This window comes from Marmota monax, unplaced genomic scaffold (genome assembly GCF_021218885.2).
Source record: "Marmota monax isolate L192 unplaced genomic scaffold, Marmota_monax_Labrador192_F-V1.1 WCK01_AAM20220418_F8-fsc00021, whole genome shotgun sequence".
Classification (NCBI taxonomy): Eukaryota; Metazoa; Chordata; class Mammalia; order Rodentia; family Sciuridae; genus Marmota; species Marmota monax.
The window spans coordinates 2,504,826-2,576,914 of NW_026695228.1; the positions used below are offsets into that span (position 1 = coordinate 2,504,826).

The window sequence follows — 72,089 nt, forward strand, 5'->3', positions numbered from 1 at the left end:
AGATCTATAACAACGAATGAATTTGAGTGAGTAATTTAAAAACTTGTGATCAAAAAAGGCTCAGGTTTGGATGGTTTCACTGGTCAATTCTACCCAACCTTGAAAGAAGAATTAATGCAGATCCTCCCCCACACACCCTGATTCTCTCTCCTTCTTTCTTCTCATGTAACTACACCTTATAATCACTTCATGAGTGTCCCACCTTGGGCTTTGCTCCCAGGGGACCTGACCTAAGGCATTTCTGTACCCGGGAGCCCTGACTCACTCTAGAATCATCTCACCAATGCTGGTTAAGACTTGTTAATTTTTTGCCACAATATCTTTGAGATTTCTCATGAGCGAATTTTAGATGAGCATATGCAGCCTCAGTGCCACTATTTATAATAGCGCAAAAAAAAAAATCGCAATCTGCTGAATTTTAAAAATCTGAAGTCTAGACAAGAGATCTGAATTTCAGAATTTCATTTTCGCAAGATAAATTTTATTTTCTTCATGTGTATCTCTAGTAATTTCCGTGAGAACATAAACCCTTTTCTTCTTATTGTGTATGTACTTGCAAAGAAGAGCTTATCTATGTGAATTTTAAGTAAACCAGTTACACAGCAGTTTTAGGGGCAAAAACAGATACAAAACTTTCCCATGAACAATTGTGGAGAGAGGCGTTTTCAGTTGTCCATTTGTAATGAACACTGTTGTCATCGTGGGTCAGCGTGTCCCGTGATGTCTCCTTAACCCTACAAGATTCCTGTTGGGGAGAATTACAGAAGTTCAACAAGTGGAAGTAAGAGATAAAATTGGGGGTCAAGTTCAGAAGAAAGTAATTGATAGCAGGAGCAGAGTTTGTTGTCATTGTGCCAAGAACTAAGAAAGTTACTGTCCGTTTGAAAGAAATTGATCATTTAGAATTTGAATAATTGATTAATGTTGGGGAAATTTTGCCTACTAAAAGATGCCTATGTGGCTCAAAAGAAACAGTTGTGGTCCCCAAATGAGTATGTGACTCCATTTTTACCACTCTTTATTCTTCGGATCTTTTTTTGTGGGGCGGGATTGAACTCAGAGTCACTCTACCACTGAGCCACATCCCCAGCCCTATTTCTATTTTATTTAGAGACAGGGTCTCACCGAGTTGCTTAGTGCCTCACTTTTGCTGAGGCTGGCTTTGAACGTGTAATCTTCCCACCTCAACCTCCCCAGCCGCTGGGATTACAGGCATGTGCCACTGCGCCTGGCTGTTCTTCAAATCTTTATTGAAGTTGCTCATCCATTTCTGGCAGGAGTAGAAATTTGTAGAATCGAATGCAGAATAAAATAAAATTTGTAGAATCGAATAAAATAAAATTGGTAGAATCAAATTTGTAAAGAGCTATTAAAAGCATAGAATTTGATATGCATATTGATCCCAGCAATTCTAACTCTAGTCGTACATTGTATGGGTGTTTAACAAAAGTACACAGGTATTCCAAACAAGTTTGGTTATAATTGGGAAGAAACAGTGATACAAGAAGAATTCTGAGATGTTCTAAGTTACAGGCCAGAGGATAGAGGGAGGAAAGAGATAAGAGAAGTTTATTTTAACTGATAGCTTCAAGCTAAACCAACAAAGAAAAAGAAAAGCTGTTTCACATTCTTCCACTATTTGTTGAGGACCAGCCATCAAGACAACATCGCATTCTGCTTTTAGAATCAACTGAGTAACCATTTAAGAATCCTCAAAAACTTCTCTTTATGGACTGTTCTCCTGTTCCAGGACTTTGGCCATTCTGAGTTGTCCTGCCTCTCTTATCTATAGTCTGTGTAGGTTCAGTGTAGACAATGATGTTTTCTTTTCCCCAGATTTTCATTATAAAACAGCCTGGCCCCTTAGATCTGTTGGACATTTTTTTCCCATTGCTATCTGGCCATGCTGTTGATAGCTTAGGGAATTTGTCCTATGACCAGTTCTTTTATTTTTGACTAGCATCTGGAACAGCTTAATAAACCTTTATTTCAGACACTTGTTGGTTTCAAAAGTTTGATTTAATAATAGGAAACAGTTCAAATATTCACCTGGGAAAAAGTGGTCAAATAGATTTATACAAATAAATACCATGCAGCTATTAAATGAAAAAGATGAGAAAACTTTCAATAAACTGTCTTTTTGTTACCAGGGATTGAACTCAGGGGCACTTAACCACTGAGCCACATCCTCAGCCTTTTTTTCCTTTTTCTTTCTATTTATTTATTTATTTATTTAGATACAGGGTCTCACTAAGTTGCTTAGGCCCTTGCTAAATTGCTGAGGTTGCCTTTGAACTTGCAATCCTCCTGCTTCCTCCTCCCAAGGTGCTGGGATTACAAGTGTGTGTCATTGTGCCTGGCTACAGATGTATTTTTAAGACAATACTAAATCTCAAAAGCAAAGTATAGCTACTAGAAAAAAAATATACATATTTTATTTCATTTCTGGAAATTAGAAATTAATGAGAGTCATTTTCTTATTTCAGGTTAGGGAGGAAATTAGGCAGAAGGACTGCTTTAGTTTGCACCTCAAATGTCCCCCAAAGGGCCATATATGTAATATTTATTTTATTTTTTAGTTTTCAGTGGACACAACATCTTTGTTTGTATGTGGTGCTGAGGATCGAACCCGGGCCGCACGCATGCCAGGCGAGCGTGCTACCGCTTGAGCCACATCCCCAGCCCCTTTCTAATTTTTTTTTAATATTTATTTTATTTTTCCATATATGTAAAATGCTTTGGTGGAGCTATTGGGAAGGAACAGAACCTTTAAGAAGTGGGGACTCATGGGAGGAAGTTAGGTCATTGGAGGGATGCCCTTGAAGGGGATATTGGAACCCCTGTTTCTTCCTCTTCCTCTTCCTGGCCATGAGGTGAACAATTTGATCCACCACGTACTACCATGATAAAGTACTGCCTTGCCACAAACCCAAAAGCAATGAGGCCAACCAGCCATGGACTGTTATTCCAAAACTGTGAGTGAAAATAAATCTTTTCTCTTGTTAAGTTTATTTATTTAGGTATCTGTTAGAGTAACAGAAAACTGACTAACTCATGAGCATACTGGTGGAACAGAGACTTCTCTGAAAACACTTTGTATACTATTGATTTTTAAACCATGTTTAATGTTATTTCTATTTAAAGACTTAAATATGTAAATGTAATTTAAAATAATCTTTTAGGCTATCAATGTGTGTAGAAGGCTTTGGTCAACACACAATTATTCTTTCAATGAGATTCCAACCCAGTTGATGAGGTGAGATTCATATCAGTAGTAACAGTGATAAAAATATTATCTCACTGATATAGTTTTCTTTTTTTTATTTTATTTTTTAGTTTTAGGTGGACACAATGTATTTTTTTTTTAAAGAGAGAGAGAGAGAGAATTTTAATATTTATTTTTTAGTTTTTGGCGGACACAACATCCTTGTTTGTATGTGGTGCTGAGGATCGAACCCGGGCCTCACGCATGCCAGGCAAGTGCGCCACCGCTTGAGCCACATCCCTAGCCCATCACTGATATAGTTTTCTTAATCAAGAACATTATTAATTTTTTAAAATACCTTTGTTTTATTTATTTATATTTTATGGTGCTGAGGATCGAACCCAGGGCCTCGCCCGTGCTAGGTAAGCGCTCTACCGCTGAGTCACAACCCCAGCCCCAAGAAAATTATTAATTTTAAACCCTGGCATTATAGAACAATGCTTTTTTCTCATTTAGAATGGTCATTTTTTACTTACTGAAAGATTTCTCATTGAAACTCATTTATTTAGATATAGGTTTTTATAATGTATCACTCTTGTGTGACCTATGATATTGTAGAAGGCAAAGTAGAATAAAATAATTTAGCTTAAAAATTCTTATTTTTTTTCCTCATTATAGTTTGACTCTCCTGAATCATTTTAAAACTCAGAACCAGCCAGGCATGGTGATGCATGCCTGTAATACTAGCAGCTCAAGAGGCTGAGGCAGGAGGATCACAGGTTCAAATCCAGCCTCAGCAACTTAGTGAGGCCATAAGCAACTTAGTAAGACCATCTCAAAATAAAAAATAAAAAGGGCTGGAGATGTGGTTCAGTGGTCAAGTGCCCTTGGGTTCAATCTCCAGTACAAACAATAACAACAACAAAAACCCAACTCAGAATCATCAATGTCCCTGTGTTTTCACCCTGTTATGCTCGAATTCGGGACCCCCAAAAGACCACCAGAGACCGAGATCAATGTAAACAGCAAAGAGGTGTTTATTTCGAGCTAGCTCGGTCCTCCACGCGCACACAGCAACTGGTGACGCTGAGAGGCCCCGAGCCCAGGGTTTGCAGCAGTTTTATACATTCTTTGGAGAAGGCAGGGACTTCACATACATCATAGCATCTCTTAGCAAATCATCACACACCGCGGGAAAATCAAATAACAACTCCAAAACATGATTAGCACATTCACTGGCGGGAACAAGTTGGGTAGGGGTGATTGGTTAGTACAAAAGGGGTATTCATTTGAACTGATTGGTTTAAGCCAAGAGGGGTGTTCGTGCTGAACTACATGGTTTCCCAACACCATAAACTACTGGGAGGGTCATCTGGCATCCCAGGTATTTCCCTGTCTCATGCTGATTGGTGACTGCTAGGGGGTTGCTATGGATCCCCACCTAGCCTAATTGAGTCAGGGACACCTGGCACAGCAGATCTCTCCTGTTATTTGTAGATAAACAACTTAGCAGTGTGGGAATGTGCCAAGGACAAAGGTGATGTCCCTTCCTTGGACAGGCTTTGCTCTGAGGTAGAGGCTGGTTTTTCAACCCAGCGTTGTCTTCTGTGCTGTGGGAAATGTTGTTGATGCAGAGTGTCCACTATTGGTTCCAGGGTTTTCTTTCATGCTGCTGAAACCTTGTCTGCAGCCAGTCTACTATGCACATGCACAACACTCAGGCCCACGTACAACTGTACCACGACTGTTACGTGTCCAGTAGTGATTGTTACATGAATCCAAATTCCAAGTATCTTGAAATGTAAAAAGTAAATATGCTTCTTTTGGAGCTTAAATGTGGGAGATGATCCATTCCAAGACAGAAGAGCTATCTGTGATATTGTAGAATACTCCAGAGTGAGACAGAATGGTCTGGACTATTATTATTATTATTATTATTATCATCATCGTCATCATCATCATCATCATCATCATCATCTGTTGAGAGCCATAGCTGAGTCGGAATGTCCCCTGGTATTTTACCAGAAGGAGTGGTTGAGAGGTGAGGCCAGCGAGCCATTAAGATGATGATAATTCAGTTAAGCTGTGTATAATTGCTGTGACTGGATGATGCTGGATTGAAACACGCTGTGTATTCAGTTGTATATGCTGTCCGGCAATAGGGGCAATAGGGCGGCTCCTGCTGCCTCGGGCGCCCGTTGAGTTCCCCTTGAGTTCTCGCTGAGCCTGGTGGAGGGCGGAGGAAGTTCCAAGGGAGGGAGTTCCGGTTGGTGTGTGGTCTTCCTGGAAGAGCCACGTGGGTGGCGTTCGGGGGAGTTCGGAAATAAAGTTTGTTCCTGCTTGAGTGGCTCATGATTTGTGCCCAGCCAGACTGTGTCAATCATCATCATCATTAGTATTGGAGATTGGACCCAGGGTGCTGTACCTCTCCAGCCCTTCTTATTTCATTTTGAGATAGGGTCTTGCTAAGTTGTCCAGGCTGACTTTGAACTCGAGATCCTCCTGCCTCAGCCTTCCCCGTTGCTGGGATTACAGGCATATGCCACTGAGCGTGGCTGAGGCTGAATCAGAAGGATTTGGGAGACAAGAGACAAGAGATGAGCAGGATATATGAGTCTATATAAAACATATAAAACAACAACTACCTGCCCAAGGGAGTGGAAATGATATTTGGAGAGAGAGAAAAGACCATGTGACCTGGAAGGAAGGGCTTATGAAAGGAAGACATGGAGGCAGTGGGGAATGGGAACCAGGTGTAGTGCTAAGAGGTTCTGACCTTATCCTATTGGGAACTAGGGAGCCAGCATACACCTCGTGATGCTAGCATTTGGAAGAGGTGTCAAAACCGGAGATTTGAAAGCACCAGAAACAAACATGTTGAAGAATGAAGGGAACCAACACATTTGGCATGAAAATAATAGAGAAGGAAAGCGGAAGAGAGAGCCTTGTGCTGCATCATAGAACCACCAGTACTATGAGAAATGATCTAGTTCTTGTTTTCCTTTGTACAGATGAAGAAACGGAATTTCAGAGCCGGTCTACTATGCTTGGAATCAACTGGACTCATGACTTTCTGAGCAAGTGCTCTTCTGGGTAGAGCACCTCAGCAAACAGCAAAGGAGACAGTTTCAAGGAGGCCCAGTAGGTGACAGTGGAAAGAGGCAGCCACCGGTAGTAATAGATTTGACCACTACAGACTCTATTGTGTTTATGTGTGTGTGTGTGTGGTACTACTGAGTTACATCCTCAGCCCTTTTAATTGTTCATTTTGAGACTGGGTCTCAATAAATTGCCAAGGGTCTCACTAAGTTGCTGAGGCTGGTCTCAAACTTGGGATCCTCCTGCCTCAGTCTCTCGAGTTGCTGGGATTATAAGTATGAGCCACTGTACCCGGCTCTATAGACTCCCTCTTTTTTTTTGTTACCAGGGATTGAACTCAAGGGCACTCAACTACTGAGCCACATCCACAGCCCTATTTTGTATTTCATTAGAGACAGGGTCTCAATGAGTTGCTTAGTGCCTTGCTTTTTGCTGAGGCTGGCTTTGAACGCAGGATCCTCCTGCCTCGGTCTCTGGAGCCTCCTCAGCCACCACGCTGGCTCTATAGACTCTTGGTGACCTTTAAATAACTGTTTTTGGAAGTGGTCTGGTAGAAACAGGACTGTGAAAAGTTAAAAAGGTAGATGTTTTGAATTACACATGCTATTGGTGGAAAGGTTGCTATTTTCCAATGTTTTCTTCCAAGGAGCTCAGTATATTTCACAAAGGATTCTGTAGATTCAATATTGTCATTTCCTGGAAATTCTTCAAAATAATGGGACATCTTTTCCCTAGAGGAAGACAGAAAATTATTTGCAAGTGGCAGCCACTCAGGTTTTCAAATCTAGCCTTTCAACACTCTTTTGAAGAAACCATGGTTTTCATACAAATAGAAATAGACCACAAAGGACATTAGTCCATAAGTCTTGCCTATGAGCTTCCAGATTGCTTCTTTATGGAATTTTATTCTTTTAAAAAGTTATTTATTACCAAATATCGCTTTTTTGCACATTTGTGATACTAAACACAGTTATCTAAGAGCCTAGATTAGGTTTCTCTTAGGTGACTGAGAAATCACATCTATCAATGAAAATTATTTTACTGGCCTGGCCACTTTGGGCATCATAGAAAACCACTTAATGTCTTGGTGTGATGGTTTTATCTTAGAAACAACATCACTGAAAATTCAGGAAATTCAAATTAAAACAAATGAGATGGGATTTCACATTGACAAAACACGTATTTCATTGACCAGAATGTGAAATGTTGACATTATCCAGAGAATTGAGACTGATGGTAGTATAAATTAGCATAGTTACTTTTTATGAAAATTTATTTGTGTCTTTAACTAATAAGGAGCACTCACTCCCTATGACCTATCAGTTTCACTTCTCAGTATCTATCTGCAGAATCATTTACACAAAACATATGTCCAAGGATAATGGAGACAAAACAAAAACAGTTTACTTCTGTAAATTGGGGACTAAGTGTGTTATGTGTACGATCACCAATAGATCTGTAAGACATGCTGTTGCATTTTTAGAAGCAAATTGTTGGTAGATGTGTTTAGTATAGTCAATTGTGTAAATACATACTGAATAATATTCTAAATTTTTCTATGGGTATTGGTGTATGTGCATGTGTGGGGAGGAACATATATGAAAACTGGTTATAGTTTATCTAGGGGAAGCTGGAGTAAAACTCCAGGATTTGGAGTTAGAGAGTTAGCAGTTGGAGACATAGGAAGATAATTTTTAGCTTTATCTCTTTCAAGGTACACATTTTTAAAAGGAAAATGTACATGTAGATTGTTAACTTTAAATTGTTTTTTATAATAGCTTATGAAAATCTCAAGTTCATTTAAGGAATGAAAATTTGTTAATTTTATATAGGTATGATATCTTTAGTCTATTTTCTGTTGCTGTATCAGAATACCTGAGACTGAGTAATTTATAAAGAAAAAAAGTTTTTTGTTTTTTAAATTTTAACTCACTTTTCTGGAGGCGGGAAGTTTGAAATTGGGTGGCTACTTCTGGTGAGGGCCTCATGCTGCTTCATAATATGGCTGATGGCATCACATGACAGAACATGTGCAGGAATGGTGAGCAGTGCTTATGGAAGAGAAGCAAAAGAGCTGAGAAAGCTGAACTCATTGCATAGCAACCCAATCTCTGGTAACTAATTCAGTTCCATGAGAGCAAGAACCCTGGGAGCCTATTAATCTACTCAGGAGGGTAGAGCCCCATGACCTAATGCAGGTCTCAGTACTGCTACACTGGTAATAAAATTTCCAGCATGAGCTTTGGTGGGGACAAACCATATCCAAATCATAGCATGTGGCCTTGGATTAAAATGAACCTCATAGGGCTGGGGATGTGGCTCAAGCGGTAGCGCGCTCGCCTGGCATGCGTGCGGCCCGGGTTCGATCCTCAGCACCACATACAAAGATGTTGTGTTCGCCAAAAAACTACGAAATAAAATAAATAAATAAAAAAATGAACCTTTAAAGCCAGGTGCAGTGGTGCACGCCTGTAAATCCCAGCAACTGAGGAGGCTGAGGCAGGAGGATCACAAGTTCAAAGCCAGCCTCAGTAATTTAGCAAGGCCCTAAGTAACTTAGCAAGACCCTGTCTCAAAATATGAAAATAGAAAGATGTGTGGATGTGGCTCAGTGGTTAAACACTCCTGGGTTTAATCCCTGGTACCAAAAAAGAAAAACCAAAACAAAACTTTTTTCTTACATTGGGCTGTGCGTAGCATCTGTCACTATCTGAGCTGAATGATAAAGACTTTTAAGATAATACTATATTAAAAATAAAGATTAAAAGGAAGTAAAAAAATGCAAAACAAACATAAGTTTCCTTTTAATGCTGGAAGTATTTTGGATCTATAGGATACACATCACTTCAATGAGAGGCTTGAGTGTAATGTCTAGAGGAACAAATTGCCTTGCAATTTAAAACAACAGACGAGTACATATATGCCTGGTTTCCAAGACCCTAATGATGCAGATGCCGAGTGAAGCTTTCGGCGTGTTCCAATGCCAAGTGCTCAGAATGGAAAAGAACATGGCTCATTGCCGAATTCATTTGCCAAGTCCCAATTTGCAAGCTCAATTCAGCTCATTTGCACTTCTACCTTGATCATGAGTGCTGGTCTATTAAGAAATAATAGAACGATGACATGGTTACTTGGGTGGAGATAGCCATGACCTTGGTTACTCTCACCCCCAGGGAACAAAAACACCCCAAATATATTTAAATTCCCATTTGCTATTGAATTGAGCGCTCCTATCAGGTCCATCCGGAAAGAGGGTTTCCCCACTGGAATAAGCCGTAAGCATTGCACTACTATTCTGCCTCAATATTTTAATCAAACAACTATCTATGGCTAAAGGAAAAGAGTTCAGTCCTGATTTTCATCTTTCATTTTTTAATAAGTGAGGAGTTGCTAATGCTTATTTCTCTGAGGACCTGAGTTAATCATCCAATCCATTTCCTTTCAATAAAAGTGGATTAGGGGCTGGGGCTATAGCTCAGTGGCAGAGCACTTGCCTAGCATGTGTGAGAGACCGAGTTCAATCCTTAGCACCACATAAAAATGAAACAAAATAAAGGCATGCTGTCCATCTACAACTACAATTCTTTTAAAATATAATGCACTCTTAGTAATTGAGATTTATTTATTTAGTTAGTTAGTTAGTTGTAGATGGACATAATATCTTTATTTTGTTTATTTTTATGTGGTGCTGAGGATCAAACCCAGAGCCTCACACATGCTCGGCCAGCGCTCTACCACTAAGCCGCAACCCCAGCCCTCTGACTGGAGACTTAAAGTCTAATGTTGGAGATGATGTGTTCAGAAGCCTCTGGTATTTGTATAAAAGAATCACAAAACTCAGGAAAGAAGATATTGTGAGCTCTTGCCAACAGATTGCTGATAGAAGGGATGACAGTGGACCACTTGTTTTTCCCGTCTGCTAGCAATCAAAGCCTTTCTTCTGGTGTAGTGTCCTGAGTTCCTGTGTGGAACTGCCCCTTTCCCACTTGTAGTTTATAAGATTCAGGTTGGACTGTCACCATGAGGAAGACTGAGAGGACCTCTCCAGAGGTGGAGGAGAGACCTCTACTCAGAATTCTCAGTCTTCTGACATATTGCAGGAAAGAAATTTTGTGGGGGAGGAAGGGGTACTGGGGATTGAACCCAGAGGTGCTTAACCACTGAGCCCTTTTTAATATTTTATTTAGAGACAGGGTCTGGCTGAGTTGCTTAGGGCATCACTAAATTGTTAAGGCTGGCTTTGAACTCAGGAGCCTCCTGCCTCAGCCTTCCAAGCTGCTGGGATTCCAGGCATGTGCCACCCACCGCACCCAACTGCAGGAAAGAATTTAAGGACACATCAGGTTTTAGCAAAGAGTGGGAACTTTCACTTTAGAAGGTAAAAGGCGAAGATACACGTGCTCAGAGCAGAATGTGGGCCATCTCCACACTGAGAAGTGCTTCTGGTCAACCACTGTTCTTTTAAAGGAACTGTGTGAGGAGTGAGCATGGGAAGGTATGTGCTCCCCAGAGGGTCCTTGGTAGTTTGGCTGTTCTCAGGGTCTTTCGGTCAACGTCATCTCCTCGAGCTTATCAACAGTTAATGTTGCCAACGTGCCCTGTATTATAGGTTTCTTATAATGTCCTCTCTCCCTTGGTTTAATCTAGTCTAAAAAATACATGTCTTAGTTGCATAGACCAATGAATAGCACACAGGACAATTTTCTTAAGTGACTACATTTACAGTAATTCAAAGATTTACAGGCATCTCAAGAATTTGGGAGTAATGGGCCTGGGAGAGAAACCCAGCCTGGAGAAAAATGTTACCAGAAACTTCAGCACAATCTTTTCAGATTAAAGTTAAAAGTTACCCTTCCTTCTCCTTTGTCTCCTTTCTACTTTTTATTTATTTATTTTGTACTAGGGATTGAACCCAGGAGTATTTAACCACTGAGCCACATCCCCAGGACTAGACTGAATTTTATTTAGAGACAGGATCTCGCTGAGTTACTAAGGGCCTTGATAAACCGCCGAGGCTGGCTTTGAACACGTGATCCTCCTTGCCTCGGCCTCCTGAGCCACTGGGATTACAGGTGTGCGCCCCCACACTGGATTTCTGCCTTTTATTTCTTTTCTGCCCTACCTCAGGGCTATTTTCACCACCTGCCTTTAGGAGTGGGCATGTGACTCAGATTTGGCCAGTAGATAATTCTATACTGCTGGTCGCAGTGGTAGGTTTATGCATGACTATTTTGTAACAGTGGTTACCATTTCATGCTTTGAAGATAGCCCTTGCTGCTCTGTCCCTGACTTATTTTTAAAACTGACATGTTTCTTTCTCTTCCTCTTTCCTTCCTCCTTCCTAACTCTCCCTTCCCTAATCTCTGGGATGAGGGGGGCAGGATTACCTTTCTTCCCCATCCTAGACCAAGTTATCTGTCCTTGAGCACACACCCACCTCAGGAATGAAGTAATTCAGACTTTGCGGATAGTTCCAGACATCTAAGAAATGACCATCTCCCAAATTAACAAGTGAATTACAACTCCAGACAGGAACCACCTGGAATGTAGCCTTCAAATCACTTCTTTTAAAAACCCTGTCCCCATGATGGGCAGAATCATAGCCTCTGAGACAGGAGTCCCCGTGTTTCTCCATTCCTTTTTCTCAAAATGGTGTCCTTGTTATTGGATTAGCATCATTGGGGGACAAGGATGGAGCTTTTTTTAACAACTTGAAGCTGAGTTCAAAGCCACACCAATTTAATAAGAATCCAGGAAGTATTGTTGGCACTGCTGGGGTAAAAGGTGCACACCTTGTGCTGATAGACTAATTCTAGAGCCAGACCTGGTGGTGCCCGCCTGTAATCCCAGCAACTCAGGAGGCTGAGGTAGGAGGATTGCAGGTTTCAAGCCAGCCTCAGCCACTTGGCGAGGCCACAGTGATAGAATTGCTTGGTTGCTTTGCCTTATCCCAGCTGAAATGAAAAGGAATGGTAATGACACCCTAAAACCAAATAACCCAATTAATATACAGGCAAATGAACTAAACAGACACCTCTCAAAATAAGAAATATAAATGGCCAACAAATGTATGGAAAATAAATATTCAACATCATTAGCGGTTAGGGACATGCAAATCAAAACTACATTGAGATTTTAACTCACTCCAATTAGAACTGCAGCCTTCAAGAATCTAACAATGATCCAGTGGGGTGGCATACACTTGTAATCCCAGCAGCTCAGGAGGCTGAGGCAGGAGGAGTTCAAGTTCAAAGTCAGCCCAAGCAATTTAGCAAGGACCTAAGCAACTCAGTGAGATCCTTTCTCTTAATAGAAAATAAAAAGGATTAGAGATGTGGCTTGGTGGTTAAGTGCCCCTAGGTTCAAGTCCCAGTACCAACCAACCAACAAACAATAATAAATCCTGGAGAGAGTGTGGAGAAAGGGAACACTTTTACACTGTTGGTGGAATTGTACATCAGTACAACTAGTATGCAAATCAGCATGGAGGTTCCTCAAAAGACGAGGCATGGACTCAGCATATGACCCAGCTGTCCCATTCCTCACTATTTATCCTAAAGGATTAAAGTCAGCATATTATAGTTATATATGCATATCCATGTTTATAGCAGTACAATTCACAATAGGCAAACTAGGGAACCAGCCTAGGTGTCCCATTAACAGATGAATGGATTAAAGGAAAGGTGGCATATATGCACAATGAACTTTAATTCAGCCACAAAGAATAAAAAAGTATATTATTTGTGCAAAAATGGATGGAACTTGAAAATATTATGTTAAGCCACATCAGACAAGCACTGAAAGTCAAGGTTCGTATATTTCTTCTCATATGTGGAAGCTAGAGACAAGAAAGGAAAAGAAAAGGTGGGGGGAATCTCATGAAAATTGGGAGGAATCAGTAGAGGAAAGGGAATAGGAAAGGGGAGGAGAGGAGGGGAAAGGGAGTTTTAGTGACCAAACTGTATTTCTATATTGTGTGCATGTGTGTATATATATATATATATATATATATATATATATATATATATACAGCAACGAATCCCACCATTATGTACGACTGTAATGCACCGATAAAAAAAAAATGGGAAAAAGAAAAGAAATGATAAGGAGCCATGCTGAGGAGAGAGGCGATTCTGGATGAGTAATACCCAAATAAAATGAGGCCTGCACTGCTAATAGCTCCAAGATGAAAACAGTGAAATGAATTTCTGCTGCATCATGAGTGCATGTTAGAGCAAACGCACAGGTTCACCCAGGCACAGGCCCCGAAATAAACCATGGAGGATTTGGAAGGAGCAGGATCTGGGCGGGTGAGAATTTTAATAGTAATGAAAATATGACGCAGGCCTTGGCTCTCCCCCCAGGCATTTCCAACTCTCCGACCTCAGACCTCAGTTTCATCACGACTTTCATGCAGGGAATTGTGGAAAGGGCAGAGAAAGTGGAGACCCAGGGAGCCAAGTATTTCCCTTCCCTTTCTTCCAGCTGGTCCAGTGGAGTGGGGGTGAAAAGTTATATAAGGCAAAGTCTATCAGACTGAAGAACAGAACCCTTCATGGAAAGAAAAATGAGTTTTTGAAAAGTTTCAGCATAAACAAAAAACAAGGGGGAACACTCAGGCTGTAGAAGTCACTCTGTGTGTTGAGGGCAGCGGGGGTGGTGGGGTGTTTCAGCAGCTGCTGCCATCACAGTGAGTATCCAAGCGACTCTGCTCAGTAGAATTTCATGGTGGAATTTCTCGGGCCATAACAGAGCTTCCAGTCTTGCCCGAGTTCCAAACATGCTGAGCTACAGTAGCAGTGTAGCCTGCCTGTCCTCACTCAACCCTTCCCCCATCTGTGGGTAGGTTGTCTCAACACTTTGATTTTATAGATGGGGAAACTGAGGCTTACAGAGGGCAAGCATCTGGGGTTTTTTTTGTTTGTTTGTTTGTGTAATATTGGGGATTAGACCCTGGGGTGCTTAACCACTGAGACACATTCCCAACATTTTAATGTTTTTACTTTGGGACAGGGTCTTGCTAAATTGCCCAGGCTGGCCTTAAATTTGTGATCCTCCTGCCTCAGCCTCCCAAATCACTGGGATTATAGGTGTGCATCACACGCCCAGCTAGTATCTGTTTGTATATTGCACAGCTGGTACCAAAAAAAAAAAAATACAAAATAGGGCTGGGGAAAAAAAAGAAAAAGACTACTGTACATGGCACAGCTAGTGTGTAGTAAAAGTAGTCCTAAAACTCAGGATCTTTCCACAGCAGCCTTTGAATTTCTCCATAATATTTACTGTCTATGAAATAAAAGGTACCAGGAAAAATAGCTTTTCTCCTTTCTTGGCAGAAAACCTTACCATGAAGAGACAAAAATCAAAGTCCCTCTCTAACTGGGCACAGTGGCTCATGCCTGTAATCCCAGCGACTCAGGAGGCTGAGGTAGGAGGATCATGAGTTCAAACCCAGCAACTTAGTGAGGCCCTAAGCAACTCAGCAATACCCTGTCTTTAATAAAAAAATATAAAAAAGGGCTGGGGATATGACTTGGTGGTCAAGCAACCCAGGTTCAATTCCTGGTACAAAATTTTTTTTTAAAAAAATAGTCCCTCTCTGTTTCTAAGGACTCCAAGTGTCCAAAGTGCAAACAAGCATCTTTGAGTGACTTTTACAGATCAGGAGAAATTCTCAGCTCCCGGTGTATATTCCCCTGGGCTTCCTCCTCACTTTATGTGGAATTTGCTCAGAATAACTTGTTTCCACTGATAACTTTTATATTAAAACAGATGAGGGTGTGGAACAGGCCATCGGACATCAAGAACTGAGTTCTGAGAAGTAGGGTACTTGGATTCTATTCCAATAGAATCAAAACAATGACATAGACATTCAAACAGATGCATCTGAGGTCCACAGCCTATGCATGCTGCAAATGGGATTTTGCAGGAGAGTGGAGCTCAGCAAGAGGGGACCATTCCTTCCACCTAGGTATACAGATGTTTAGTCCCGAGGGACTTGTTTTCCTTTTATTTTTCTTCAACTATCTCTACATCCAGTTCCACAGAGAATTTTGGTTTTTACTCTATCCCTACTGCACCTAGAGACCTTGTGATCCAGTTCAGCTAGAAGCCACTTAAACAGGTTATGGGAGCTAGAAGCTTTGGGGCTTCCAGCGTATTCAGAAAGGCAGCTCATATAACTGGAGTCATCTCCTTTTTCCTCTCCCATCCCCTCTGCTGACTCCCAGTAGATTTTTTTTTTTTTTGTACTAGGAATGAACTCAGAGGCATTCAACCTATAAGCCACATCCCCAGCCCTACTTTGTATTTTATTTAGAAACAGGGTCTCAGTGGGTTGCTTAGCGCCTCAATTTTGCTGAGGATGGCTTTGAACTTGCCATCCTCCTGCCTCAGCCTCCTGAGCTGCTGGGATTCCAGGCATGTGCCACTGCACCCGGGCTCCCAGTAGTTTTTAGTAGGAATCAGGGCTTGTCAGGCTGACCGTGATGGGGGAAATGGGAACTTGCTTCCCCCCTGTGGGGCTCATCAGGGAGGGTCGGTCACCTGAGCATGCTTAGCAAACCAGAGTGTGGATATCTGTCCCACAGTTCTCTGGAACTCTTCTACAAGCAGATTGTATTTGTGAACACTTGAACACAGAGACGCAATTAGAGCAGCACATGGTCTCATTACCCTTAGCACAGAGCTTGAGAATGCCAAGCCAACAGAAGGACTCATCAGTCCCCAGGCCTTTTGTTGCCAGCTCCGAGTCCAGCATGTCCTGGCCCTTAAACCAAGAGATTGGGGATTTCAGAAAGGATAGAGGAAACAATGTGTCCCTGAATCAGCATCTCCCTCCTCCTTTCTACAGAGATGACAGCATGTGAGAAACAGAGGATAAGGTGCTCTAAGGAGCCCAGGAAGTTTTTTTTATGACCTTCAATCCAATCACTTGCCTACCAAGGAGGTAAGACCATTTGCACTTTAATTATCAAGGAAATGTCTGGCGTCAGCTTGTGGTTCTTCTTGCTTGACTGGGTGTCCTCATTTTTCTCTCGGAGACTCAAGTGGTAACTCAAGTCTGCCCCCTAGTGGTCAAGAAAAAGAATTTAAAGCACGAAAAGAGGACTGATCCCCAGAAAAATAAGATGATTTTCATGTTGCTACATTTCCTATAACTACAACGACTAAAATTTTACCAGTACTGCTCAGACGGAACAGGCAGTTCATATTTACAAAAAGTTGATTTTTTTTCTTGATAACTATAATGACCAGTGGAAGAAAAAGTTAACAAAAAGTGGGGAAATCACTGGGTGTGCAGTCAACCATACTTGACATTGAAGAGTCATGTGACTTTGGGTTGCTGTGCTCTTCAGCTATCTCCCGTATCAAACTAGGATAATATGTATATCATAAGAGTGTGGTGAGAATCAAGGACATTTTGGAACACCTTATTTATGCTAAGATCACCCTTCACGAACCTAGGACACATAGCACAGAGTTTAAGCACAGAGATTCAGCAGCCCTACATCCTGGGTTAAAATCCATTTCTGCTCCTTACTAGATATATGACCCAAGACAGGTTTTCTTTCTTTCTTTTTTTTCCTACAGGGGATTAAACCCAGGTGCGCTCATCCACTGAGCCACCACATCCCCAGCCCTTTTCTTATTATTTTATTTTTTTTTTAATTTAGAAACAGGGTCTTGCTGAGTTGCTTAGTGCCTCACTAAGTTTCTGAGGTTGGCTTTGAACTCGTGATCCTCCTGCCTCAGCCTCCTAAACTGTAGGAATTACAGGCATGCGCCACCTCAGCCGGCCCAGGACAGGTTTTCTGACTCTGTGTTTGCTGTGTTCCTCTCCTATAACCTGGAGATAATGTATCTGTCTCTTAGGTTTGTTATAAGCAATAAGTGAATCAATGTTCTCAAAATGCTCAGAAGACATAGGACAAATAATTGTCAAAAATTCATCTAATCTAAAAAGTATGCTTTTTTATTAAATGCTTTGCAAAAGTTAAAAGCACAAAATTGTTTATAACCTAGAAAGGGAATATTAGTAAAAAAAAATAGTTAAGATTTAGGAGCACATAGAAGTATTTCCTTGTTTAATATTAAATAACTCACAAGTGTTGCTAATTAAATTTTTAACAACCCATAAAATGAAGGCTATTCTTATCCCTGTCACCTTTTCTATAGCTATTGTGTCCCTAATTTTAACTGCTTTATTCCTTTCCTGATTTAGATTTCATAATCTATTATCAATCACTTTCTTACCCATACACTAAACTACCCTCTCCTCTCTGCCCCCTCCAATCTTATATAAACTTCCTAAGAGTGTAGGGATTTTGATTCACTGCAGTATTCCCAATGCCTAGAACAGTGCTGCCATATAGTAGGTGCTTAATAAATATGTAATGAACAATTGAGTTCTTCTTTTGCAGAAGTGGAAAACAAGACACAGAGCAGTCAGATCATTTGCCCACAGTCAACACGGTAGTAAGTCATTGAGATGAGATTTACACCTGGATCTGTGCCTTTGAAATATAACTGCTAAATCCTAGGTGCTGTAGGAGTTAAGCAAGACAGATGGTCAAGGAGGGCTGGAATATATACCAGGAGGAGATATATAGAAGGACGAAGGGTCCCAGGGAAAGAGAAGGCGGGATATAATCTTTAATGAGAGGAGAGTAACATAAAATAAAGGCACAGACAGGACTAAAACAAGGGCAGAGACGGAAGCCCAACTGCACCCATGTAAAATCTTCCCACCAAAATTTTAATTCACTGTGGTTCCATGTCTAGCTTGGCTTTAATATAATATCTGTATTTCAGCATTTGAAATCTAGAGGAAAACATGATTGACCTTGGGTGTCTGGCACATCAGTGAGAATTTCTTTTAAGCCTTCATATATGACAGTGCCCTGAGATTCCATTGCCAATGAAATCAGTCCACTGCAATATAAACTGTTGCCTAAAATTCCTTTAAAAGCTTTTAATTCATACAATACAATAAAAATTCCTCCACCTTTGTGAATCTGAAACTTGCTTAAAAAGAAAACTGAAGTACTCAGGGATGGTGGTGCAAGCCTGTAATCCCAGCAGCTGGAGGATGAGGCGGGAGGATCCCAAGTTCAAAGCCAGCCTCAACAACTTAGTGAGGCCCTAGGCAACTCAGTGAGACCTTGTCTCAAAATGAAAACTAAAAAGGGCTCAGCAAGAAAGCACTCGGGGTTCAATCCCAAATACCAAACAACAACAACAACAATAACAAAACCCCCCGAAGTTGGATCAATAAGAACTATTTTTTTCTAGCTACAATTTCCAAGTATTAAAAACTCAACACAATAAAAAAAACTAGTGATATGTATTATTAATAGATAAAAAGCAACCTACTCCTGTGTACCTTTAAACCGTCAAAGTAGTTTTCTAAACTACAGAAGAGGATGTAAATTCTAAGAAAGTTGTCCATCTTTCTGGTTTCAATTGCCAGTGTTTAAAAATGATACTAGAGTTTAATCTTCCATAACTATTTTTTCAATATTATTTAAATTTGACTTATTAGGAGAACCCCAGGACAAGCATTGAATACTTAATCATTCTCTAATTCATTTACTAGGACATGTTAAAGCTCTGTACACAAGATAATACTGGTCATTTCTTGGTTCCTACAGCTTAAAGGAAACTTGATATTTCAATTAATAAGAAAAAAATGAGGATATTTACCATAAGACTATAAAATTCTTCAGGAAGAGAACACTATTGCATTTTAAGAGTTTGCTTCAAAAAATTATAAAAACAAATGAAGGGGCATCATTCCAAAAGCACTAAAAATACATTAAACTTAAAGGAATATATTCTGAGCACTTTTGCTTCTTTTTCCAAGCACTTTTAATAATGTAACTACAAGAAAAATCTATTCTCACAGAAAGTTCCAGGATCTCTGGAATGATTTCTAGAGGCACAATCAGCGATGTTCTTATGACAGGAAATACAATTAATTATACTTACTTTAGTGGGGTGGACAATATTTGTTTTAACTCAATTTTTAAATTACATATACATTTATTGCTTCATATAACAATATTTTACAGCAGAAAAAAATTAAAGTCGAATATATGGGAAGCGCCAAAAGCCCATTTAGACTGTCATGCAACACAAATTCCAATTCATAATAAGAGCAACTTGTATTCAATTGGTGACACTAAGTGAGGAGAAGATTGTATTCATATACATTTCTTTAACTTTCAGTGAGCTGAGAATTTTAAAAATTGTAAGGAAAGAGGGTGATTAAAAGCAGGAATAGGATAAGCACACCTGCTTTCACTATTTTTTTAAACATTATTCTGGAGGTCCTAGTCAGTGGAAGAAAAAAGGAGGAAGGATTAGAAAGGAAGAACCAAATGTTATTATTCATAGATGATGTAATTGGCTACGTAGAGAATTCAAAATAATTTACAGAGATATCTTAAGAATTAGTGAGGCGGGCTGGGGTTGTGGCTTAGTGGTAGAACACTTGCCTAGCATGTGTGAGGGACTGGGTTCAATCCCCAGTACCACATAAAAATAAACAAATAAAATTTGGTTTAACTGGTTCATCTACAATTTTAAAAAATGATGAGTTTATATAGCAATATGGCCAAATAGAAGGTCAACTGCTTTTCTGTGCACCAGTAAGTTAAAAAATGTAATTTTAAAATATATGAAATTTAAAATAGCAATAAAAATATAAGATACGTACAAATAAGTATAATAAGAGATGCATGTATGTGAGATTGCAAAAGACATCCAGTGAGAAAACTATAAAATATATAAAAAGAAGTTTAAAAATATCTATCATGAAAAAACAGACCATAACATCAATCTTTCCCAACGTATCTACAAGTTCAAAGGAATCTAAGTTAAAAGATAAAATCAGGGTTTTTTTTTTTAATGGTTAAAGAAACTGTGGTATATATACACAATGGAATATTACTTAGCCTTAAAGAAGAATGAAATTATAGCATTTAAGGGTAAATGGACTGAATTGGAGAATATCATACTAAGCAAAGTAAGCCAATCCCCCCAAATCAAAAGCTAAATGTTTTTTCTGATAAATGGATGCTGATCCACAAGGCGGGCCAGGATGGCAGCAAGGGAAGAAGGGAGGAACTCTGGATTGAGCAGAGAGGAGGGAGAAGAGGGAAGGGAGTATGTGGTTGGGGAAAGATGGTGGAATGAGATGGACATTATTACCCCTATGTATGGGTGTGATTGTACAAATGGTGTGACTCTACATCATGCACAACCAGAGAAATAAAAGGTTGTGCTCCATTATGTAAAAAATTAAATTAATTTTAAAAAGATATGATCAGTTTTTTGAAGAAATCAGCAAGATAACTAAACTTTATACAAAGAAGAAAAGATAAAGACTCACCAAGACACCACTGAAGAAGGAAGGATCAGAGGCAGAATCCTGTTCTCCTTGACATGAAGACTTATTAACAGCTTATAGTTGCCAGGTGCAGTAGTGCACGCCTGTAATCCCAGCAACTCAGGAAACTGAGGCAGGAGGATTTCAAGTTAAAGGTCAATGCCAGCAACTTGGTGAGACCCCTTCTCAAAAAATAAAAAAAGGACTGGGGATGTAGCTTAGTGGGAGAGCACCGCTGGGTTGCTCATAACCACAATATAGTAGTTAAGACAACTCAGGGACAGGAAAATTTTTTAAAAAAGGAGGAGGAGGAGGAGGAGGAGGAGGAGGAAAGCAAGGGGAGGGAGAGGGAAAAGGGAAGGAAAAAGGGAGGGGAAAGAAGGAGAAGAGGTCCTAGTAATATTGTTATCCAAAGATGGAGGGAAGAAATCTGATCCTGCATTCTCCAGGAAGGGCTGCAACAATATTTCCCATGCCACATGCTCTTCAAAATCTTGACACTCTGTATTTGAGACTTTGAGACTGTGTCTCAACCAAGGACATGCAGAGGAAAAATGGCCCTATGCAACTTCCAAGGCAGGATCACCAGATCATAAAAATGATCTGTCTAGTGCTCACTGTGATTACCCCAGTACTCACCTCTGAAATCCAAACACCAGGCCAGGCCATCAGGAAAGGAACCCAGAGCCCTAACCCTCACCTTGCCAGAGCTCTTAGCTGATAGCTATCCTGGAAGCAGACCCTCTAACCTTCAGAAGATTTTACTCAGCTAAAGCCAGGTGAAGCAGAGGTGAGCTTTTCCCCACAATCATGCTCAGAGTTCTGTTCTGTGAGCAAAGTAAACGACTGTTGCTGTATTAAAGCTCAAGATGTGAGTGGTTTTCCACAGGCAGTATGTTCTATGGATAGCAAGATAATAGCTAATTAAAACTAGAAGCACATTGGAAACTAGTTGTGTCTATGTCTAGATACCGTATTCACTTCCATGGCTCTGTCTTTGTGCCAAATTCACCCTGTCCACTGTCTTCTTTACTCGAATTTTATATCAATCTTGAAAACAGAGAGATAAGACCTCCAACTTTGTTCTGTTTTTGTCACTTTGTGTGTGTGTTGAGGGGGATTCTAGATCTTTCCAATTTCTTTTTTTTTAATATTTTTTTTCCTTAGATGTTGATAGATCTTTATTTCATTTATTTATAGGTGGTGTTGAGAATCAAACCCAGTGCCTCACACATGCAAGGCAAGTGCGCTACTGCCAAGTCACAGTCCCAGCCTCTAGGTCTTTCCAATTTCTAGAAGAATTTTAGAATCAGATTGCCATTTTTTTAAAGCCTTTTGGAAGCTGAAATAAATTGAAGTAAATTTATATAAAATTGGGGAAGAATTTATTTCTTAATAATATTGAATCTTCTGATGTTTGAATAAAATGTATCTCTTTGCTTATTCTGGTCTTCTTATTCTCTCTCAGCAATGTTTTATAGTCCCCCCTACCTGACTTTCCATACTCAGAATTGAACCCAGGGTGCTCTACCCTGAGCTACATTCCTATTCCTTAATTTTTATTTGTTTATTTTTTAATTTTTTTTATATAGAGAGAATTTTAATATTTATTTTTTTAGTTTTCGGCGAACACAACATCTTTGTATGTGGTGCTGAGGATCGAACCCGGGCCGCATGCATGCCAGGCGAGCGCGCTACCGCTTGAGCCACATCCCTAGCCCCAATTTTTATTTGTTTATATATTTTTGGTACTAGGGATTAAATCCAGGGGTGCTTAACCACTGAGCCACAATCCTAGTCCTTTTTCTTTCTTTCTTTTTTTTTTTTTATTTTGAGACCAGGTCTTGCTAAATTGCTGGGATTACAGGTGTGTACCACATGCCTGGATCCTATCCCTTTAATTCTTTTTTTTTTTAATTATGACACAGGATTTCCTTAAATTGCCAAGGCTGGCCTCAAACTCATGTAATCCTCCTGCTTCAGCCTCCTGAGTCACTGGGATTATACATATGCGTGGCACCCCCAGCTTCTTTTGCAGGTTTTAGAGCATGTTTTCCACATAATTTGTCAAGTCTGTAATCTAAGCATTTCATTTTTTGGATGCTATTATAAATCGTATTTTCGTTCTTTCTTTCTTTCTTTTTTGGTACTGGGGATTGAACTCAGGGGCACTCAACCACTGAGCCACATCCCTAGTTCTTTTTTGTATTTTACTCCGTGAGACAGGTTTTCACTGAGTTGCTTAAGGCTTCACTTCTGCTAAGGCTGGCTTTGAACTCACAATCCTCCTGCCTCAGCCTCCCCAGCCACTAGGATTACAGGCGTGTGCCACTGTACCCAGCTTTATTTCAATTTTTGATCGCCTGTTGCTTGTGTATAAAAATACAACTAACTTTTGTATATTGATCCTGTATCATGCAACCTGACTAAAATTACTTGTTAGAAATGTCCTGTTTATAGGATTGCCTCTGTAGATAGATGATCATGTTGCTGCAAATAAAGAGTGTTTTACTGCAAACTTTCTAGTTAGGAAGCCCTTTATTGTCACCTCTTGCCTTACCGCGCTGGCTAGAACTTCTAGTATAATGTTGAGTAGAAAGCAGTGAAAAGAGACATCCTCACCTTATTCTTGATTTGGAAAAAGCAGTCCATATTTCACCATTAAATATTATGTGAGCTATAGGCTTTTCACAGATACAGTTAGGTCCTACTTTTTAGTCCTACATGATAATCTGTATTTTAATTAAGATGTATAAATCATTTACCTTTAATGTGATTATTGATACGGTTAGATTTCCATTTACCATATTATCCATTTTGTTTCTCCAATCTGTTCTTTACTTCCTCTGACTTCTTTTTGTGCCTACTTTATTTTATTTAAATTTTGTTGTTGATGTTGTTACTAGGGATTGAATCCAGGGATAGTTAAGCACGGAACCACATCCCCAGCCTTTTTTTGTTTTTTATTTTGAGACAGGGTCTTGACTAAGTTGCTTAGGGCCTCACTAAGTTGTTGAGACTGGCTTTGAACTTGCAATCCTCCTGCCTCAGCCTCCTAAGCTGCTGGGATTCCAGATGTGCACCACCAAGCCCAGCGAGAAGCCATTTTGGGGGGGGGTGTTCTTTCAATATTTTATTTTTTTAGTTCATGAAATACAAATTAAAATAAGCTTTGCTTACATATCACTTGAACAAGCTTGATATTCTTTTCAGTACATGGTGAACCAATACAGGTACTTAAGCATTTCCTTTTTAAATATAATACATGTTGTTTTGGAGCAAAACAGCTTATCAGAAAGAGTCAGGGCATACCCACCAACTTAAAATTTGGTCCACTAAAATATATCAGTATTCCTCCTATATCAAAAATAAAGTAACCCTCATAGTTGGAAAAAACCAGAAATATTTGGCATAGGCCTCTGAGTAATCTTGAAAAACAAGCTAAGATGTATTTCAACTCTATAGAGGAACACACAAAATCCACCTAGAAACATCTGACAGAGAAACTGGTCTGTTTGCTGTTGGGATTCTTCTGCTTCAGAGGGGAAGAGAAGGTACACCAGAGGGTGATGAAGACCCACCACAGCCTTAGAACCACTTCCTGAGAATTAATCAAAATTTAATGCAGAGTAACATAGGACAACAGTACAACAATCTCAACAGTTATTCAAATGCCTGGAAAGCAAATTGTAAGCTTAGAACAAGTAACCCCATCAGGAACAATACAACACATTTATCCAGTTTTGAAGGTGAGAAAACATCATTCATATGTGAGACTTGGTGTAACAAGTACCTTAGGTTCTAGGATCCTGGGACAACAAAACATCCAAAGTAAGAATATATCCAAGCTGCTTAACCTTCAACCATTGTCTTGAGTATTAAACCCAGGCCACCTCTGGCCCCTTGCAGTGGTGTCTTTTCTTCCTCATTCTCAATGTATATACTTGCTCCCTGGAACCCTAGCAGCTTTGCTTCTTCTACTCTCTCACAGGCTAAGTGTAGAGGAGTGTTACCCTCCGTGTCTTGGATGTTTGTGGATGCCTTGTAGTACAGAAGGCTATGAATCGTCTTCAGGTTACCCTTGGCTGCTTCCTGGTGCATTGCTGTAGCCTCATAATGAGCATCTGGATTAGGCCCACCTTCTAGGAACACAGCAGCAATCTCACACCTGTTTTTGGAAGCAGCACAATGTAGGGGAATATAGCCATTTTGATTGATGGCATTTACATGGGCACCTTTTCCCAGGAGAGCTTTTATGATTTCATCCCGGCCAGCAGAAGCTGCAATATTTAGAGGAGACCGGCCTGCATCTTCTTTATCATTTACTGGCACTCCAAGATGCAGCAAGAACTCAACAATTTCAGTATGTCCTGCTGAAATCAGAAATAGTCAGGGCATACCCATCAACTTAAAATTTGGTCCACTAAAATATATCAGTATAATATACCAGTCCAGTAAAATATACCAGTGCAATGCGGTTCTGCTATCCTGGCCAGTGATTTATAGGCCAGGATGCGCTCCTTGAATTCCTCTAGCTTTTCACTGTAGGCCGGGTTGCAGACCAACCAGTTAGACACACACACCTATGTGTCACTTTTCCTATCCTATCTCCAGGAAGCGCAAGCAACTCCCACCTCATATCCCAGGCTCTAGAAGCTGTTTTTAAGAAGTGTACTTTGTTTTCAGTTTAGTTTAGTTCCCCCACCCCAATACACCCCTGCAGGCAGAAATGTAGTTCATATTCCTGTAACTCCAGAAGTCCTGCTTTTAACTTGCCCCCACCCCCAGCCAGGGGTTCACTATGCTGCCCAGGCTTGTCACAGCTGGTAAAGAGCTCAAGTGATCCTCCTATCTCAGCCTCTTCAGTAGTTAAGACTAGAGGTGCCTACCAAGCACCTGGCTTTTGCTTTTAACGTTTTTGAGATTCATTTAAAGTCTTATCATTGACATAGATCAATGGTCGAAAGCTAGTTATCCATAGCCAAATCTTCCTCACAAGTGTGTTTTTTGGTTATTTAATTTGTTCAAGTAATTTTCCAGGACAGAAAAGTTAAGGGAAATTTCTAGCTATTGTTGAAACATCTCCTTTGGTGATACCTTAAAAAAAAAAATCTGCGGAGTATTCAGGAAGCTAACATTCAGAAATCAAAGCAGTGGAGGGTGTTGGTTAGGCTGGATTTCTTCCTGATTGCGTGACACCCACCCCGCTCCTTATATTCTCCATTCTTCTCCATCCTGCCTGCCTAGTGCTTAGAGACTGCCCTCCATGACATCAACCAGATTTCCCAGCCCTTTAAATTCTCACTGGATTCAGCCAAACTGGGGCATGGGTAGGGAAATCAGAGGGTGGGAGGAAAGCCCCAACTCCCTGCAGGTTTATCAGAAGTTGGTTACTTTCTTCCTAAGAATGCAGCTTTTGTCATCTGGCCTCACCCATGCTGCCCTCTTTTTTGGAATCCAGTGACCCTTCCCCAGTGCAAAGTAGCTAGGAATCAGAGAAACCAATTGGAAACTTGCTAGACCCTACTGTCCTAAACTACAGTCTCCTACAGCAACCTTACTTCCTGGTTACCAGGCTAAAAATGTGACACATACTTTTTTTTCCCTAAAACTCAAGGGGAAAGAGGACATTTCAGGACTTGAAAATACTTGTCTTTTCCCAATGGATTTCTTTTTGCTGATGGGGAAAGAAGAATGAGAGGGTGCTATTTTGAGATATCGGCCTCTGGTTTAAAATGCAATTGTATTCCTGGAGATACTCTTCTGTTTACATTCTGTGTTTAGAAAGAGTGTTTCATCAATATCTTTAAGATCTCCTCCTACAGTGTAGTCTGTTTACAGAATCTGTTTTGACAGTTCTCAGCAGAAAGATCTCTAAAGGAAATATTAGGTACCACTTTATCATTTTATTCTAATTATATGCTGCATTCTGTGATCTCAGCTCAATGATGTTCAACTCTAGAACACAAAAATACACTCCCACATACAAATATGCATATATATATATATATATATATATATATATATATATATATATATATCTTTGCATACTACCTCATGCTTCTCTGTGTTTTTCTACAACAGCCAAGTAGTTTCTACCTGCAGCCTTCTAAATATTTAGTCGTGAGTACAGGTAATTTGGTTAATTAGATCAACAATAATCTTTTTTGTTGTTGTTGTTGTTTAGCAGAGGATCTAGAATCTTGGAAGAAAATGTACCAAAGAATTTTCTTGGATTTTGGATTTATAAGATAAAGACAAAACTTGCCTGCTAAGATTAAGAAAATCAGCATATACGTTGTATGCTTCACTACCCCAGAGCTGAGTATAGGTCAGAGTGCATGGTGAAGCAGATGCTACTACATTACAGGCTTATACTTCAGGAAAAAAAGATGTTTAGATACATCATTTAGATCTCAAATATTACTCAACACCTGGAAAACAACACAAATAATGAAAACTATATTTTAGAACTTAATGTTTCATTTAAATTTCAAATATTACTCAATGCCTGGACAACAACACAAATAATGAACACTATATTTTAGAACTTAATTTTTCTATAAGTAAATATTTTCCAGGTCTCTGAAAATTTCATGTCTGCTGTATAAGGTCCAACCCATGGTATATGGCAGAGCTAATGGGTTCTCATGGGGTTTGGCAAACCAGATAACCACTGTGGCACTGGTTATCTGGTGTCATATCCTGCCTCTCTGTAGTGGGGTGAGCAGAGCTGGAGAAGTCTCTAAGGTGCTTCCCAGATCTCCAATTCAGTGACTGGGCAATGCTGACTGGTTTGGGAACTGAGTAAGAAGTTTTATTCAATAGAAGGCTCTGCTCTTATGGCATTAATATTAGGACATTTCAAGAAATAGTGATGATTAAAGGGCACTGCAGCAAACATTCTGATTTTCTGGTGGTCTGGGGAATAGGCTTTAGAGGCTACAATTTGGTGTTAGAGATGGGGAACGGGTCAGACTCTAAGCAATGGAAACTGCAGGTTACAATCTACCCTTCCTGCTGGGTGTGGTGGTGCACACCTGTAATCCCAGAAGCTCTGGAGGCTGAGGTAGGAGGATCACAAGTTCAAAGCCAGCCTCAGACACTTAGCAAGTCCCTAAGCAACTCAGTGAGACCCTGTCTCTAAATAAAATACAAAAAGGGCTTGGATGTGACTCGGTAGTTGAGTGCCCCTGAATTCAACCACTGGTATAAATAAATAAATAAATAAATAAATATTTTTTTAAAACTACCCTTTTTATTATTAGAATCACAACAATAGTCTCAGTCATTAATTATATCCCAAATCTAGAAGCTCTGGGCTCTCAATTGTGGGCAGTAACTTAGACTTTTCTCTCTTAGATTCCCCCTCAAACTCTTCCCTCATTCCAAACCAAGTGGGAGAAAATCACCTCTTGCTTACATTTAAAGGAATTCGGGGATTGATAATTTGCCCTGGGAGTTGAAAAGCAAATAGAGACCTATGTTATTACTTTGTCATGCTTTGGTTTAATGTGATTCCCTAGCAATTCTGTGACTATCTGACTGTTTCAATAAATGTATAAATTTTAACAATTAACTGTACTTTGTCCATTTTATCATTAAGTTTCCTATGTCTCCAAGTTCCCCAGAGGGTCATGGTTCTTTTCCTGTGATAATAAAGAAAGAACAGAAATCTTGGATTTTGGTTAACTCTGTTTAGATGTCATATTACCCACTATATATATTACCCATTATATATTTAATTATGTATATAATTGACTAATATATGCATAACTTTAATGAACCAGCAACTCCCAACACACACACACACACACACACACACATATATAATGGGTAATAATAGCTGTAATAAAATTTACCTCATGAGTCCCTTAATGAAATCATGGATCTAATTAACAATCATCAATGGACAATGACATGTCCCAAAGAGAGACAACTGACCATCACTTGTGAAATATTATTATTAAAAAACAGAATCAGATCAAATCGAGCCTTCCTATCCAAATACCACTTCATTGGGAAAACAAAGGCCAGAGGATCATGTTAAGACCATAGGAATGCAATCAACAAAATCCAGTACCTGTAAAACTAGACAGAACAAATGCCTAGATTTTTTTCAATAAATCGCAAAGGAAAAAACCCAAAAGAGAAAAATTGGTGGGGCGTGATCCTCTAGAGTAAGAGAATTAAATGACACATAACCATGAGTGAGACTTGTATAGAAGCAGATTAAAACACACTCTAAGAAACAAAAAGAATACCAGCAACAACTTTTTGAGACAATCAGAGAAACACATCTGGATATTTCATGGTATTAAAAATTATTGCTGCTTCTATACATGTGATAATGTTTTGTCAATTATATATATTTTAAAAAGAGGCCTTAAGGGTTGGGGCTGTGGCTCAGAGGTAGAGTGCTCACCTACCATGCTGAGGCACTGGGTTCTATCCCCAGCACCACATAAATATAAACATATTGTGTCCACCTATAACTAAAAAATAAATATTTGAAAGAAGAGAGGCCTTAAGGCTATGTATAGAAATTATTGTGGATTAGATGACAGGAGTTCTGGGATTTGTGATGAATGAGGATGGGAATTATAAGACCAAAAAGGAGATTATAAATTGATAGTTATTGTAGCTGGGAGATATATGGGGGGGTGGTGTTCCACTGCTCTCTACTTTTACATATAATCTGATTTTTTTTTTCAAAATTATTATAATTAATTTTTTTCCTTTGCTAAAGCATCTAATAATAAGTGTAAGATGTGAATCTTACAATAAAATGTGGAGGGGCGTGGGGAGAATGGAGGAACTTTGGGCAAAGGGGAGGAAGAGAGGGGAGGAAGATGGAATGGTGGCAGGAAAGATGGTGGAATGAGATGAACATCATTACCCTAGGTGCATGTATAACTGTACGAATGGTATAGCTCTACATCGTGATGTACATCGTGTACAACCAGAGAAATGAAAAGTTGTGCTCCATTTTTGTACAATGAATCGAAATGCATTCTGCTGTCATGCATAACCAATTAGAATAAATGAAAAAAATTAGTTGTTAATAATACCTGCTAATATAGCTCAACAGTTTAGAAAGCAGTTAGTTTTATAATCTCATTTCTTTCTCGGCTCTACTTGCCTATGTAGGTTCTGCTCTTGAAAGTCCGGGCTCCTTTCCCTATACTTAAAAGCTTTTAAAGGGGGTAAAGAAGGGGTAGGAGTGGGACAGAGAGAAGACGCGTGCCCCCGCGCCCTCCCTCCCCCAGCCCCCGCCAGTTGACAAAAGCAGCGACCTGCGTGATAATTGTAGAAAAAAAAAAAACCCTTATTCGGCTGGGAAGAGCTTTACTCCCAATGGCCACCAGATGGCGAAGGCTGTCCGCGGCTTAGAGGAAAGCCGCGTTAGCATCCCTGCTGGGAAACAGCGGCGGGACCTGGAGGGAAAGGGCAAGGTGCAGGGTGCTCTTCCTCGCTAATTGGAAAAGCTGGGTCGAACTTTAAGTTACAGAAGTTACTGTGAGAGTTCTGCTGCCTCCACAAGGACTTACAGATGAAGGCTTGGGACTTTTTAAGAAAACAGGAGGAGGGTTTAAGGTGTGTGTTGGGGGGTGAGGGGTGGAGGTGGGGGTGCTGCCTAAAATAAGCAGTGACCCTCACCCCAGCTGCAGTCAGAGATGCATTTGACGCGGGGACACTTTGGGAACCACTGCTGAGGTTTTGTTCAGTGTTTGGCACAGCTAAATCTTTCCCCTGGAAAATTCCATACGCGTCCTTGGTAGAAGAAGAGCTATCTGTGTCGCCAAGACAAGTTTACTTCTAAACCTAATAAGAAGAAATTCGGTGGCCAAGATCAGAGTCCTATCCTCTAAAGAATGAAAATAATAATAATAATAATAATAATAATAATAATAATAATAATAATAAATTGCCTATCAGCGTGAGTCCCTGGCCTCTATCGCCAGCACCGCTAAATTAATTAATTAATTAATTAGGTAATAAATGAAGGGGGGAAGAAAAGAAGAGAAAGGTGCTTATACTTCAAGCTGCTGACAATCGCTCAGTTTGTGCGCTCTGGGAGGAAATACAACCCACGTGGGTAGCGCCGGAAGCCCTGCAGACCCCCAGGGGTGCACTGGGCCCTTGCCTCTGCAGGTGGCGAGAGAGAATCTGGCCCCCCACAAAGATAGGCGCAGGGGATGGATTCCTTGGATTGGAGTAGCCTTAAACTGGATTTGCCGGGCTAGCGTATTTGAAAATCAAATCACCAGAATGATAGGTGAGGGTATTGATAGGGGATGGGTATTTCATAGAGGGGGACTCAATGGGACTCACCAACACGTTTTTACAAATTGCTCTTACCAAGAAGCCCCGGGTGATCTCGGAGTCTACACACGATGAAAGCTTGGAGTCGGCCAGCACCGGGCCGGGGAAACACCCTGGCGCGAGCCGGGGAGGGGAGTGGCTCAGCGTCCAGGCGAGTAGGAAAAGAATGATTTTAAAATTTTGTCCCCACTGGCGGCTGAACAGCATGTGGGAATGTTCCCCCCCCCCCCGGGCGGGTTTCCGCAACACTTGCAGCGATTAAAAATAAAATCGCATCCCTCCTCCTCCTCCTCCCCCCACGTTTGATTGGGAAAGGGTGGGGGAAGGAGAGAGGCTGTAGAGGATAAAGAAGACAGTGGGTCTGCCTTCAGCCCAGTTTAAAGCTTATTCGAAGGTGTCTAGAAAGGAGGGAAACTAGGGCCAACAGCAGATTTGGAGCCTCTAAACTCCACCGATGGGTTGGGAGATATGTTGCTGGGCTAAGCCGGCTCCTAACCCGGGCCCAAACGCAGGCTGTAAATACAAACGACGAGCTAGTCTGCAGTTTCTCCACCTGCCCAAGTTCTTTTGATTCTTCCCGCCTTTCCCAGGTTTTCTTCCAGGCGTTGGTGGCCCCTCACCCACCCCCAGGACAGCCACTCAATAACTCAGCAACTCTTGGCTTCTGCACGAAGGAGGAATCCTGAAACCACCCGGAGCGAACCCGAGCAGCGGCAGCTTCTGGGTGGGAGGGCGGTTCATGCCCCGAATCCTCCCAAACCAGGAAAAATAATATCAACAATTCCAGGGATTATGCATGGATTGCTTTTCCTCCTTTTCCCTTTTTACCCCAAACGAAAAACCAAAATTGGCTTGTAAAGGATACGTGTGGAAAGAATGGTAAATAATAGTATTTTCAACTCTGAGTTGGATCTTCTTTGCACCGCTTTCCCCCTCTTTCGTTGGAATTTGTTTTTGTTTGGAGCAAGAATAGAAGCGAACCCCACCGAACCAGCAGACCCCCAAGCCAGCGTCTCAGCCCAGCGCAGGGAAGGCAGCCTGCACCCGGCGCAAATGCGGGGACCCTGGTAGAGATTGTAAACAAATCGGGCGCCGAGCCATTGATCTTTATTTAAATAGAGTCTTGTTTATCGGTGTCATCCTAGGAGGATTAATTAGATACATCTCTTCACAATTTGGTGTCTGACACTCCATCTTAGGAATGCCTTATCACAAGGTGTTAATTGGGGCCACTCAGCCACTTACGTTTCTATTAAACACTGTGAGGGACTTTTCACAAGTACCAGGTTCTTTTTACTGTACGGTGCAAAAATATACAGGACTTGAAATAGACTAGGGCTCGAGTCGGCTTTATCTCGAATGTGATTAGCGTTTTCGGGCTTTCTAGAGGGCAGAAACAGAAGAGCACCGTTTTGAAATTCCATCGCATCTCCGCAGACTCTAGGCTTGCGCGCGGGTGTAAGGCGGGGGGTTGGGGGGGGGGAGGTTGCTGGCCAGGTTAGGCGGGCTATGCATGCTCCACTCCCTGAGTCCAGATCTGGCATCCATAATAAACAAATATTAAAAAGCATATGGTCAAATCGTTCTCCCTCTGTTTCCCGGTGAGATTCGGGGCGGCTTTGCGCAAGAGTTTTGAGCGGACACCGTAAGAGACGCAGAGCTGGAGTTTGAGCCCCTCACGTCATTGGCGGTGGAAGAGCTCGAGCCCCGGAAGGATGAAGGGGATGGGAGCACACGGACAGTCCAGGTACAAGCTCCCGACGGCCTTAATTGGGCGCTGAAGGATAGGAGGTCCTTGCTGATTGCTCGCCTCCCAGAAGCTAATCCTCTTAGCAGCTGCATTTCCGCGCGCGGCGCAGTTAGCAGAATGACCCTCCCAGCCAGACCTTTACCCCGGGGTGAGAAGGGGGCTGGAAAGATTTGCAAACTGGGCTTGAAGCCGTCTGCCGATAAGCCTGGCGGGACGTCTGTCGGGAGGGACAAAGGGCCCTTCGTACCACTCCTTGGTTTAACTCAGGGTTAAACCGCGCCCTGCGTTCAGCCAAGGGATGGGGTGTCCATAGTTCTCCCAGGGACTGTGAGCCAACCAAATGGAGCTAGGTGGGAGGTGAACCGCGGCCCACACACAATTTTGCAGAGCGGGTGTAATCGGGGACAACTGCAATGCTCGTTTGTAAGTGCTGCAGCCGCCCCCAGTCCTCGCCGCAGCTCCGGAGTCCCTAACCAAGTTTGGCTGAACGCAAAGGATGGTGGCCAGCAGCTATAGTGGTGTGTAGCCAGCAAGTCTCCGTTCAGAAAAAGCCCTGATTGGGAGCAATAGGTGGGAGCAAAAGCCAGGCGGTAGGCGGCCCAAGCACCCCACTGTGCCACAGAGACCCGGAACTCGTAGGCGCTAAAAGGGCGGTGGGGGGTTCCCAGAGAGCCTACGCTGATCCAGGAATTGGTGGCCTCAAATAAGCCTCCGAAGAGGCTCAGAACTGAGTGACTAAGGGCCAGGGGAGGAGGTTTTTCGAGGTTTAGATTAAGTCTGAAGTGGGCAGTCTTGCATCTCGGTGGCAAACATTCCCTTCCCACCCTCAACTAATACCCATTGTCCAGACTTCCCAGTGGGACAAAGAAATAGATCCATTAATCTTAAAGGGGAAAAGAAGATAAACAAAAGCATCCCCACCCCACCCCCTTATGACTACAGTGTCCAGTTAAAATATTGTAGAGCCCGTTTGTGAAGGGGACTGGTGAGGCAGGGCTCACACTAGAAAAAGAGTGCAGGAAGGAGAAAAATGAGATTTTTAAAGCAAAGAATAAGACCCACAGTACAGAAGAAACAGCTATGCCTGTTCCCTAGTTGAACCACATTTATTAAAAATGACTAAGACTGTACATAAAAATCCAAGATATCTAAAAAGCCTATAGGAGCTGTGGCATTAGATTGTAGTTTCTTCACATTACCAAGGTGGGGAGTGGGGGATGGCGGAGGAAGAGGATGAAATAGGATTTTTCCTTAAACACGTTTCAAGTTAGTACAGAGTAGCTGAGTACATTCTGAACTATCTAAAAAGTAAATAGAATATTCCCAAAGATCATGGGAATGATGAAACTCTTCCCTTGCCCCTGAAGCCGTTAGGTAACTTGTGAATTCTTTTACAAAGCCAAAGCACCAATTTTACATGATCTCAGACACCTATGTAGCCTATTTGTACAATATATTCCACATTATTCTACAGTGTATCTAAACACACACAACTGTACATTTTAAAATTCTTTTTTTTTTTTTTTTTCCCTTTTTTGGCGGCTCCCTCCCTTACCCCACCACACAATACAGGCCTAGCAAGTCTCAAGAGAGGCAATCCTGGACAAGGGCAAAAATGGCTTATTCCAAAGGCCTGGGAGGAATCAGAGTCAGATAAAACCAGCAGTTTCACAAAAGTTTTTCTTGACTCCCAGGCCTAACATCTTTTGCCCCTGGCACAAGGTTAACACCAAAAGGTCCCCAATTGAAGTTTAAGGCCCGGTCCTTCTCTTCCAGAAGCTAAACACCTTAACATTCTGGGCTTCTATTTGCTTAAAGACTTACAAATAGAAATAAGAAAGAAAGGTTTTAACCCATTTGATAGTGCTGGGCACTCACTCTTCTCGGCCTGCTTCTCTGCATGTTTAGTGTCTCCAATAAATAAATCCAGAACCTTGAATTACCTTCAACTTTTAAAACACTTTTAAAGTCCTCCATTACCTGTATTTTACAAAGGGGAAAAAAAATGCTAGGTTTGTTTCAGTTACCTGCAGCAATCAAAAAGCTTTGGCACCTTCTTATAGAGAATTGCACAAAACGGGATGCATCAAGGTGGAAGGCAAACGTCTTTTTGGCAACCTAGGCAAAGAAGACAACAAAAAACACCAAGTCCATCTGCCAAAAATTAGCTAATTTTTACGAAGTGAAAATAACTTTTAGGGAGTTGTATAAAAAGCGTAATACCCCCCCATGCCTTTTGAGGTGTCTTTACTGTACTCTTCAGTATTAATGTCTTCACACTTTATGGAGGGGGAATTGTCATTACTGGAGGTGCTAGGAGACAGCCGCCTTCGCTTACAAGCACTGGTGTATACCCCTGAATCATTGGAATCTAGAGACTTGATGGAAGGAGGTGTTTCTATCCAAGAAGAGCCAATTTCTTCTTTGACTTTCTCCTTGGAGAGCTGATCTTCAGAGAATACAGGAGGGCTGGTTCTGGAGGCCCACGGTAGTCCAGCTGCCATCTTCCTCTGGTAAGAGCCTCGACCTCCCCACCCTGCCATTGCAGGGAAGGTTGGGTCAGGGTAATACCCCAGGGCATGGGATGTCTGGAGGGGCAAGGATTTAATACCATATGGGAGCAAGGTACTGGAAGTATATTCAGATTCATAGGAACCGATGTCTAGTTTGTTGGTCCCAGGTTGCTGGACAGGCGTGACAAGCCATCGCTGGGGAGGGTTGGCCACCTCTTCGCTCTGTTGGGGTGAAAGGAGGCCGTTGGTCTGTGGCACGGTTCTCTCGCCATTATAATATCGGGCTTGAGGTAAAGTGTTGACAAAGGGCTCCGGGAAGAAGGACTGAACGCCGTACCGACCTCCAGGGACAATCTGGTGGGATCTAGGAGAATCCGTGGGAGATGGAGTTAACCTGTCATTTTCTGAAGCGGTGTACATGCTACAATATAAAGAGAAACACTTAAAAAAAAAAAAAAACTAATATTGTTCCCAAACAAACCACCTCCCAGAAGTGAAAGGGGCTTAGGGGCAGTCAGTCCTCTTTACTGAGAATGCTGGTGTTTTAGACAATTTAGGAAGGAGGCAGGAGATGCCCTGGCCAATTTTAGTTGCATTCTTGGCTCATGGAGAAAATTTTCCACCATTAAAAAAAAAAAAAAGTTTCCTTCCAGGCATTGGATATTTGAACTATAGAAAATATGCCTTTGCAAGGCCTCAAACATGAAGAACTCAGAGCAATCCTCCCTTTTCAAGGAGATGGAATGAACGCTGCCGGTGGTATTAGAAGACAGAGACTTTTAAATGGCAGGACTTGCTTTTGATGTTGTGAAAAATATATTTTCCTAGTTCCAGGCTTTTCTTATGTCAAAAAGAGGATAGCCAGGTGTGGTGGTGCATGCCTGTAATCTGAGTGGCTCAGGAGGCTGATCACAAGTTCAAAGTCAGCCTTAGCAATGGTGAGACCCTGTCTCTAAATAAAATACAAAATAGGGCTGGGGATGTGGCTCAGTGGTTGAGTGCCTCTGAGTTCAATCCCCAGCATTTAAAAAAAAAAAAAAAAGGTGGGGGGGAGTAATAATACCTGCTTCTATGAGGATAAAAATCTTGAAACAAATGAAAAGGGAAGTTACATAAGTAATGCAAATTCTTAAAATAGCTGTTTAGATGTTAAAAAACAAAAAGGTGCTTCATGTTTAAGACCTTAATATTTCTTTAGAAATGAAAACTCTTCTGTGCAAATTCTAAAACAAAATTAGTTAAGGCTGAAAATACACAAAGATAAAAATCCCCCCAAAGAAAGCCCTCCCTAGAGTATGTCCCCAGCAATGTCATGATGTGTGTCCTGTTCAAAGGAAGCCAGGAAAATATGAATGAAGCTGCACTTACGAATCATAGTTGTCCCTGAAGCCTTTTGCAAAGGGGTTATGATCAATCTTTAGTTGAGTAATCTAGATAGGGGAGAAAAATAGTCACTGAGTGCTTTATCACACTGGATAAGCATTAGAGATTCTTGGGAAGTTTAGGGCACTCACATCAGTGTTTTGATATGCAGTCACTGCAATGAACTGTGTTTCTGAGAAGGTAAAGGTTTGGGTCTTCGAGGGCTCATTCAAGTCCTCCACACCATCCTCTGTCACTTCCACAATGTGCAGTCGTGGTTGGTATTTGTGTAAAGACTGTAAGACTATCATCTGGAAATGGTACAAAAAAAAAAAAAAAGAGTTGCCGAATCTAAAAAGTCTCTTAAAGCATCAAAAGTAGATTTTAACAAATTATTTACCTTCAGATGGGACTCCTACTTGCTCCCCAACAACTTTCTTTATTTTACTGACATGTTTAAGATCTTATCATTGCCACTTTTGAAAAACTTAAAACATAGCACACCTGTAATCTCAGTGGCTCAGGAGGCTGAGGCAGGAGGATGGCAAGTTCAAAGCCAACCTCAGCAAAAGCAAGGCGCTAAGCAACTCAGTGAGACCCTGTCTCTAAATAAAATACAATATAGGGAGGGGACCTGGCTCAGTGGTCAAGTGCCCCTGAGTTCAAGCTCCAGTACCCACCCCACCCCACCCCCCAAAAAACAAATAATGTAGCTAATATGTGTTTGATAAACACTCTTTTCCTCTTGGTTTCCTAAATCCCCCTAAATATTTCTGTTCCTAATAGTCAATACACTGTTATTTAAATCCATTAAGAAAAAGAAAATAAGAAAGTTTTTTTAAAAAATCAGAAGTATGTGAGCAAACAGTTCACAACTGCAAATATTATAAACACAGTGAAAAGTATGGACTCTTATTAGAAAAGAGACCAATAGCCAGAAGACACCCCCTCCTCCTCTGTCACTCTACCTGGGTGTTGTTGTTATTTGCTCCTTTGTTATTGGTGAGTTTTAATTTCCCAAAGGAAATTTCCTGTCTCATCCAGTGGGAGCCAGTATTAGGAGACTCTGGGTGAACATACATTTTGTTTCCTAAGAGAAAATGAAACAAAACACAAAACCCAAGCATATAAGGATGTTTGCAAATGGGACTAGGGAAGAGAGGTCTGTTAGCTATGGGCAAAATATAAGAGCTGGACTTGCAGCACAAGTCGCCCAGAGGCAGAAGCTTAGGAAACCAGTAGGAGAATTCCATTGACACCCCTCCCAGGACCCCTTGGACCAGGCACTCAATGGTATCTCAAAACTTAAAAAACTTGCAACAGAGGATGAGCTTAAATGTTATCTTGGGCCTTCTAAAGCTGGAAGTGCAATATATAATGGCAGGTGGTTGGACTTTTATGGTTAAACTTAACCTTGGCTTTCTCCAGTTAAGGTTAGAATGCCAGGAGTGCTTCCCTCCCAGAAGCCTCAGACTATTAGTTTCCCTCACATAGGGACTGGGGATGGGGTGAGGCCACAGTTAAAGGTACTATGTATCCATATAATGGAAGGTAAGAAATATGACTTAGCCGTTCTCCACTCTTTCAAAATAACCAACACAAGGAAAGAAACTCAAATTAACACCTCTAGGCCCCAGACTGGGGAGGAGTGGAGGGGAGGGGAACAGTGCTAGATTTAAATGTGAGGTGTCCAGAGGCAAAGGTTTCGATTTCTCCCCAGCAAAGGCTTCCTCTCTCCTCACCCTGCATGTTATTGTCGGCTTTGCCGCAGGTCACCCACTTGCCCCCCTGGAAGCGCCAGTGGTTAGGGTCCGCCAGAACCACCTCTACGAACACGTTGTAGTGGGCAGTGGGATTGAGTCCGTTTATGTTGAAGCTCAAGAAAGGAAACATGCGCCTGTGCAAAGGAACAGAACGAGGATAAACAATTTAATTCGGAAGTCCCCACACGGCCCCGGTTCCCCAGACACCTGGGATAGGGTCAGGGGAGGTACTTAGAAGTCTGCAATGAGCAGGAAACTGGTGAAGTGTCTTGAAACTATGAAAATATTTTTGAACTGACAACTCCCGAAACATCTATCTTCCGAAATAAAATTGCCCTAACATCAGTATTTTCCTAATTCATGGGCTTTTGATACCTCTTCTGATTCAAGCTCTCAACTCTTTCAGATGCTTATTAATTTTCCTCGCAGAATTTTAAAAATCATTACATTACAATGTGCAAGTGCCAGAAGATAGAGAGCGCGCGCGTAGGAGTGCTCTTTTTAGGCTACAAGTCCCCTTTGAGTGCCCCTCTTCCGCCCACTCCTCATTTCCTCCAGAAGTAACCACAGTTAGCAGCTGGGTGTGTGTCAGAACTTCTTGCATTCCGAACCCGATCCACATTTGGTTCTAGGGCCTGCCGTTAACCACTTACCCCACCCAAACTGGCCTTCCCAGGTTGCGCCCTAGCCCTCACCCGGATCTCCCAGAGGCGCCCCGTGGAGACCCTGGCGCCTAAAACTGCAGGAACCCATCTACTGCGCCGGGGCCGCAGCGGGCTTTTGCATTCCCCCCGCCCGCCCCCCCCCCACCCACGCACCACCACCACCCGGCTTCTTGCCCTTAGGCAAGAACCTGCATACTGAAGCCGGAGAATCCCGTGAATCCAGCTCTGTGGGCAAGCCTAAATTTCCATTTCCGCCTCCTCCTTGTCAGTTCAGGTGAGGATGACTAGCGAGGGGAGGGAAGAGTGCAGCACATTAGCACTCTACACAAGCAGCCCGTGTGCGGAGAGGGTCACCGCATTGTAGATGCGATGTTTCCCAAACCGCGAGCGGAAAAACAATCCGAGAACAGCGAACGGCAAGTGGGCACAGCTCCCTCATCCCACCCGCCTTCCCCAGGACCACACACTCTCACTTTATCCCCGCACCCAGGGCCCCTCCGCGCTGCGCTCACCTGCCCTGTTTCGTAATGATCATCTCAGTTTGGTGACGATGGAATTTAAGCCACAGAGGCCGGTTGCACAGGTAGACGTGGGCGCGGAAGCCGGAACCGGGAACCCCCAGGCCCCCCAATCCTCCGCAAGAGCCGGCCGCTGCTGCTCCAGGGTACGGCCCGTAGAGCGGGGCCCCCTGGCTATACTGATAGGCACCGGGGCCGCCGCCCCCGCCGCCGCTGCTGCCTGCACCACTGCCCGCGCCGGCTCCAGGACCGAATTGTGCCCTCCCAGGTGGGCACACAGCTGCGGGGAATCCACCGGGGGGCAGCATGGAGCCATAGGGGTAACGCGCGCCGTTGGGAGCCGGGTAAACAGATCCATGAGGCGCCCCGGCCGCTGCCTGGTACGGGAAGAGAGAGCAGGGCGCAGCCAGCTCAGAGCCTTGAGGCCCGGGAGACTGAAGATAGTAGCGCTCCGAGCTCAGGCTGTCCATGGAGTAGCGCGCGGTGGCTGCGGCAGCAGCGGCGGCGGCGGCGGCAGCGGCAGAAGGCAGCTCCTCCTCTCCGCAGGGGGAGCCCTTGCGGCCGTCCGGGGGTCCTGGCTTGGTCACTGTAGAGGCGCTGGCAAAGGTGTCCCCGGCGTCGGCGTCACTGAGCATGGCCACGGGGGCCCCCGCGCTGGCGTCAGTTTCCCCGTTCCCCGCCTCGCACGAGAGGCTGCTGGAGAACTTCTTGGGTGCTTTGTCTAAGTCCAGCCTCTGGGGCGAGGGGGCAGCCCCAGGAAGGTGGCTGGTGCTCCCTCCGCCGCCGCCGCCTCGCGCACTCTCCAACGGGTAGAAGTGCGCACTGGGTAGGTTCACAGAGCTCACCAAGAGCTGCTCGCCTAACTGCATGCTTTGCAAAGCGCAGACGGCAGCTGGCTGCTTCCTCTCCTCCTGTGGCCTTATTATAAAGGCAGGATGGGGGAGCCAGCGCCCTCTTCCGAAGGGAAGGTAACTTCCCCTTCCTCCCGCGCCCGGGCTACCCACCTGCGGACTCCCAGCCCGCTACAAAGCGCACCGATGCACCCTGAATCCAGCGTCCTTTCCGCAAGGAAAGCTCACTGAATTTGTAGGCAGATGGTGGAAAATGACCGACAAGCACCCTCCTTTTCCTTCCCTGTCCCTCTTGCCTCTCAGGACCCTCACTAAATCCCGGGAAGAAGAGGACTTAGATCTTTGTTCCCATCCACCCACCAGCCAGCGCCTTTCTGCGCTCTGCCTATTGCCAAATCGTGGGTCTAGTTGACCACTTAGAAACTTGCAGACGGTCACTGGCTGCTTTATATATGTGCGGCCAGGGAGGGGCTTCGCAGCCCCACAGCCCGGGGTCCCTCCTATTGGCTGATAGAGGTGACACTAATTCAATTAGGCATTTACTAATTGGATCAAGTCGCCCAAGCCTTGCTTTTCCTTTAGCCTGTTTTTTTTTTTTTTTTAATTTCTTTTTAAGACTGTCCCGCTGTGAGAATCTATCGGAGTGTCCACATTTCCCCAAAGTTTAGGGGAACCGGGTTTGAGGTCTCCGTAATGGGAGGCCATCCATGGCACAGAGTCTCATCCTCGTGCTCTTGGATGGTAATGCGGAGCAGGTACTAGAGGCCAGAGGGAGAAAGTTTCTGCAAGCTGACTGCAGGAATGCGCCGGTCCCCAAAGGTGCAGACCTGGGACGCGTTGGAGAGAGAGACTCACGCGAAGTCTCTCATCGTCAGAAACTGTAACTTCAAGTTTCTTCTTCTGATGGAGGACTCCCTGGCCTTCCACACATTTTGTGCAGTCCCATCTTTTTAGCCAGTGGGAAGGAAGGGAGAGACCTCTGGCTCAGCTTTTGAGATTCCGGGGACGGCGAGAGCTCAGAGCCATCCTCAAGGATCTAAGCTCTCAGCTTCTAAATCAGAAGCCTGAATGAAGTGGGGTACTAAGGACCGAAACCAAAGTGGAAACTAAACGAGCCAACCATTTACCTTCATACCCACGCCAACAAACCTGCTTTTGGGGAGGCAATCACTTTTACTGTCCACAATTTGAAATCCACGCTGCTCAGTTTTGCTGGCTCCCGGATGCTTCCTACGCCCCCAACGTCATCTTCCGTGGGGCCTGTCACCAAGAAACAAAGGTTTTCCTATCAGCCGCGAGGTTAAGATTCCCTGCGCCTCTCCTCTGCGGCACAAGACAGAAGGTAGAATAATTAGTGAAATAATCAGTTAGATATTGAATTAAGCTCCTTTGCCCCAGCTGCCTGTTTCTTCCCTGCATTTCCGCAAACAGTCAAGAATGGTGCTGTCATATTTTATTGTTTCAGTATTACAGTAGGGGTGCACGTTTCGCTGCGGATAAGAAGACTGGATATTCGCTGTTAATAAGCAATTACGGATGTGGCCAGTAATCGCTCCGGGAGCGCATTTTCCGGCTGAGATGTCCGGACTCTGCTTTCCCAACCGAATGAGATCACACGGGAAACTTTTCGCCTACAACAGATGAGGTGGCCGCAGGATTTGTTGAGCGCGCACACGCCAGTTGTAGAACAGTGCGAAGCTTTCAAATCAGGGTTCAAACCACAGCAGCATCAACATCCGCACATGTGGGTTAGAAAGCGAACCGGTCCTTAATGCATTCGGACACTCTAGGGCGTTTATCACAGTATTATTGTGTGGTGGTAAAAGCCTTGAGCGCGCAAAGATTTTCAGGGTCAAGGCACAGCCTAGGGGCAAAGGAGCAAGGGGGCAGCTTAGGACGAGTGGGCTGGGGCGATGGTCTTGTAAGTTTTGGCCAGAGCTACCCGGGAGCAAATCCCTGGAAAGCTGACATCGTGCTTGCTCATCCCTGAGCTCCCCTGCATTTCGTCCCGTCAGTTCAGTTCGCTTATGGCATGGCTGTCTGCTCCGAACACTTTGCTGTTCACTTCTATCTTCCTCGTTTTAATTTTATTTTGACCCAGGGAATTCTTGAAGATTGATTTTTCAAATAGTACAGTGCTTTTGTCGACGTAATGATTTTCAACCTGGAGATTTCGTGAGCGACGTGAGCGCAGGGACTGAGGAGCTTTGCGGAGTTGGAGACATAGCCCTGGGCTAACCGGTGCCGGTTATAGGTCGCGTTCTTCTTCACATTAGTCTTGATAAGAGCTTCAGGATGTTTAAGGGAAAAGTAGGTGTGAGATCGAATCCTAACATCATTTGGGGATAGGTTGGTCGAGAGCATCCGGCAGTTTTGCAATTTAACACAGCGAGAAGCGGGCCTTGGTGTTCCTTCAAAATGCTTTCGAAGCGACCAGGGAAACGCTGCGCATGGCAAAGTGCCATAGCAGGCAACAGGCATCGTTCCGACCCACTCTGGCGCAAATAACACGGGCCAGCTGTCCCCCGCGCCACATCAGAAAGAGCTGATTCTCTTCCATTCCCAAGCGAGCTCATGGAAGCGCGTGGGTTCATTTCGAGTGCCACCAAATTATTGAATATATGTATGGAATATGTAATTAGTATTTGTATTACTTCTTGGACGGAGAGTTATAGTTTATATTTCCCCCACCTCCCCAGTTAATCTATTATTTTACCCACAATCTAAGGCATTTTACAAATAGAGAAACAAAGACAAATTCAGAGAATCAAAATAGGAGTTTTGCAAAACTATCCTGGGACCTAAGTTTTTGGAACATGAGAAATATGCAATAATATTATTATATTACATTACATTTATAAGCACATATATTTACAAATTCCTCTTTAAGATAATAAAAAAGTGATTACAACTACACATAATATTTTCTGGTTGCATGAAAGATATGCAATAGTATTATGTTACATTTATAAGCACATATATTTACAAATTCCTCTTTAAAATAATAAAAAAGCGATTACAACTACAGATAACAGTTTCTGGTTGCATAGAGACAAATCTCATTTAATGGTTCTGTTAATTAACTAATTACTTTTTTTTAACATATGGAATATACTAGCCCAATATTCTTGGAGAGTTATAGATTAACAAATCTGTGATTTCCTACTTGGAATGAACTTTCCTTTTGCTGGTTCAATAATACTTATAACTGGGGAAAGAAACATTAAAAAAAAAAATGTTTTCCTGAGTCTCAGCCACACTTTAAAAATCCAAGCACTCTTTTCTAGAAAATAGGACCAGAAAAGAAAACCAAAGATATGGCCTCAGCAAACATGTCAAACAGCACCCTGCTTAGATTGGGTGGGCAAATAACAGGAGCCTTCCAGCCTGTTTGCTGTTTGATTTCAATTACACCCCAAGCTTCATGAAATCCAAATGAGACATTTATTGAAAGGTGCCTGGTTTTATGTGGCTCAACTGACAGTGTATTGGAATACGTGGAAGAAAAACATCAACACTGGGGAGGAAACATGGAGACCCCTTGGAACCCCAGATCCAAATGCTGGCTGGATTAACTCAAATCTTTCACCTTCCAGCCTGAGAAGGAGCAAGCAGGAAACTTTGAGGGCTACAAGGAAGCCAGGGCCAGGATCTCATTCTCTATTGTTCCAAGCAATAACATCAACTCCATGGCCACCAACTTATTCTAATAACACACGAAGTTTTTGCCGACTTGACCAGCTGACCTCTTTCTACCTTTCTCCTCTTGAAAGGTAACCACTATAAAAGCATGTGTCTTTTAAAAGCAGAACTGAGAAGCATTTGGTTGAAGGAAGACCATTATGCATCAAATACATACACCCATGTATGAATAAATTACATAGGTGGGTTAACAGATGAGGGTAATGATATGAGGTTTGCCTCCCATCCACCCCTGCCCCACTCCCACACAACCAAGGGGGCCCATATAAAGTCCCAATAAATTCTATTATTTTCAACCCCACTAAAAAAGTGTTATCAAAACACTGTCCGTGTTATTCAAACACTTTGTAAACTCCGAACAGACTTGCTGCCGGTTCTCCTTTTAACCCTAGGAAAACATTCCAACATTAACCGGTCACCAGTGTTTCGCCTGGACTCTGGGAAAACGTCAATGGGTTTTTTGTGGCAACTTGGTCCTTTTACTATTTATCTATGGCCCTTTCTTTGTTGATGTTACATTTTATTTCAACGTCTCAGGTTCACTCTTTGGCCCTTTGTTCTCTGATGGCCAGATCTGCCACCTCTGTTTTGCTTTCCAAAAGGGGAAGGGACTTTCATCATAGTAAGGTTGTTCAAGTTTCTTTCTTTTCTTTCTTTCAGACCCACCTACCTACTTATCCCCCCAGCTATAAGACAAAACATTTTGGCAAGAACAAGTAGTTTTGATTCTGCTGACAACAGCAAGATCTTCTCACCAATACAGTTTCACTTTTGTAAGAATTTAGAGAACTTATGTTTCAATGTGACACCAAAATATACTTGATTGCTTGCTTAAAAAAGTAAAATAAAATCACCAGACCCACAAATGTGTAAGGCAAAAGGATTATCTTAAATTTATTGTATTTTTCAAACAAAATGACCAAGTTAAAGTATTACCTTGGTTATCAGTCCATATATTTAAATTGCTAAGTGTGATTGTTATTCACTATTAAAATATGAAAAGGAGAAGTAATCCTGGAATATAAATTAGTAAATATACTGAAAGTGTTGCTTATTACAAAAAAAATTGTCTTTTCATGAACACTAAATCAAGAGTCTTTGGCAGCAGCCCATAATTTGGATTACTTTTTTTTTTAAATGAAAGTATTTAAACTGCAAGTGTATATCTGGATTTAACTGCCATTTTGTCATCATTTTATTCTTCATTACATTTTTGGAAACACATGTATTCATACAAATAATAAGAAACCCAACAGGAGGTAAAAAAGTAAAATGTTCTCAAAAAGTATATTATGGAAATATTTGGTTAATTATTGCTACACTCAAGCATGAAAGTTACATTGGGGCTCCATCTGTCTTGCTTACTTTTCGATCTTGAACTACCTGGCACTTAGTAGGTGTTCATCTGTTGGTTGAATGAAAGGGGTTACTGTATCTGTGTGTTATGACAGCCAGCTCAAGGACAGTGTCAGGGTTTATGCTTTATAACCATGAAGACAAGGGGAAAATCCTTATTGTTCCCTTAAAAGAAAAAGAAAATACAGATCCTTTTAAATTAATGATCTGGCATTTTCATCTTTTCTAGACTTTCCTACCCCAACAACCATTATTGCACAGCTTTTTGGGGGGCATAGGAAAATAGAAAAGAATGAGAAAAAATTGTGCCAGAATTTCAGCACAATGGTTAAGGGGAACAGCCACCACATATCCAAGAAGAAATAGTACCCTGAATATAAATCAATTGCACATCACTAACAGGGTTGGCAGAGTCTATGAAAATTAATGTTTCAACAGAAGGCACCCCTATTATACAGGTGTGCAGGATGTCTACACAACAGGTGGGCAGAATCCAATCCTGTTGAACCAAGGCTTCAATATGACAGGGGCAGCGGGAATCTTTATCCAGGCCCTATGTGAGAAATGGGGAGAGGGAAAGTCTGGGTTGAGGGAATTGCTTGGCAGAAATAACTAAGTCCTTCAGATAACCAGAGGAGAGGAGGTAGGATGGACTACAGTATAGAAAGCCCAAAGAGATTATTCCTTTAACGTTTCCATTTTCAGACTCTTTAAGAGAAAAGCAGAATATTGTACTCAAGAATCACAGGCTTTTGTGGCTTTTCCTTTTATTACCTTTGTGAGTCTGGGCCAGCTCCTTAACCCCTCTCCCCGTAATAATAATAGCTCACCTAGTACAAAGCAAATAGAATAGCATCTAGTACATGGGAAGGTGTAAGGTTTTCCTATTACACTTTTTGCCCTTCTTGCTAAGAGATGGGGCAGCGATTCCCTGACCGATGGGCAATCATGTCAAAAACAACGTGAACCAGAAGCAAACCAGTCAAAAACAACGTGAACCACAAGTAGGAAGCAGTAATAAGTCAGAAACTGAGAATACTCAGTTGTTGTATCAGCTCCTTTCTGTTCCCCCGGGAGGTGGAGGTGGTGATGGTGGAGGAGGCATCAGGTGCCCTTCCAGAGAGCCGGATTGGAAAGGTGCACTTCAAAGGCAGGCGGTGGGGGCTCCCTAACCCCTGCAGCACCTTCCGCCCCCTCAGGCTGGCATTAGCATTCTGTTTTTCCCAGCGCCTCGCTGGCTCTGCTCACGCTCCCCCGCCGGGATTTTGCCGTTCTGGCGGAAGAAAATAGGGTGTTTGCTCGGGTTTTGTTCTCTACCACCTCGGTTTAACACCAGACCACGAAGGAGTTAAGTGGGTATTTAGAAGCCTCGGGCGGGTTCTTACTCCAGGAGAAGGTATCTCGAACTGGAAGTCCAGAAAAAGACACCATCTGGGTCACCTTGCTGTGGGTGTCCACTGAGGCCCTTGGTGACAGCATCTGCAAATCGAGAGGACAAGTGCAGAGCAAGATCCACCACGGAGGGATGCTGTTGAGGGAAGTCTAAAGGAAGCCTCCAAGCCCCACAAACCTGGGTGGCTTAACCATGAGTCAAGGTTAAGAAGGATCCACAGGAAAGGAGTATCTAGGGAGCAAAGAGCAGCTTGGAATCATTTTTCTATCCTTTGGAGCTGAATTTTGAAGAACGCAGTTTATTCTCAAATCCACAACCCAAAGAGGAAAACAAAAGAAAAGTTGCTGACCATAGTTTAGGCCCTCTGTTTCGCTTTTACAATCAACCTCCACCTCCCTCCGCTAAAATGTTATCATTCCACTTTATACAAGAGTAAAGGGATGCTTGGAGAGGTGAAGGCCCTTGTGCAAAGCGCACAGCTAAAAAATGGTAGCCCGGAATTTGAATCCAGGAGGTCTAGTTGCAAAGCTCCCAGTGGAAGGGTCAAGTATGCTTGAGTGTGGTCGGGTGTGGATTGTTATTTTTTTTGGGGGGGGGGGGGGGGGGGGGGGGGTAGGCTCAGAGGTAGGCGATGGGAAGAACACTCTGTGTGGCTTTGGGCTTTGGAGGAGGCAAGTGGACGGCATTCAGTGCCCATGCCTTAGAATGAATCTCTTTGGAGAAAGCCAGGCCTCATAAGTGCACTCTAAACCTCAATATTGGGGTTGAGTCTGTCATCCTTGCTTGGGATAACTATAGTGTGGGTGGACCACTGTCTACAAGCAAGTGCTGGGCCAAGTCCTTGGCATTCCTTATCACATTTAAGCTCTCATTCCCACCTCTCCAAGGCAGATGCTTTCATCGTCTCCATTGTAGAGAAGAAAACCCATTTTATAGATTTTTTTAAAACATGAAGCTGGGTAAGATATATTAACTTGCTGGAGGATTACAATGTGTGAGTAACATGTCCAGACAGACCCGGAAGCGGGGGAGGTGTCCCTCTCTCCTGGGAACTCCGAAACCTTTAACAGGAAAAATGAGATCTCTGGGCCCCAAGTTTAGGGGCGATCTGCAGAGTAAGTCCCAGCGAAGCAAGAGCCGGTTCTTCTCCACCCTACCTCGCTTCACTCCTCCCATTCCTGGCCTGGGGTCTCGGTGGCCTCGCCTCCGACGCAAAGGCTCACTCTGGGGCTGGGGCTGGGGGGACAATGGGGATGCTTCTTGCCTTCCCCGCAGCCGCGAAAAGCCTTTGAATTATGCACCGACGGGGAAATAAGAAGGTTTCTCAGTTCTCTTCTTCATTTATTCTAGGGCCCTTCGCAGTTTTACTAATCCCGCATCATGCAGCCCTGGGACCTAGCATTTGAAATTAGAGAGACCAAAAACTCCGCAAAGGAATCTCGTTTAAGACTCTGAGCACCTGGCAAACGCACCGCTACGACGCACAATCGCTCCCAGCCATTCTCTGGTGGACGCTGCCCAAGAGGGGAAAAATGCCAGTTTTAGGCTGGGGCTTGAACCCAGGCGTTCGGTGCCCAACGCTGAGTTCCTGGCGCTTACCGTTAGGCGCAGAATGGTGGCGAGGGTGTCTACCCCCCACCTCTGCGCCCATGGTGGCTTATTTCTCCAAATGCACTCGGGTTGTTGAGCATCACTTTCCCTTGTCACGGTCCCCATAAACACCAACTATTCCGGGTTGTCTTGAGTGAAGGACATGGGAGAGAGGATTCTAAATATTCTCTCTCTCTCTCTCTCTCTCTCTCTCTCTCCCTTTTTGCCTTTCACGCTGATTGTCTTTTGTATCTCATGTCAATCTCCAGGACAATGACTATTTAGATGCCCTTGACTACACCAACTAGCGAACATATCACAATAGATCATATTGTATGTAACATACATTATGTAATTAAAACCAGTATATACTTAAAAATATACTTGCATAAGTCAATTTATTTAAGTCACGAGGTCACAACGTCTCACGCATCCCAATTCCCTGACATTAAGGCAAACACGATCAGTTTCTAATGGTGTCTTTCTGGTGCTATTACATGTTTGCACCAGTAAGTACATATTTGCACCTGAACGCTTTATCCGTCTCCCTCTCATTTGCATGCTTTTGTACACTCTATTAAACACTTTTTTTTCCCACTTAAAATACATCTTGAAGTTATTTCCTGGAGGTGTCGGAGTTGTGGCTACCTCAGCACATCCCGGGCACATGATTGGCGGGAAACGCTTTTAAAATTTTACATAGGTTTGGTGATTTGGGGGCTTTCCTTGCAGCAGCGCGCGCGCCAACGCAGACCCACATTGCAGTCCTCTGGCAAGTCTGCAGCCTGCTCTTCCGAGCCTCCGGAAACGCGCCCCGGGAGCCGCGGCAGGCGCAGCGCCCCCTTGCTCTGTGTGTGCTGAACCCCACCTGGGTCTCGCTGTAGGAGTTTCCCTTTCTCTGAGATCCCTCATAGTTTGTCTTCTGAGACACCAGAAGCGGGTAAACAAGCTCTTGGACCCTGCCCCGTGCTCCAATGGTTAGTGGGCGGGGGAGTGATCTGCTAGACAGTCCCAAAGCTGCCAGAGGTCAGATCAAAGAGGAGGATCTAGAGGGGATCATCAGCCCCATTAACATCCCGCTTGGCCTGGCTGTAGGGGGCGGAGATGGGGATAGCCAGATGCGGGCCAGGATATCGCGGCTGCCAAAGATTCAGGGAAATCAGGATCATCCTGATTTCCCCTTGTCCCCAATGGCAACTCTTGAACATGCTGACCTTCCCAATGCTTCTCCTTAGAAACTACGCATTAAGCCTCGCTCAGTTCCTTCAACACTATCAAATACTAATAAATGTTAGCCATTGTGCGGGATGCTGGGGCGCAGAACTGCAAGGTGCTGGGGACACGTTGGCACGTCCTAGTAGTAGATAGCATCAGGTCAGCAAAAAAGAAAACATCAGAAAGTAATTAAACCGGTAATGCTGTGGTTTCCAGTTTGAGCTGTATATTAAAATCATCTGGGGAGTTCTTGAAAATATGATGACCAGGGCTGAGAATGGTGCTCAGTGGTAGAGCATTTGCCTAGCATGTACAAGGCCTTGAGTTTAATCCCCAATACTGAGTGGGGGAGGGGGCAGCAGTGGGGCGGAGTATGGGGGGAATCCCGATGCCCAGGTATCACCCTAGAACAATTAAATCAGAATTTCTGGGGATGGGATCCAAGTTGGAGAATAATTAATCTTATGAGTTTAGTGGTTGGTGATCCTTTTCTGAAGTTAGCAGAGACAGCAATAGGGAAGTAGTAGCCAGGAGAAGGCCTGGGCAATACCCTATGCCCAGTTCTGTGCCTCCGGTACTCTGGGAGTGACAGTAGGAAGAGAGGAAGAACACATTCTTAGAAGGAAGCATGGGATGAGGAAGCATTTGATCCCTGTGCTCTGCATCTCTGGAAAGTGTCTTGGTTGCCCAATTCCTAGGGAAGCTTTAAACATCACAGAAAAGTACCTAGTTGAAAATTGGCCATTTAAAAATATAATTTGAAAGTCAAATAGTGCATGGAAATGCTTTTGAAATAAAATAGTGCTAGAAAACTGAAGTTTTTTTTTTTTCTGAAGACATTTCATCAATTCTAAAATGCCACTTATTGATTCAAACCTTTGTATTTACCATGAAATTTTGTTTTTTAAAAAAGCTGCCTCTAGAAATTTAATTTTATGCTTATTGAAAGACCTGCTTACTTAGGCAAAGTGTTATTTTTCATACTTCACTCATGCACATATCGAGAGGAAAATAGAAGTTATAGGCACAGGCAGGGACATCTATGGACAACTGCTGCCTGATCAATAGTGATCATAGGACACTACAGATTGTAGAATGCACCCGGATTTCCAAGAAGTAAAAGGTTTGCCATAGAATTGGTGCAGTCCTTGTCATCCAGTGAGCTCACTACTCTCAGTGCTTGAAGTCTTTTGGCTGATTTAATCCTCATCATGACCCTCTGATGCAGGAACTATTATTTACAAACATTTACAGATGAGAAAACTGAGACACTGAAAGGCAAATTACTTGAAGTTAGACTACTACCAAGTTGCAGAGATGGAGCACAAATCCACTGCAGGCTTAATTATCACACTAAGTGGGGGGGGGAGGGGGAGAATAGTCCAGATGAGTGAATTGAGACTCAGAAGGGTTGAAAGGAGGAATATGGGATGAGAAGTGAGAGAAAGGGCTTGTGGAGCTGAATTAAATAGTAGATTGGGAACTGGGTTGTTTTTTTTTGTTGTTGTTGTTGTTGTTTGTTTTTTTAATTCTACCTCAGCTTTGTAACAGGGAATTAAAGAGGTCCCATGATAAGACAATAACAGCCAAAAGTATTCATGTCATCCATTAAGAGAACTTAAAAAACTTTATGTGTATTTTCTGATCATGATTTGAGTAAATCTTAAAAATTGAAATATAATACTCACAGAAAGTGCATATATCCTAAATATATCCATTTTCCTAATGGAACACATTTGTATATCCAACATCTGTGTTAAGAAATCCAGTATTGCCTAAGCCCCAGAAGCTCCCCATCCCCCTCCTGGTCACTGCCTCCCAAGGTAAACACATTTTGGCTTCTATCACCATGGATTAGTTTTCCTTATTTTTGAGTTGTCCCAGCCCCAGTGCCTGGGGGACAGTTGATCTAGTCTAAGCCAGCCAGTATGTGTCATTTCTTTGGGGATGCTACTGGCCCAGTGAGACAGAAAGGAAAGATTTAATTAGAGTCAATGATTGGGAGGGAAGTTTTGCTTTCACATTTCTAGAATAAGGAAGCAAATAGCCTGATTGTCTCTGACACCATCCTGGGACCATATGGGAAATTTTCTTAGGGAACCCAGTGCTCAAGCAACAGGCCAGAGAGAGAAGAATCTGGACTTCTGAGGACTTGTTTGAGCTGCTGATGGTTGAACTTGCCCTACCATTGGAGATAATAATTTTAAACTAATTTGAATGAACACCTTAACTATATTTTTGTATAACTTTCTTGACATACTTGCGCATAAAATTACACATACACACACAAAATATATTTACATGCATGTCATGTAACATGTTATATATAACATGTACAATATATACATATGTAAAATATAAATTTATAAATGTCAGTTCAATTTTCCTGTTGTAAGTGACACCACAATGAACACCATTGCATAAACATCTTTTTTTTAATAAGTATTATCATTTTTTAAAAATTTTTATTTATTTATTTGTATGTGGTGCTGACAATTGAACCCGGTGCTTCACACATGCTAGGCAAGCACTCTACCCCTGAGCCACAATCCCAGCCTGCATAAACATCTTTATGTACTTTTTTTTTTTTTTTCCAGGATGCTGGTCCTTCATGTTGATAACTTTTTTTTTAAATTATTTATTTATTTGGCGGACACAACATCTTTGTATGTGGTGCTGAGGATCGAACCCGGGCCACACGCATGCCAGGCGAGCGCGCTACCACTTGAGCCACATCCCCAGCCCTCTTTATGTACTTTGGCCCATTATTTCCTTGGAACAAATCTCTAGAACTCAAGTTGTTAGACTGAAACACATTTGTGTTTAAGTTTGATTCTTGATTTGAAATGTTCTAAAAAATATGTATCATACCTCCATATATACTCTTTTTTTTGTACCAGGTATTGAACTCAGGGGCCCTGAGCCACATCCCCAGCCCTATTTTGTATTTTATTTAGAGACAGAGTCTCACTGAGTTTCTTAGCATCTGGCTTTTGCTAAGACTGGCTTTGAACTCATGATCCTCCTGCCTCAGCCTCCCAAGCAGCTGGGATTACAAGCATGCACCACTGTGCCTGGCTAAGTCAAGTTTATTATGATAAACTTTTCATACAGTAAAAATTTACCCTTTTTAGGTGTGCATTTGATGAATTATGACCAGCATATACATTTATATAGCTAATAGCACAATTGAAATACAGAACATTTCCATAATTCTAAAAAAATCCCCTAGGTGACCCTTTGTTTCCTACCCCCAGCTCTGTACCCCCTACTTTCTAAAGATAATAGTATAATATTCACAATTTAATCCATCATTATTGTGAATTTTACTAACAGATTCTCTAATGTTTAATTCCCTTACATTTCTGAAGTAAATTCTCTATGGCCATATAATATGTGCAAATTGCATTGTTGAATTCTCCATGCTAATCTATTATTTAGGAGTTGTACATAAATTGTTCCCCACCCCACCCCATTCCCTGAATGGGGAGGGAAATCAGGGGCACTTAACCACTAAGCTACCATTCCATCTCTTTTTATTTTTTATTTTGAGACAGGGTCTTGCTACGTTGCCCAGGCTTGCCGCAGTCTGGCTGGGCACAAATCATGAGCCACTTAAGCAGGAACAAATTTTATTTCTGAACTCCCCCCCCCCACGCCACCCATGAGGAGGCCCTCTCAGGGACACCACACCCCAACCGGAATTCCCTCCAGGGCACTTCACCAACCAAGGAGAACTCCCTAGGAATTCCTGATGAGAACTCCAAAGTAGCGACCTCCCCCCCAGGCGGACAGCAGGGGTCTATATACAATTGAATACACAGCTTAACTTAACCATCATCATCTCAATGGCTTGCTGGCATCACCTCTCAACCACTCCCTATAGCAAAATGCCAGGTGCCACCCAACTCAACTCGACTGTGGCCCTCAACATCTCCCCCTTTCTGTTTAATTAAATGACAAGCATGTGGCTTAGGGACCTTGCCTCTCTTAGGTTGTCCAGTACTACATATGGTCTTTACCCGTCATCGGATGAGCTGACCTTCAAGGCGTCAGCCTCCTGTCTTAGGTTGGTACCACTGCAATTGGATCTTACCTGTCATTGACTATTGGTCCAGCATACAGCCATACTACCAGTCCAGCATACAGCCATACATAGGCCTTTGCACCAGTGGGGGGGTGAGGTTCTTTGCCTCACCTCTGTTGGCCCCCAAATTTTAGACCATCACAAGCAGAAGGGAGGAGGATGCAAAAATGCCACGACACCAAGCCAAATGACGGCACTTTTGGAAAAATTGTACCACCGATGACACCATCAGCAAAGATACTCCAGCACTACCACAATTCGCTGCACCAACAGATAGTTCATAATGCATACAAGTGATACATAGTCCAGGCAAGTTCTTCAAGCAGTTCAAAGCAGAGGAATCTATTAATATGTCCATTTCCTCCCAAAGTAAATCGACTCCTTGATTGAGCATCCCTTGTTGAGTTACATTATTCATTGATGCATCAGTTTATACAGTTTGTTGTGATAGCTATCACAGAAGCTGTAGTTTGGTTTTATTTTTGTCTTCTCCGGCACTGGGATGAAGATAGGAATTCTGGCAATGATGGCTAAAAAAAAAAAAAAATTATGTAACATTCCAGCAGGCACTAATAGAAAGCAATTTTCTAAACAATTTAGTATCCTGAAAAGAATTAGATATAATGAAAAGGAAAGGTGAAAGTAAACAAACAGATCTGTTAACCTCCTTTTCTGTTCACATATTAAAACAATCCTCAACAGCTGTTTACCCAATTTAAATTAAACCATTTAAATCATGTGAATAAAAAAAAAATTTGGATCCATTTTTTCATGAGCGCTCCTCATATATGATATATGGACATACGCACACACAGACATACAACACAAAACACAAGTGTGCACACATAATTCAATACATACAGCACATAACATAATAGCAAAGGCCTTGTAGCTTTTCACAGGTGAAATCTCCATTGCAATGTTTAAAAACTCCACAGTCAAAAAATAGAACTGATCAGAAAAACATTAACCTAGGTCTGTATGAGCTCAAAAAATAAAATAGAACTTCATGATGTGGGAAAGGGCAATAATAAAATAGATACTGAAAAAAAGTATCCTGGTTACCACCTAGGTTTGACTCTTCTTTTGATATTCCATCCTTCTTCCTGTAACTTGCATAATGGGTCTGAAGGTATTCCCACAAGCAAGCCCCAAGGTTTTTTGTTTTTTTTTTTTTTTTTACATTTGAAATAGGCTTTAATGGTGTTCATTATCCATTAGCCTCCAGGTGAGGGAGAACCACTGTCGCAGATGTAAGGATATCAGCTGTATGGATTTGAGCCAAGTCATTCTCTTTTTGGTCTGTAGAAATCGCTTTAGTTCCATTGTCCTGTTAGAATATCCTTCCAAAGTACCTTGGGCTTATGTACATTTTTTGGACACATATGCCTTTCCGCAGCACTAAGCCCTGATGAATCCAAATTTAAAAAGTTTAGAGTAAAAAGGGTTAAGTTTATCTTTGGGGGATATATACCCCTTCCCAATTTCCTCTTTTTGCTTTAATAAGTACATTTTAATAGTTTGATGAGCTCTTTCAACTATGCCTTGTCCTTGTGGATTGTATGGGATTCCTGTTATATGAGTAATGCCAAATGATGAGCAAAATTGTTTAAAAGAGGTAGAAGTATAGCCAGGACCATTATCTGTTTTTAACTGTTTTGGAATGCCCACAGTGGCAAAATTTTGTAAGCAATGAGCTATAATATCTTTAGTTTTTTCTCCGGCATGAAGGGAGCCCATCAAAAATCCGGAAGAAGTATCAACTGTAACATGCAAATATTTTAATTTTCCAAATTCTGGCAAGTGTGTGACCTCCATCTGCCAAATATGGTTAGGTATCAGTCCTCTAGGATTGACTCCAAGACTAACTTGTGGTAAAAAAGTCACACAATTTTGACATTGTTTTATTATTTGTCTAGCTTGTTCCTTAGTTATTTTAAAATGCTTTTTTAAAGTATTTGCATTGACATGGAAGGATTTATGAAAATTTGTAGCTTCTTCTAGCATAGAAAAAATATGTATGTCATGTGTAGTTTTATCTGCTAAATCATTGCCCAAACTAAGGGCTCCAGGCAATCCTGTATGTGCCCTGATATGTCCTATAAAGAATGGATCTTTTCTGTCCCAGATTAGACTTTGTATAGTGGAAAGCAAAGAGAAAACAGTAGAAGAAGGGGAAATCCTACCAGCATCTTCAAGGGATACTATAGCATTAACTATATACTGACTATCAGAAAATAAATTAAATACAGAATCATCTTTAAACATCACAAAAGCTTGTAATACTGCATTAAGCTCTACCTTTTGAGCTGATTGTTTGGGTACTAAAAACGTAAAAGTTTGGTCAGGGGTAACTACTGCTGCTGTACCATTATTTGACCCATCAGTGAATATATTTGGAGCATTCATGATAGGTGTTTTTCTTGTCATTTTTGGAAAAACTACAGGATGCGAAGACCAAAAAGACTACAAAGGGTTAGATGGGAAGTGGTTATCAAATGAAACATTAGATTTGCACATGATTATTGCCCAAGTATTTAACTCATTAGCTAACTCATCAATTTGATCCATTGTATATGGAGTAATAATTTTATTGGGAGAAATTCCAAACACTCCCTTTGCTGCTTTTATTCCTTTGAGTATTAGTTGTCCTACAGCCTCAGGATACCTAGTAAGAATAGTATTAGGAGAATAAGATAAATGTATCCATAATAATGGACCTTCTTGACAAAATACTCCTGTAGGAATATTTTTTGTTGGTAGTACAATAAACAATAAAGACAAACTTATATCAATTCTATCCAAATGCATTTTTTCCATATATGTTTCAATGATTTTTAATGCCTTTCTTGCTTCAGGCGTTAACATGCGGGGTGAATTTGGATCTGATGGACCTTTTAGGATATCAAATAAAGGTCCCAACTCTCCTGTTGGTATGCCTAGATAAGGCCTTATCCAATTTATGTCTCCTAATAACTTTTGAAAGTCGTTAAGTGATTTGAGTTGATCTACTCGTATTTGGATTTTTGGTGGATGGACCACGGTTGAGGATAATAGAACTCCTAAATAATTAATTGGAAAATTTAATTGTACTTTATCTATTGCTATCTCTAGATTATAATTTTTTAATAAATTTGTAAGTGTGGCATAATATTCTAGCAATGTGTTTTTATCTTTGTGTGCTAATAATACATCATCCATATAGTGAAATATTTGTAGTTCAGGATTTTGATTTCTAAGTGGCTGGATTGTTTTGTTAAGATAAATTTGACACATAGTTGGGCTGTTAGCTATCCCTTGACAGAGTACTTTCCATTCATATCTCTGATCAGGACCTTCATGATTCAGTGCAGGGATAGTAAATGCAAAACATGGACTATCCTCAGGATGAATTGGAATTGAAAAAAAAACAATCTTTAATATCTATAGCTAAAACATACCAGGTTTTTGGCAAAGCAGACAATTGGGGAATCCCCGATTGAGCAGGTCCCATAATAACCATCTCATTATTAATGGCTCTTAAATCTTGCAATAATCACCATTTACCAGATTTCTTTTTGATGACAAAAATGGGAGTATTATGCGGAGACATGGAAGGTTGTATATGTCCCTCCGCTAATTGTTGTTTGACCAGGTCATGGGCTGCTTGTATCTTTTCTTTAGTCAGGGGCCACTGAGGAACCCGTACTGGCCTTTCTGATTTCCAAGTAATTTTTATTGTCTCAGTGACCCCTCCTGAAAACCCAATCCATGTCTGTTTGTTCCTTGATCTATTTGTATTGGTGCTGCTATACCTTGTTCTTGTTTTCCTAATCTTTTTCCTTTCCTAAAACCTTGTCTAGCCATAATAGTAGGCACATTTGGATTGATGTTATTTGTTAATGTCAAACCTAATTGATTTAGGACATCTCGTCCCCATAAATTTATAGGAAGATGATCCAATACATATGGCTGTATAGTTCCTTCACATCCTTCAGGATCCTTCCAATCTAATACTTGCAATTCTATGAGGATTAGTCGCCACTCCTAGGCCTCAAAGCATTTGAGTGGCTTGTTGTAATGGCCAATGTTTTGGCCATTCTTGACAAGAGATGATGCTAAGGTCTGCACCTATATCAAGTAGGCCATTAAATTCATGTCCTTGAATATTTAGTTTTAGCATTGGGCGAGAATCTAAATTTAGCATAGCCCAATCTACACCTGTGGAGCCTAATCCCCTGGAACCTCTTTCTATAGTACGGCTGGAAAATTTATCATGTAGGCTGGGTATTATTAATAACTGTGCTATTCTATCTCCTGGTGAAATTACTAATATACCTCTTGGAGAACTAGCTATAATTTTTGTTTTACCTTCATAATCAGGATCAATTACCCCAGGACTTATCATAAGTCTTTTTAGAGTAGAAGAACTGCGTCCCAATAATAAGCCTACTGTTCCTTGGGGAAGAGGTCCTTTTACTCCTGTGGGAATGATTTGAACTCCCATCTCTGGAGTTAGTACTGTTCTGGCAGAGGCGCAGATGTCCAACCTTGTGCTCCCTCTGGTTTGTCTGATGAGGGATCTAATGGATAATGTGTACTGGGCACTACCCTGATGGTGTTGCTGGGTTCCTCCAGTTGCCCGTATATTTGAGGTCGTGGGCCCCGGAGCATTGGGCCCCCCTGTCCGTTTTTTGGCGATGGAGTCCAATGTTTTTCTCCACAATATGAGGGGGGGTAAACACCTGGTCCTTGTCTGTTTTTTGATAACGGAGTACCCTCTATGGTGGTTTGAGAACAGCATTCATTAGCCCAATATCTCCCTCTATGGCATCATGGGAAATATCCGGTATTCTACCCCTTTGATACCTAGTTTTGTTAAACCCTCCTCCTATGGGGCAACTCCTTTTAAAATGTCCTGTTTGTTCACAATTGTAGCATGTTTTTGGCCTGGCATCTAAAGCCTGTTGTACTGCAGCTGCCAAGACTTGCCCTTGTTCATTAATGTCTTTACATATATGTGTTTAAATCTTCATGTTTCCATGGTCTAATGGCCTCCTTGCACCAACGATATGCTTGTTCAAAGGCTAGCTGTTTAATTAATGGCATTGCTTGTTCTGTGTCTCCAAAAACTCTGGTAGCTGTTTGAATAAGCCTATCTACAAATTCAGTGTAAGGTTCATTAGTTCCTTGTTACCTTAGATAATTGGCCTTGTAAATCTCCATGTCCTTGTACAGTCTACCATGCCCTAACTGCATCTGCAGCAATTTGTGAGTATATAGCAGGATCATATGCAATTTGTTGCAGCCTACCCTCATAAGGTCCTTTTCCTAACAACATAGCTAGATTTCTCTGAGGATAACTGGCTGCGGCATTTCGCCTAGCCGTCTCTGTGCAAAATTCCTCATTGGCAACCTTCCATAACAGGTACTGTCCTCCATTTACCACAGCTTTACAAATGCTAGCCCAATCTGCTGGCGTCATGTCCAAGTTGGTAATGGATTCGACCATGCTTACAGTGAAGGGTGCTTGGGGACCATAGGTTGTTACAGCCTCCTTTAACTGCTTCACTTTTTTGAAATCTAAAGCACGGTGAATTCACTGCCCTCCTGTCTGCTCAAGTACAGGGCATGCTAATCTTTGAGGTCCTGTCTCAGGATCCCATCTATCAACTACGGGGGTTGGGGGCCCCCCAGCATATGTTGTCTCCATAGATGGAGCTGGTGATAGAAAGGTGTTAGTAGCAGTCTCCTGTTGTAACTTTCCCCCTGATAGCCCTTCCTCCTTTAAATTTTCTTCCTCTGTCTGACTAGCTCGAGAGACCTTCTCTTTTACTTGATCTTCTACTATAGTCTGAACTGAAGGCTTTGGACTAGGCAAACAAAATCGTACCAACATCCATAACGGTAATGTGCCAACTGTTCTTGATTTTACTGGGGTGCCTCCTTCCTCTAACAATTTACTTAACATTCTTTCGGTTTGGTTTTTGCTAATTTCTGACCCCATATTTCTGCTAAAGGATAATGCAACACAACAAGATAACACAAAACAAAACCGAAACAGAATGAAACAAAAAACGGAACAAAAAATCATTGTATCAATTTTCCTATTTTCTTGACATATGCATTTGTGGTCTATCTCTATCTCTTCCTCAGGGGCGAACAACTTCAAACCTTGAGCCAACTATTTTTCCCAGTTTGCCTGAGAAAGTTCTAGGGACAGGCAGCTTGAAACAAAAACAAAACAAATCAAAACAAGAACACATTGTTTTTTGAAATGGTTACCCATTCTCTTGCCTTCCCTCACGGGTGAACAATTTCACTTACCCCCAAGCTTCAGGCGTTCCCCACACGGGCCACCAAATACCGCAGTCTGGCTGGGCACAAATCACGAGCCACTCAAGCAGGAACAAACTTTATTTCTGAACTCCCCTGAACGCCACCCACACGGCCCTCTCAGGGACACCACACCCCAACCGGAACTCCCTCCACCAACACTTCACCAACCAATGCGAACTCCCTAGGAATCCCTGCAAGAACTCCAAAGTAGCGGATGCCTGAGGTGGACAGCAGGGGTCTATATACAATTGAATACACAGCTTAACTTAACCATCATCATCTCAATGGCTCACTGGCATCACCTCTCAACCACTCCCTCTGGCAAAATGCCAGGTGCCACCCCTACTTGGCTGTGGCTCTCAACACAGGCTAGCCTGGAACTTGCATTCCTGCCTTAGCCTCCCTAGTTGCTAGGATTACAGGCATATGTCATTGTGACAAACTCTCTCAGTTTGTTTTTGACAGCAATGGTGTACTAATTTAGTAAAAATAATTTGAGAACTTTGCCTTATTCTCTATGAAACAACTTAAGTACAAGATCACTTTAATGAGGATTGATATTTCAAATGAATAGGGCCTAGAAATATTCCAACCATTTTTTTTTGCCCTATTTTTATTGGTCTGCTTAAATCTTAGGTTTTCAAATATTTTCTTCAGAGAGTTAGACCAAATGATATAGTTCTTGATGCAGTACTCTATTTTAAATGGTGATATAGTCATATTATGTTTGGTCTTGATTCTGCCATCTGTTTTTACTTTTTCCGTATTGTTCTTTTTATGGTTTTAAACAATATGAGTTTGATTCTTCTTCTTCTTTTTTTTTTAATAAAAATATTTCCTGCCTGACAAACAGCATCTGTAGATTTTCCATTGTGAAGGACTTGAATCACAGATGGTGAGCATTAAAATGGAGTGGATATTGTCACCTACCTCATTCACTACTGTGTCTTCAGCACCTAGCATTGGGTGCAGATACAGCAAGTAATTGATTAATATAACTTGACTAGCTAAATAAATTAGTGTACTTCACTGACTCCTACCTTCGCATTTGGGGGGGTGGGTGGGTACCAGGAATTGAACCCAGGGGTGATAAACCACTGAGTCACATCCCCAACCCTTCCTTATTTTCTATTTTGAGACAGGGTCTCACTAACTTGCTTAGGGCCTCACTAAGTTGCTAAGGCTGGCTTTGAATTTGTAATCCTGTCACCTGAAAGGCTGAGACACCTGAAATGCTGAGATTACAGGTGTATGCCATGGCACCTGGCCTACTTTTGAATTTTTTTGGGGGGACAGTGGGTACTGGGGACTGAATTCAGGGACATTCAACCACTGAGCCACATCCCCAGTCTCATTTTGTATTTTATTTGAAGATAGGGTCTCACTGAGTTGCTTAGCGCCTTGCTTTTTGCTGATGCTGGCTTTGAACCTGCAATCCTCCTGCCTCAGCCTCCTGAGCCACTGGGATTACAGGCGTGCACCACTGCGCCCAGCCTATCTTTGAATTTTTGACAACAGTTTTTGAGATTGAGTTACCAGTCCATTATATTTTACTGATGTTCTTATAAGTTTCACATTCCATTGTGTTTCTTTTGAAAAATAAGAACATTATAGATCCGTTACATAACCATAACCACTGAAATGATTTGCCATGATTTATAATTAAATGCATTCCGAGTTTACAGTCAGTCTTTCTGCACACTACCCTCTGCCTCTCCAACCTCTTTTGCATGGCTGGATTATATTCTTTTTCAAATTTTTCTGGTAAAGATTGTAGGTGCTATTTTTTATTCTTTTATCTTCTGTATCGGTCAGGGTTCTTCAGAGAAAAAGAACCAAGTGTGTGTGTCTGTGTGTGTGTGTCTGTGTGTGTGTGTAAGATTTATTATAGGAATTGTCTCATGATTATGGGAGATGAGAAGTCTTCTGAAGTTTCATTTGTTGGCTGCAGAATTAGAGAAGCCTGTGGTGTAATTCAGTCAGAGTCCTGGGGTCTGAGAACCAGAGGGGATATGGAGGCAGATGTGCAAGTTTTAGGTCAAGGCTGAAGAGGTGGGAGGCCTAATATCCAAAGCCAGAGAACTAGAGTGTCCCAACTCAGATGGAGTGATTTTTTTTTTTTTTTGGTGGTGCTGGGGATTGAACCCAGGGACTTGTGCATGCTAGACAGGCACTGTAACCACTGAGCCATATCCCCAGCAAATGGAGTGAATTTGCCTATCTTCCACCTTTTTCATTCTATTCAGACCCTCAATACATTCGATGAAGCCTGCCCACATTGACAAGAGTTTTTTTTCTTTACTCAAGCTACTGATTCAAATGCTAATCTCTTTCATATATACTCAGAAATAACATTTTACCCACTATCTGAGTGTCTCTTAGCCCAGTCAAGTAGGCGCAAAACTGACCGTCACATCTTTCTTTCCTTTCTTCCTTTATTTTTCCTTTCCTTCTTCCCTCCCTTCCTCTTTCTTTCTTCACTTTTTAAAAATTTTTTCTAATATTTATCTATTTTTACAATAATAAATCCACATGTTACAACATTCAAGAATAAAAAAAATGTATACATTGAAAATCTTGTTTCTTCTCCTTTCTTAAACATTCAGTTCCCTTCCTAGACACAGCCAATGTTATCGGTTTCTCATGGATGTTTCTAGAAATATTATATGTAAATATGCTGCAGTCTGGCTGGGCACAAATCATGAGCCACTCAAGCAGGAACAAACTTTATTTTCGAACTCCTCCCCCCCCCCCAACGCCACCCATTCGGCCCTTCCAGGGACACCACTCACCAACCGGAACTCCCTCCACCAGAACTTCACCAACCAGCGAACCCCCTAGGAATCCCCACGAGAACTCCAAAGTAGCGGGCGCCTGAGGCGGACAGCAGGGGTATATATACAATTGAATACACAGCCTGTTTCAATCCAGCATCATCCAGTCACAGCAATTATAGACAGCTTAACTTAATTATCATCATCTTAATGGCTGGCCTCTCAACCATTACTTCTGGCAAAATGCCAGGGGCCATTCCGACTTGGTTGTGGCTCTCAGCATAAATGGAGGCACATTTATAATTTTTTCCAATGGCAGCGTATTACAACATTGTCCTACAATGTGTATTTTTCCTCTTTTTTAAAAAAATATTTTTAATTGTAGATGAATATAATACCTTTATTTTATTTATTTTTCAACTTGAGGAAAAGATCTAATTGTTATTGTGTTTTTGTTGACAATTTTCAAATGTCATGGAGTGTGACAACTATGAGAACGGTGCCACTTTTTTCCTCAGAAGCACTATTAAACTCTAATTTCTTTTCTCTTTAAAAATGTTTGATAGGGGGCTGGGGATGTGGCTCAAACAGTAGCGCGCTCGCCTGGCATGCATGTGGCCCGGGTTCGATCCTCAGCACCACATACAAACAAAGATGTTGTGTCCGCCGAAAACTAAAAAATAAATATCAAAAAGAACCTTTAAAAAATATTTCATAGGAACAAGGCAGAAAGCAACTTAGTGAGACCCTGTCTCAAAATAAAACATAAAAAATGCCCCTGGGCTCAATCCCTGAATTCCTAGTAAACCCCACCCCTCACCAAAAAAAAAAAAAAAAGAAAGAAAAACTATTTGATAAGACAAGGCATAGAGGTAGAAATAGAGAGTAAATACTTAGCTTTTATTCTTATCCTCATGATAAACAATGGGTAAAATATAACTACTGGATGATATAAATTTTTTAAAAATATTTAGTTTTTAGTTTTAGGTGGACACAATATCTTTATTTTACATTTATGTGGTGCTGAGGATCAAACCCAGTGCCTTGTGTATGCTTGGGGAGCAGTCTACCACTGAACCACATCCCAGCCCCTGGATGATAGAAATTTAAATTAGTATTTACTTTTAAAGATATGGTCTTTCTAATAATATATAACAGATGGGCAGTCCTTTTCAAAGATCTAATGATGTTTTATAAAAATTGCTCATATAATCATCCATAAAGAAAGCCTCGAATATCTCTTTCCTGTGTATTATAGTTGAAGATGAGCTAGGCAAGGTGGTGCATGTTTATAATCCCAGCTACTTTGGAGGCTGCGACAGGAGAATTGCAAATTCAAGGCCAGCCTGGGCAATTTAGTGAGACCCTGTTGGGGATGTAGCTCAGTGGTAGAGTGCCCTGGGTTCAATTCCCAGTATCACTGAAGAAATAAATAGTTGAAGATGTAAGATTATAGTTTTTGATTATTGGGAAAAGTGAAATGAGCAGTGAAAATATGATTATTCCAATCTATAACCACTTGGAAATGTATAAAAAGCAAACCAATTACTGTTGTATAACATTATTGAGTTTAAAAGAGAAAACTATAATACAATCAAAGTGTGCTTAAAAGTAATGAAAACATAAATGGCACATTGCCAAACTATTGGGTTTTAGCCAAAACTGTAACTCTAGTTCCTTTGCATTTTCATTTGCATTTTAGAATCAGTGTGCCAATATTATAAAGATGCAGCTTTAAATGAGTTTATAACACAAAGGAAGAAAGAGGAAATTAAAAATTGGCCTTTTAAATTAATATTTTTGAAAAAGGAAAATATACATTTTCATTAAACATTAATTATTTCTTCATTTTTAAAGCCTCCTAGGACTTTGATTGGGATCATGTTGAGTTTAATTCACATCTTCTTGATTTTATAGAAATTGACTGAGTCTTCCCCAGAAGCCGCTAGCTTCTCCTCCAGTCTCAGAGACTGATGGGTTTTCTGCCCATTCTCAACTCTACCTAGAGAAATGGGGGCCTCCAGGATTGAGGACAGCTCACAAATAGCCCAACGTGGGGGTTGTAAGGTTGAAAAGGGTCACAGAGAAACAAGTGGAGCACAGGAGTGGTTGCCTTGCTGAACTAACCAAACCTGAAATTTCCACTTCCAATTTCCCTTTTATATGAACTTAAAGGGTACTAAATGAAACTCTGCCCTTCTCAGATTCAGTTAAGGCATGAAAACAATTTTGAAAGTTCTCCTTACAAGATTTTTATTTATTTATTTATTTATTTGTTTATTCTTTTGGTACTTAGGATTGAACCCAGAGTTATTTTACCACTGAGCTACATCCCCAGTCCTTTTTATTTTTTATTTCATGGCAGGGTCTCATTAAGTTGGTTAGGGCCTCACTAAATTGCAAAGGCTGCCTGTCTCTGAACTTGCAATCCTTCTCTCTCTTAGCCTTCTGAGCAGCTGGGATTATAGGCAAATGTGAGGCTCTCCTGGCAAGATCTTGAGACTCTTATTATCATCAATATGCAAGGATTGGTGAGACATAATCCCTAAAGGAAAGGGGTCAGTATTGCTTCCTCTTTTTTCCTCAAGTAAACAGGAAGGGTTTTTAAGGAGACCTTGCTGTGTGCTGCCTGCAGTGAGGGGAACCAGAGGGGCAGCACTTCTGCCTGGACAACTGAAGATTTGAGAGGTGGGGAGCAAGGGAAGAGTGGTCCCAGTTGGTATAGGCCTACGATCACAGAGACTGTGGAGCAAAAGGAAGAGTCAGATTTTCCCAAGTGCTATGACATGAATATGTGTCCTCCAAATTCACATATTAAACCTACACACAGCCCCCCCCCCCGCCCCCCAAAGGTGATGGTATTAAGAGATGAGGCCTTTGTAAGGTGATTAGGTTACCAGAGCTGAGCCTTTATGAATGGGATTGATACTTTGTAAAAGAAGTCTGAAGGAGGTTGATTGTCCCTTCCAGAAGTAAAGCCGGCAGTGAGAATGTACCATTTCTAAGGAATGACCCCTCCCAGGATGTTAAATCTGCTAATGCCAATTGTGGTTGTGCACAGCTGAGAATCGAACCCAGTACCTCACACATGCTAGGCAAGTACTCTACCACTGAAGCACAAACCCCAGCCCTAAAGCATTTCTTTAAATGATATTGGCCAATGCAGGCTTGATATTGTTCTTCCATTCCCAATATAATCACCATGGATCCCAGGAGGTTAAGGCAGGAGGATCACAAGTTCAAAGCCAGCCTCAGCAACTTAGTCCCTAAGCAACTTGGCAAGACCCTCTCTCAAAATATAAAATAAATAGGGCTGGAGATATCACTCAGTGGTTAAGCACCCCTGGGTTTAATCCCTGATATTACCCCCCTAAAAAGAAAAAAAAAATCTGCCAGATCTTGATTTGGGATGTTCTGGTCTCCAGAACCAGAGAAAAAATTTCTGTTATTTATAAGCCACCTAGCCTATGGTATGTTTTTATTGCAGCCTCCTGAACTAATTCACCAAGGATTAAATGTAGGTTAGCGGGGAAGGGTAGCTTAGGTGGTTATAGAAGGCTGGGGTGGTTAAATCCTGTCTAAGGGCGAATCACCAAAAGAGCAGGGGCCTCAACTGAGAGAGGCTGAGTGGGGTGGATGATGAAGAAGTAGAATAGCAGAGGCAGGAATGGTCAGAAAGAGAGAAAGTGCTGCACTTTTGAATGGGAAGTACAGGTCCCTGCTTCTGGACTCTGCACAAACCACAGAAGGTCTGAGACCAAGACACAGCTCCCATAATTGACAGGGTCATGTGTTATCACAGTACAGTGACAATACCAGCCACTTGAGAATTTCTCTGCTTCCCTTTACCATCTTCTCTGCAGGCTGCTTTCGTCTTGGAAAGAGTCAGCAAACAGATCATTGGGGGGAAGAAGGAGAGTGGAGATGAAAGTTTCAGGAGAGAACAGACTCATGTCTTCCCGTATCCCCTGCCTTTAGAAGCCCTCAGGTTAGGAGGGGAGAATGTTGGGTCTGCTTTGCTTTGTTTTTTTGAGAAAAGTCTTGCTATGTTGCCCAGATTGGCCTTGAACTCCTATACAGAAGGGATCCTCCTGCCTCAGCCTCCTGAATTAGGGAGACTATTTTAACTTAAAACTTCATTGAAAGATGTGACAATCGCATGGGACTGGAAACACATAATGATGAAATTTAGGCAAGTTTTAGAACTTAAAATGACTGTAAGCTATTTCTTTCTTTCTTTCTATCTGTCTCTCATGTGCTCTTTTTCTTTATATGTAACTATTTATCTATGTTGCTTGAGAGTTGTTAGCACGATCATGGAACTGCCCGAATTTCTGAGTTTTCAGAGATAAAAACTTCCGCATTCAATATATTTTAATGAGAGACCAGGAAACCTAGGTAAAGGTTCTGAGTAGAGGCCATATGCTCTCCTTGTTCAGTCTACTGGTTATATTCTTATGCCATATTTATGTACACCATGTTTACAAGTACACCTTGGAGTTCTGTGGTTTGCAGCTAAAAGCATAGTAACCAGTATATTAATTTTCGCATGCATGTTCCGTAAAGACAAAAATCATGTTACAGGCCATGTTATTGCTTTTTTGTTTCTACCATTCCATAATTATTTAACAATAATTGACTCATGTTAAGAAAGCAGAAATACACATTTATCAAAGCATTTTAATTTTAATAGTCCTATGAAGAAAGAAGTCGGATATGTAGGAGAATATAAAATGTTAAATGGTATTGAGAAAGAAGAATGAAGATTATGGAAGATACCTCTGCCTAACAGGATCATGCATGTAAAATATATTATCCACATTCACACTATGTATTTTAGTTTGGTGTCATTTCTAGTTTTGAAGGATTTATAATTGACAGATGGTACCTAATGCAGATTTCACCCCCTCACCTATTGTGAAGAGGAGACCTTTGCCAAGAATTCACAATATGAAAATTGCTCCCGTTTCCTAAAGGGCAAAAATGAATCACTTTCTTTTTGGATTAAGAACAAGTTCAGGATGGCCCAGAAATACATTGACAGTGTTTACTTGCCAGAGTGCTGACATTCAATACTGTATATATATTTTTAGAGATCTCTGGTTTGTCACTATAGGATGAAAAGTTACTAATGTGTTAAAATTGGAGTCAAAGCATTTTAGATATTTTCATATGAAGTAAAGAAAATTTAAAGCATTTCTTTTTTGAAAAAAATTTTTTAGATGTTGATGGACCTTTATTTTATTCATTTATTTATATGCAGTGCTGAGAATCGAACCCAGTACCTCACACATGCTAGGCAAGTGCTCTACCACTGAAGCACAAACCCCAGTCCTAAAGCATTTCTTTAAATGATATTGGCCAATGCAGGCTTGATATTGTTCTTCCATTCCCAATATAGTCACCATGGTCATTGGTGAAAGAGATAGTTAATGAAAGATCAAAACACAGCTCTGTTTATTCTTATCTCAATTCAAATTATCTCTTAAGACCCCTACAAAGTACCATTTCTTCTAGAACTTTTTACTTTTAGTAATCCATTTTGTTTTGGTATTTGACTTTTATATTTTTCTCTAATTAATTTTGTTCTCTCCTTGTTTTATTTACATTGCCTTCTGAGCATGTTCATGCACATCGTAGTTCAGACAGCTAACTATGATAAGATATGTGGTATGATATAGATATCTATGTTTACATTATGCTATCTATCCCTGCAAATATATATCCTCTACTGCCACTAATCTTTCTTCTGTTTTGATGGAATCCTCTCCCCCCCCACCACCCTTTTCTTTACTTTTTCTTATTTAGGACTAGCTTCTGTATAACAGAGAATTTGACTTTCTGGGTCTGGATTATTTCACTTAGCATGATGGTCTCCAATTCCTTCCCTTTATCACAATCGCCCATTTTTTAATTGTTTTATTTGTATTTTTGGCATTAAGTTTTTTGAGTTCTTTCTATATTTTAGATGTTAATCCCCTATCAGAGAGTAGCCAGCAAAGATTTTCTTCCATTCTGTAAGTTCTTTCTTCATATATTTAGTTGTTTCCTTTGCTATGCAGAAGCTTTTTAACTTGATGCCATCTCATTTATTAATTCTTGGTCATGTCCCCTTTCAATCCACCCTCCACATCGATGCCAGAGTTCCCCTTTTTTTTTCTTTTTTAACTGAAGACCTAATTATGCCACTTCTCTTCCTCAAGTTCTCCACTCTCATTTTAGAGTAGCAACTAAAATTTAAGAACCCCAATTTCTCCAACACAAGGCTCCATCGATATATGAATCACGGTTCTAATGCTGTTTCTTAATACAAATTAGTGGAGAATCCAGAACCAGCATGGGATAGCTGAGAGTTTTCTGTTGTTTCTCTGTTGGACTCAGGAAATTAACTGTGGACCCAGTAGAAAAGGAAAATGGAGAAGAGTGGAAGGATCGCATTTGTGTCATAAGCAAATCCTTTATGAATCACCAAGAGACTGCATAGATGGCCACAAAGAGATTTTTGTCAAGGGTTTTATACAACTAAAATCAATTCATCCACTTTATCTGTTTTGAACATACTGGGGATGCAACTAGAGATGTCACTAAGAGTTAGAGCTGCTTGGAAACCTTTAAGGTGTCAATTGACCACATTTTTAGGTGCAGAAATGTTACATGGACACACCACAGATTCACCAGTGATTTACTTTTTTTAAATCTGCGACAAATGGACCCAGGAATCTACCAGGGAATAAAAATATCATGAGAGTAAAGCTGAGTTGAAGCAGGGTAACTCAAAATCAATATTTTGCTTTTAAACTCTTAAGGGGAGACCCAGGAGGGCTGCACTCATTTTGTCCTCCCTACTTATTATCCTCAGAGGATGGGGTAAAAAGTGACAAGCCTGTTCCATACTTCAGCCAGGACATTCTTCACTAACAAGCCACTTGTTAGAATTCTTAGCTTCAATGTCCTGCTGAGTGGCTTTTTAATAGCTATGCTATCCGATGCTATTTAAAAATTGCACTTACTTTCCATATTATGTTGGTGGGGTTTTGCATTTGGGGAAGCAGGCAAGGAACACTAGCAATCTTGACAGAGCAAAGGGGATCCTGTTGTTAGCCATACCTGTGCAACAAAGAGTGAAAACACCCCGTACCACAGCTCCACGGAGCTTTTGCTAATAATTAGAATTCCCTGTTAGGTCAGACTATTTTATGTTCTTGCACATGGGCAAATGAAAACTTTGCATTGTCACTACTTTACTGTGTCTTCAGTTGGTGCAAACAGTAAATCCAAGAGTGTGTGGGAAGGATTTTCTTTTCTTTTTTTTTTTTTTTAGTTCTGGAGATTCAACCCAGGGGTGCTTAACCACTAAGCCACATCTCCAGCCTTTTGTTGATGTTGTTGTTGTTGTTGTTTGGTACCGAAGATTGAATTCCGGGGCACTCAATCACTGAGCCACATCCCCAGCCCTTTTTATATTTTATTTAGAGAGGGTCTCACTGAGTTGCTTAGGGCCTCACTAAATTGCTGAGGCTGGCTTTGAACTTGAGATCCTCCTGTGTCCGCCTCCCAAGCCGCTGGGATTTGAGACAGGGTTTCACCAAGTTGCTAGGGCCTTGTTAAATGGCTGAGGCTGGACTTGAACTTGCAGACCTTCTATCTCAAGTTTCCCAAATCGCGGGGATTACAGGCATGCACCACCACACCCCACAGGAGGATATTCTTGCCTTTTTTTGTGTGTGTGTTGGCGGGGGTGGGGTGAGGATTTTCTTTAAGAAATAAACAAACAGCATAGGTTTTGCTTCAAGTGCACGATGTTATTAATTTTTTTTTCCTGAAAGAGAGTATTTTGAAAAACAAAACCAAGATGGGTATACATATGCCTGTAATCCCAGTTACTAAGGAAAATTGCAAGTTCCATGCTAGCCTCGGTAACATATTGATATCCCTTTCATTTTACTCCAAATAGAAACTAAAAAGGGCTGGGGATAGACCTCTATGGTATAATGATTGCCTAGCATGCACGAAGCCCTGGGTTCAAGTCCCAGTACCTCAAAACCAAACCCAACCCACATTAGGTGATTTCTGGAAATATTTAGCAATTGAAGATATGAGTGTGAAGCATCCCTTCACCCCCATCACTCCTTAGTTCAGTATTTTGCATTTAGCACTTGCTCCATAAGCACTGTTAGCTTCACCAGTTTCCTTCCCACAAGATACAGGAAGAGGTGACCTCAATGGCTCACATTTTCCCCTTTCCAAGAAAGATGGGGAGACTTTAGAGCAAAATAAGTAAGAGACAGATCAAACTAAACTCATCCACTTGTGACAGTATTACGTGGAGTGCTAGTCAGGGTTCAAACAGGAAAACAGAAACTACAACAGTTATGTCAATGGAGATCATTTAATAGGGACAATTAGTTTCAGAGTTTGGTAAGGCTGAAAAAATAGAAAGTAATTGCCAAGGTATTCCAATAGTTGTCACTCTGGGAAGCAGTAGTGACTCACAGGACTGGAGAAACACAGATGGATTTAGGATTTTGGGAACAGAAAGTGGGAAAAGAGGCCCTATGATGTAGAAACTCGGACCTTCACGGAGCATGGGTGTATGTGGTGGGGCTGGTGGAGGAGGTCTGGGATGACTGGTGTTGGTGGCTCAGGAACTTAAAGGAAGGGCTTCTTGGAGTTGGAACCTCTGCGGGGCGCAGGGGGCGGGGGGACTGCTCAGCTGGTGTGTCTCAGAGGGGACAAGATGGGGCTGCTCTTAGGAGTGCTGCAGCAAAGCTGAGATCAGACTCATTTGCCAAAGTCAGAGTAATGAATTTTTTCTGATAGAGCTAACAGAAAAGAAGGCAAACAGGAAGAAACAGCCACCTACCCTTGACCACTACCACCATCTTGTCTTCCAGTATCATGCCATATGGATGGAACTGAACAAAGAGACAACTGGGAAAGGAGAAATGAGATTTGCAGAATCTCCTGGCCCAGTACCACAAAGCACAGTAGAGAAGAGAGGGTTTACAGCTAAGGCAATTGCTTGATAATTGGCCTCTTGATTCACAGTCTCTAATCCCTCAGAACAGACAAGTTACACTGTGTTAAACTCCTGGACCTCAAAAGCATAAAACAACAAGGGCTTACTTTTCATGATACCACTGCAGGTTGACTGGGGCTCTGCTCAGCATTATCTTAATTCCTGGCCACAGTCAATGCAGCTTCCACCAT

The 72,089-nt window shown here is 41.7% G+C and overlaps 1 protein-coding gene and 1 pseudogene across 2 annotated transcripts; both read right to left on the reverse strand.

Moving 5' to 3' along the window:
- Positions 1 to 24,548: 24,548 nt before the first annotated feature.
- Positions 24,549 to 32,864, reverse strand: LOC124087610 (26S proteasome non-ATPase regulatory subunit 10-like; annotated as a pseudogene).
- A 989-nt stretch (positions 32,865 to 33,853) lies between these two features.
- On the reverse strand, positions 33,854 to 40,866 carry Eomes (eomesodermin). 2 transcript variants are annotated; one of them, XM_046437660.2, is made up of 6 exons: positions 39,588 to 40,866; positions 38,390 to 38,544; positions 37,616 to 37,737; positions 36,800 to 36,958; positions 36,654 to 36,715; positions 33,854 to 35,649 (listed from the first exon to the last, which is right to left on the reverse strand). In XM_046437660.2, the coding sequence occupies exons 1-6, from the start codon at positions 40,460 to 40,462 to the stop codon at positions 34,968 to 34,970; spliced, it is 2,055 nt and encodes a 684-aa protein (XP_046293616.1). In that variant the 5' UTR covers positions 40,463 to 40,866; the 3' UTR covers positions 33,854 to 34,967. The 2 variants fall into 2 exon arrangements, with proteins under 2 accessions (XP_046293616.1, XP_046293615.1); XM_046437659.1 differs by having other exon boundaries at positions 33,854 to 35,706.
- Between the last annotated feature and the right edge of the window lie 31,223 nt (positions 40,867 to 72,089).

What these genes read in the sequence shown, in the direction of transcription:
- Eomes (XM_046437659.1), bottom strand. Translation starts at nt 40,462, where the DNA reads ATGCAGTTAGGCGAGCAGCTCTTGGTGAGCTCTGTGAACCTACCCAGT. An exon ending in ATCATTACGAAACAGGGCAG is followed by an intron (nt 38,545 to 39,587) that starts GTGAGCGCAGCG and finishes TCCTTTGCACAG; the next exon opens with GCGCATGTTTCCTTTCTTGA. An exon ending in AGCCGACAATAACATGCAGG is followed by an intron (nt 37,738 to 38,389) that starts GTGAGGAGAGAG and finishes ATTTTCTCTTAG; the next exon opens with GAAACAAAATGTATGTTCAC.